Below are 61,037 nucleotides of genomic sequence, written 5' to 3'. Positions count from 1 at the left end.
AATTATGATATAAATTTGAAAAACAACGAGATATTAAATATATACTCATAAATACACACACTTACAATACCTACAAAAGCACACAATCTGCACATCAAATTCTAGATAGTTGTATCCGGGAAAGTAAAAATAAGAAGTATTTATTGAATATTTGGCTGAATTGGCAAACAATTTAATACTTTAAACACAGAGATATACAGAAAATTGTAACCTCTACATATTTTGTTGATTGTTAGTTTGATGTTACAAATTGGAGTGTACTTATTCAAAAAATTTTACTGAACCTTTTTAAATATGGTGGGAATCTGTGGTCATTGTAGCCAAGGGATGCCCCTGTAACTGAGCAAACAGGGGCCCATGCACACGGTGCCTTGGTGTATGACCCAACAATTAGTGTTGAGAAAAACAGGCTTTTATTTACAAGATTCCAACCTTGGGGGCACTAAGAGCACTTCAGCTTGGAGCCCTGTCCTCTTATGAGAACTAGCATTTCCCTTGGTCCCCACTAGGCCATGAACCAAGAAACAAGCCCAACAGTTCCCCATCTCTGTATCTGTATTTAAGCCAGCTGTGCAAATGGTCCTGCAGTCCCTTTGGAAGGTACACTTGTGGGTTTTAAAGTCTCCATCCTCACACAGCAGCTCTCTCCTTCAGGATCTGGGGTACATTGTCCTCAGCCTCCATCTAATAGTCCAGAAAACATGTGCTGTGTTACACTGGATCATGGTGAAGGCCAGGAAAGACACAAGTACTAAGAGAGTGTCCTCTCTATATGTCCCAAGTACCAAGGGTCCAGAGAGAGTCTGGGTCTGCAAGGCAGAGCCCTTGGTGGCTTCTGAGTCAGCTAGAATGGGCACGATCAAAGCAACAGCATGCTTGCTTTCTTACTAGCCCAGGCCACACGGCCAGATCACCCGTACAATCTGCATAACTGCTTGCTGCTTCCCACAAGGCTGCTACATCATGGTGCCTTCTCTCTCATGGCTACTCGCCCTTTTTCAAATCCTGAACGGTTACTTCCCATGTGACCTCATATGTGACTCCTCCCACAGTGAGCTACATTTGTCAGTTTCCCGGAATTGTTTACATTCTTTCAGCTGCTACTTCTAGTCAGGCAAGAGTGACTCAGTGATCCCCAGTGATCCCCAGGCCTCCCCCGACTATGCCAAGAGTCTAGATGCATTCTGAAAGTCATGTACACACTTTTGCCTTGGGGCAGTACCAGAGCTATTATCTACCTACCAGCTTGCCCTTTAGTTTTGCAAAATATCTTACCGCAGTATTGTCCACTCTCCCCTCTCCCTTCCCTACCCCCCAACCATGGACTGCGAGGAACATTTTTATTTTGAGGACTTTTCTCTCTGTACCCCATTTCACTCCCAGCTCCCCCATGGTAGATATCAGGGAAACAGGCTTTCTTAAAAACTAGAAATTTTAAAGCAGAAATACTGGCTTACAAAAATCCAGGCATTAACTGAGCTCTTCACACGAGGGTTAAGGTATAATCTTGTTTTTAATTTGATTCAAGAACCAGGAGATCTTGGTGTTTGTAAATACCATCTTAAACTAAAGTAAAATCTCTTTTCTCAGATAGTGATATAATCATCTTTATTTCACCTACATTTTTAATGACATTGTCACTTAAACAAAATCCTAATTGGAATTTATTCCTTCCAAAGTGTTAATAGGTTAGTTCATTGTTTTGTTCCTTTGTATGTTGAAAAGTAAGTGATTTGTTTTATTATTGCTACTGTGAAGACAATGTGTCTTTATAAGATTGCTTTAAATACTTTTGCTTCAATTTGGTTTTCATAGTCTGTTTATGATGTGTTTAATATGGTATAATTTATATTTATCTCGCTTGAGTGTCACATTCCTTCTTGAATACATGAATTTAAAAATGAAATTCCAACCATTATTTCTTCAAATATTTCTTCTGCATTATGCTCTTTTTCTTTTGAGTGTCTAGTTACATGTATGTTAGATCTTTTCACCATGTCTCTTATCTCCCTATGCTTTTTTCTTTATATTCTTTTTTTTCTTCTTTCTGTTTTTCAGTTAGATATTTATAATTATAGTCTCCCAGTTCACAAATCCTGTGTTCTCCCTGCCTAATATGCTGCTACTCTTTTAATGAGTTTTATTTTTTTAATTATTTCAGAAGTTATATATTTTTTCTAGAAATCCCAAGTATTTTTCTTAGATTCCACTTCTATGGTAATGTTGTGTAACTCTTCCTCAACATGCATAAACAAATCAATTACAGTTATTTTAAAATTCTCATCTGATTTTACTATCTCAGTCAACTGTAGGACTGTTAAGTCTGTTTCTATTATCTGTATTATCTGTTTTTTTTTTCCTCTTAGTTTAGGTTCAGATGATTTTGTACTTACTCAGATATGAAAATTTTCATTTAAGGACATTATGATAGCTTTATATTGATTCACCTTATCTAGCTGAACTGTACTTTCCAGAATGCCCTTTCTTTTATGTTTCCAGAGTCAGTGGGTCACAGGGGAAATGTACATACAGACCTGCAATTGCTCTACTTTACTATGAATTCTCCTAAAACTTCTCTGACTCCTAAGCTAAATGTGTGTGTTAACTCTGTGATGAAGGGCCCAGGATTCTGTAATATAGTCTCCTCAGCAAGATCAGAAACAATAACCCTGAGGTATTCAGAAGCAATAGGAATAGATATGGATTTCACTCCATCTCTGTGAGGTTCTAGCTCATCGAGGTAGGTTCCAACCTCTATGTGTCTTTGCTAAAGAGGTGCATTTTACTCTCTCTTTCAGTATTCTCAAGGGACTATAGGCTGTTATTTGTAAGGTAACCACTGAGCTGAAAAACAGAACATAAGAGGTTAAGTCAAAATGCTGAAAAGCTTACTGTTCTTACCTAAATCCAGCTTTTCTTTTTGATTAAATGTTTCCCTGCTTGTTGCAAGCTTTTGGTTAGTTTCCAGAGTTCTGAAAAAAGTTGATTTCTGACATATTTTTCCCAGTTTACTTATTGTTTTATAAAAGAAAAGTATGAGTTAGCATGAAGTGTTATAGCAAAATACCATAGACTGGGTATAGCTTAAACAACAGACATTTATTTTCTCACAATTCTTGAAGCTAAAAGTCCAAGATCAGGCTGACAACATGGTCAATTTGTGTTGAGGCCTCTCTTCCTGGCTTGTAGGTAACCACCATCTCATTGTGTGCTTTCATGACCTCTTCCTTGTGCACAGAGAGGGAGAAAGTTCTCTTGTCTCTTCTTATACTAAGATTAATCCAATCGAATTATGCTAAATCAGCACTTCAAATTCCACCACTCATTTCACTCTGTCATTCAGTGTACTATATATCAGGGTGTTCCTAGTCGGGGTCCAACCATACAGATCACACAGGATCTTTTCAAATTACCAAGAACTTAGGAGTGAAACCACTTTTTTAAAAAAGCCATTCTTACAAAAATTCTATTTCTTAGCTTTACTTAGTGTCTCCCTGATTTATTTACCCTTATTTTCTGATCCTAAAATGTTGACTATGTTAAAAGTCCAATTTAAACCCCACATTCTCCAAAAATATTTCTTTGATGTAGTAAGTCCACATCAAACTACCTCTTCTGACATTTTGGATTAAAGTATAACAATTCACTCTCTTAAAATCTCATGCAGACTCTTACACATTGCTTTGGATCATTTTGCACTGTGGTAGACAAGTGTATCGTGTCTAAATGTGTTATTTTTCCCTATAGTTTATTATATATATATATATATATATATATATATATATATATATATATATATATATATATATATATCTCAGAGAAGGAAAACTCTGACTCCAAAAAACCTCCGCTGCCTTGCGGCATACCTCTTCAGGGGAAAGGCTAAGGGAGTAAACCCCAACAGAAAATCCGGAGCCGGAGTCCCTAAGGCGGTTTGACGTTGTAGTCAACACCGGCAACTCCTGCGGCGCACCTGAAGCCACGCTGTATTGACTCCGTCTTTCCCTTGGATCCTTCAGCTGCGAAGAGAGGGGGGGTCTGCTGCATGGGCAACAGCAGACCCTCCATATCACCCTGCCCAGGCTCTGTAGCTTCAGTTCCACTGGAGAGGACACTCCAGCGTCATCGCAAGATGTCGATTCAACACGGGAGGAGACAGATACCGTGTCACTCCCGAGTCGGACTGCACAACCATTCTCGGCGGTGCAGATAGACTCTTAAGAAGCTACACCATCGTCTCTCGAGATAGACGGCTGCCGACGACGATATATATATATATATATATATATATATATATATATAAAACTCTGACTCCAAAAAACCTCCGCTGCCTTGCGGCATACCTCTTCAGGGGAAAGGCTAAGTAAGGGAGTAAACCCCGACAGAAAATCCGGAGCCGGAGTCCCTAAGGCGATTTGACGTTGTAGTCAACACCGACAACTCCTGCGGCGCACCTGAAGCCAAGCTGTATTGACTCTGTCTTTCCCTTGGATCCTTCAGCTGCGAAGAGAGGGGGGGTCTGCTGCATGGGCAACAGCAGACCCTCCATATCACCCTGCCCAGGCTCTGTAGCTTCAGCTTCACTGGAGAGGACACTCCAGCGTCATCGCAAGATGTCGATTCAACACGGGAGGAGACAGATACCGTGTCACTCCCGAGTCGGACTGCACAGCCATTCTCGGCGGTGCAGATAGACTCTTAAGAAGCTACACCATTGTCTCTCGAGACGGACGGCTGCCGACCATGTATATATTCATCAAAGAAGTACAAATTAAGACCCCAGTTAGCACTGCACACCAATCATAATGGTTAAAATGTTTTCTCTTTTTTTAAATCATTTTTTATTGTTATTCTATTATAGCTGTCCCACTTTTCCCCCCTTTGCTTTCCTCCACACATCCCACTCCCACAGTCAATTCCCACACTTTTGTCCATGTCTGTGGGTCATTCATACATGTTCTTGTAAAACATTAACATCCTATTATTATTATATAAAAGCAATTATATTTTCTGTAAAATTACTAGTATTAATGTAGGTATATAGCTACTATTTTCCAGGTATTTATTTTCCATCCCTTTTTCACTGAAATTGCTTTCCAAATAGAGTTGATAGATGGACAAATAGATAAACAGAAGAAAATTTATTATAGAAATTGGCTTATGTGGTTTTGGAGAACAAGAAATCTCATGATCTGCCATCTTTAAGCTAGAGAACCAAGAACGCAGGTGATATAATTCAGTGCAAGTCTGAAGGCCTGAGGACAAAAGGAGTCATGGTGTAAATCCCAGTTCAAAGCTAATGGCCTGAGAACCATGAGCTCTAATGTCCAAGGGCAGAAGAAAATGGACATCTCAATTCAAAAGGAAAAAAGAATTTTCTCTTTCTCCACCTTTTAATTTTATTTGGGCCTTCAGTGGCTTAGATGATACCTGTCCACATTGGTGAGAGCCATCTGTTTTACTCAGTCCAATGATTTAAATGCTCAGAGAACACACTCAGAATTAATGGTTTACCAGTTATCTGAGCATCCTTTGGCCCAGTCAAGTTGATGCATAAAAACCATCATAGCATATGTCCTGAAAAATCAAACATCCTCTATTTTGTAATTTCATCCAATTTGAGTCTTAGTTTGAAAATCAGCAATTTTAGTCCATTTATATATGCGATTATGGTACATTGGGATTATTGTAGGAAAATATTTAGGTCTTATGGTATATTTATTTGCTTCTTTCCTTATCACTTTTTCTACATATAGATATTCCCCTTGCTTATGATCTTACTTATGGTGCAATTACATTTGGCATAGGTAATTTCTCATGTAAATTTTCAAGAAAGATACATATGTGATAAATACACTCAAAGGCTACAAAATATCTATGAATACTTTTATTTTGCTCTTACACATTGGTAATTATTTGGCTCTGCACAGAAGTCCAGATCCTTGGTCCAAAACGCCTTTTTCTCAAAGTTTTATATCATTAGTTCGACTTTCCTCAAGTGTTCCTGTATTCCAGATGAGTAGTTAGATATCCATAATTATGGATAATCTGTTAAGAAAGCAATGAGTGTTCTTATTGAAGGTATATGGATTCAAGTCTAATTAAAGTTAAGATGTGGTAGAAGTGTACATCAGAGGCCATGATGGTACTCACTGATATTCACAGGACAATGAATATCAAGATCAAAATCTACATTTTCTAGACAGAACAAAATTAGAGAAAGAAAAGACTGTCTTTGATATTAATGTCTTATAGAGTTGAGTTCTAGAGCAGAAACCAGTATCAACAATCATTTTTGTGTAAATTACATGTGTCATTTAAGAAGCTTTGAGTGGCTTAAATATCAGACAAGCCACAAAATTTGAGAGCTGCTCACCATAGACTTAGAGTACACCATGTAGAAAACAGAGTGAAGTCTGTCTGTCCCAAGACAGAAATACTTCAAATTCACACTGGTATAGTTAGAATATATTTGTTCAGAAAGTTAACTAATATGGTTTCGAAGTAAACTGTTAGCTCAGCTATCCAAGCTATGATTCATTTCTTGAGCAATTGCAATCCAAGAAAAGGAAGCCTGATACCTTTGCAATTGTTTGACTTAGATAGAAACAAGCCAAGACAACACACACACTTCGGCCCCTCTCAAAAAAGAAAGCCCCTGATTCAAGGGCTTAGGACATTAGTGGATATTTGGACACCACCAAATTATAACCAATTTAGAATTTATCTGATTATTTTTCAGACAGAAGGGAAACCCCTGTCGAATAGAAAGAGCCTGCATTGGAATGAGTACAGCCCTTCTCTGGCTGTTAGGCTGTTATGTTGCTCTTTTCTGTTGGCATACGACTGTTAGATGGAAATTGCTCATTCTTTGGATGGTATGCTATGTCTTCCTGTACTTATGCACTTACTATCATCTCTGGCAAGAAGCAGAGCCTAAGTATAAACCTCTCTTGGGGCAAATATACATTTGTTCGACCTTTTGTGCCCTTGTTCTGATTTGCCTTATCATAGCTTGCCCTGTTTGGATGAGCCTTCTTTCCCAATGAGAGTGGTAAAGTCAACAGGATAAGCCTTTGCTGAATTTACTAATCTAAGTTATTTGGTGCCATTTAATTTATGGTCTGAGGCTTAACTTAAATTTAAATAGCAGTAAGCCCAATCTCTGCTTATGGAAGTTTAATTCTTTTTGGAGAAAGTTTTTAATACTAAGGAGTGGTCATTTTCCTAGCCATATCTATATTCATCATTTCCCTTGGCAATATTGTTGGTGTTGTAAGTGGATAGTAAATAACAACATGCAAGAATTCAGGTTCTGTAACTCTGCCCAAATGTCTTCACCTTTTTTTATTCCAAATATCTAGAATGGAAATAAATGCTTACAAAAGGGGCTAAAATTTAGATATCTATGACCCATGTGGTAGGAAAAAATCTCTGGAGTTAAATATCAAACTTCAAGCAAAATGAGTAACATTTCATTAAGTGGTATTTTTTTTTTGAATTTTTATTCACAGGCTTAGAAGGGCAGAGTATGAAGCTTAGATGTGGTCTCTATTCACTCTCACTATATAACCCCCCATGTCCTTAAATAGACTATATTGATTTATTAGTCCCAGACAAGTGCAATGATTGATGATTAATTAGGGTTTGGAGTCACAGCATTCAGAAAGGTATAAAATAAGCCTGCATTTGTTGCTCTAGCTCTTAGACTATTGCATCTGCTCTTTCTTTTTGCTTATATTGATTCTTACACGGGAATTGCTTGTGATATGGATGGTATATATGTATACATATGTACTTTCATTACCACATTGTAAGTTTTACTTGAAGGAAAATTTCCATCGAAATGTCAAAGAGAGCCTTCCTTGTGAATCTGCCCCAAACTTTCAACAAGTAACTGGTCAATAGCTGGACATGGTTGGGCTGAGGTCTTTATCTGTTGTCATTGAGTTTTTAATGTCAATGCTAAAGCCTCTATTCCTGCATGTGTATTCTTTTATCAGTGAAGAAGAATTTGGGAATTTAGTGGAATGAGCACTTAACAAGACATGAGGTAAATCCTAAAATGTCCCCGTTCCGCTTGCTGATGTAGAATAAAAATGTGGGTAACCCATTTTCTCTAGAGCTTATTTGACCCTATTATACAAGTTTCAGAGTACAGACTAAACACACAAGGGATTTAGGAGTACGTTTGGATGATAACATCATCAGAATTCCCACCCTTTCAGGGTATAAAATAGGAAAAAAAATGAGTATGGTGAAAAATATCATCAGTATACTCAGGGTCGCATACACATCATTCATCCAAGTACTGTAAAATGGGGCTGGGTCATCCAAAACAGAGACTGGAAAAGAGAGAAAAAATTTAAAAACCAATATATATGTTTATTTTATTTTTTTTACTAATCGTGCCTTTTTATTCTGTATTTTAACTTTATTTTTATTGTTTACACTATTACAGAGGTCCCCATTTCCCCCCCTTTGCCCACCTCCCACTTGCCCTCACCCCAGAAAAGATGCACAAATAAAGGAAATATATCCCACTTAACAAGGGGGAGAGAGAGCATTGACAAAGGAAAACCTGCCTTCTAGCACTCATTTACTTGGTGTTTTTTCAGAGTCTTCGTTGGGAAAGCAACTCCAGGCTTAATAAATGGATGAGACTTGGTAGTTTAAATGAACCAGAGTGTGTGGAATTTGGGCTGAGCCATGAGTGCAAACTGTGAGGCACCTACTCATGTATCCACAGTACTTGAGAGTATCCTCTCATTTTCTCTCATACCCTTGGTTAGGAGCTAGAGAGGGAAAATGTTCTAGAAGTGTCATAGAATTAAGAAATTGGACCTCCTAGCATCTGGATTAAACAGAAATGTTTGTAATTCCAGCTCAGTGGCAGAGGACAAAATTTGAATGTGCAATGTGCACTGGACATGATTGAAGGAGCTCAAATTCAACCCACTTGAGTAACAAATGGACAAACTAAGACAAAGAAACTATGATTACTAAATTCAGATCTTTAGAATGCTATCATTGTGATGAGACCCTAGAAGGACCAACAGAGAAGTTTGAGAGGTCATTTTCATTTCCTTAATGCAAGACATTGTCACTAAACTGTAAACTCCAGAAGGTCAGATCTTTTAATTTTTTTTGTTCATTGTTAAATCCCTAGTATTTAGAAATGGGCCTAGCACATAGGAGGCCTTCGTTAAAAGAATTAGTGCTACAAAGACAACATTAACCAGAAACCAGAAACAGTTGCTAGAAATTTTTAGATATTTCAGTTATGAGACAGAATCTTATAAAATAGCTACATATATTTCAAAAACTGAAAGAGGTAAGCTAGAAAATATCTGCAGGACTGAAAATAATTTATTAAAAGGTAACATGAGATAGCACATATGAAAAAGTCTGATATGCAAGAAAGAAAAAAGATTAAAGATGGTAAATATATGGATAAATATAAACAAATGTTACATAAAACAATAATTATAATAACCTTCCATGAGGCTGACATAACATAGAATTAAAATCTGCAATGAGCAGAGTATGTAACTCAGTGGAGCTAAACATTATTAAGGTATTCCAAGGTACTATTTTTCAATCTTCTGAGAGTATTTAAGGTATTAATTTACTTGATACTTAATAAGTTATGCTTATGCTTTAATGTTCATAATGTTCACAAAACACATAATTAGATTTTAATTTTTAATCTATTCTGTCTGAACATAATTGCATTTAAAATCATTTCATCTCTTGTCATAACTGAGTGTCTAGATTTGATAATTTTGAGTGAAATATCCATGACACCTGAAGAAGTATATATTTTCCCTTGATGCACAAGCAACTATCACCATAAGTACTGATGCCAGAAATACAGCCATCAGTACAACCTAAAACTCTGGGCCTCTAACAGTTCAGAAAAATAATCTGAAGATTCTAAGATGTCACCTAAACCCTTTTTCTCCTGTTGCTGCTATAAAGGTTACCCAGCTATATCTAAATACCACCTAGTAAAGAGGGCACCAACTAGAGAAGAGATGACCAGAAAACCCATTTTTCTAATTCCACTTACCTCTATTCCAGATGTTCCAGTAGACAGGAAGGATGCTAGCATGAATCAGGAATGACAAATATTCAAACACAATTTCAAGAAGAAGGGGATGGTTATCGTGTATAACTGAAACAGATAGAAGAGAAAGAGGACGTTAGGGATACAATGGAATAACAATGAACATGCTGGATATAGGAAACCTTTTTGAAGGTCTCATTTCCATGTCTATTCAGAGCTATTTGAACTATGTCTGAGTTCAGGCACAGAAGGCAGGTTTGTAGGTGAACATAAAGCCAGGAATCAGAGCTCACAGTCATTTAGGCTGAGGATAGAGCAGGGTCAAGAAGAATGATCTCTTCTTACTAGTTCTCCCCATAATGTGCAGCTTGTAATCAGCCTCAACATAAGATCTAGAAAAAGTAGGGCCCCGGTCACTATAATTTGTAAATATTTAAGGGTCTAAATTTTATAACACCAACAAAGTGGTAGTTTTTGGTAACTCTGAATTAGCTAAGAGAACAAAGGAGCCTTGGAAGCCAAGAATTTTAAAGGCCTTAAGTTATAATGAAAGGCTCTTCTCCACAGCATTCCTGTTATTCAGACAATCTTGGCTTGAACACTTATTTTCTAGGAAGTATACTGTAGTGTGAGAAAGATCACTTCAAGGCTGGACAACTCTTCTTATTAAACCATGATTTCCTATGTTAAGCTAGATTAAAGAAAAGTTTCATTTATTGATTCATAACATTCCTAAAGGAAAAGGACAAGATTGTTGAATAATTCCAAGACTTGTAGCAAGAAAAATAACTATGAATACTTGGCTTAGATGGAGAACATGCAGAAAGGAACATGGTTTTTGTTTGTGTTTTGTTTTTGTTCTTTGTTTTGCTTATTTATTTGTTTATTTTTATTTTTAAAATTTTAGTTGACAACATACAATATTATAATAGTTTTAGGTGTACAACATAGTGATTAGACATTTACATACCTTACAAAGTGATTGCCACAATAAGTCTAGTAGCCATAAATAGTTACTAGAATATATTGTCTATATTTCCCATGCTGTACTTCACATTCCTATGGCTATTTTATAATTGGCACTTTGTACTTCTTAATTCCCTTCATCATTTTTACCCATCTCCCTGCCTTCTCCTATCTGGCAACCATAAGTTTGTTTTCTGTATCCATGAATTAGTTTCTGTTTTGTTTTGTTTATTCATTTATTTTGTTTTTAGTTTCCATGTGGATGGATCTAGAGAATATTATGCTAAGTAAAATAAGTCAGAAAAGATTGCAATCAAGGTGGTAGTGTAGGTAGATGCAGTACTCAAATCCCCCTATAAACATCAAAATTACAACTAAACTACAGCACAACCATCATTCAGACTACATGAAATCTAGCTGAGTAGAAATCCTAAAACTAAGGATATAAAGAAGAAGCCACATAGAGACTGGTAGGAGGGTTGGAGGCACATAACTGGTGGATAAAAATTGGGAGGAATATCTTAGCTGCAGAAGTGCCCCCTGAGGAGCAAGGTGTCCCAGCCCCACACCAGTCCACCCAGTTTGAGGTTCCAGTGCCAGGAGGAGAAGTCTCCATAACTTCTGGCTTTAAAAAAAGTGTGGGTATTGAGGCTGAGTGAGAAGGAAGGCTTGTGGAGTCCCAGGCATTCCTCATAAAGGGCCCACACACAACTTACTCAGACTCACTCACTTTGAATTCCAGTGCTGGGGCATCAGGAATATATGGGAAGGAATTGAGTGTCTGACATCATGACAAGAGCTGGAGGAGCAGCTTTTTCCTAGACAGAAGTGCTGGCAGAGGCCATTGTTCCTTTCCTGGGACCCCCCTCCACAGATCAGGTAGGCAAACGTCATATCTGAATCTCCATCAACCTGACTGACACTGTTTGACCACCCTAGTGATTACCAGAGACTCTGCCCCACCCCACTGGCTTTTCCATACAAATGGCCTATCTTGGTTCATACTTTGCACTTGATCTTAGCCAAAAGGCCGAGAAGCGATTGGTTCATACTTTGGACTTTCCTAAAATTTCTCATCAAACAAGCAACATTTAGCCTTGGCATACCGCATACCTCTCACTAAGGGGCCCCAGGCCCAGCACTAGCAATAGTTAGACTTTGGTTCACAGCGTGGCCTCAAGTGAGCACCTCCAAGCCAAGCACAAATAGCAGCCACCTGCAGATCTCTTTGTAGCTCATGCCAAGTAGCCCTGGAAAGGGCACAGGTGGTGGGTGACTTACCTTGACTTGTACCTCCTGGGAGATCCCAGAACCAATACATCTGGTGGACATCTTCAGATGACACAAAGCACCACCCACTATCTCCACTAGGGACACACTCAAGAGGTAAAGTCAACAGGCACCAGAGACTTGCTGAAGTAATTTCACCTCTGTGGGGTTGTCCTCTGCTCAGCTGTTTTACCATGGTGGTCACAGCCAGTTCTTGCAGCTAAATGGCCTGGGGGTAAATATCTTCCATTGACATGCCAATAGCAATCAAGGCTCAACTACAGCAGAAGGGCTGACACAGCCCACATGGGGAAGGCACACCTGGAGTGTCCAGTTCAGATGACAGAGAGGCTGTGCTACTGAACCCTACAGGGCACTTGCTACATAAGGCCACTCTACCAAATTCAGGATATGTAGCAGCTCTACCTAATACATAGAAACAAACATCGGAAAGCAGCCAAAATGAGGAGACAAAGAAATGTATCCCAAGTGAAAGAAGAGAACAAAATTCCAGAAGAACTTTAAAAAAATGGAGACAAACAATCTACTTGATGCAGAATTCAGAACACTGGTTATAAGAATGCTCAAGGAACCTAGGGGAAGAGCAGGTGAACTTAGAACTTGAACAAAGAGACAGGAAACATAAAAATTGACATTAGAAACATAAAAAAGATCTTTTCGGAAATGAAGAGTACACTACAAGGAATCAAAAGTGGAGTAGATGAAGCAGAGGAGCAAACCAGAGATTTGAAAGATAAGAAAGCAGAAAGCACTAACAGAACAGCTAAAAGAAAAAGAATATAAAAAATAAGGGTAATCTAAGGAGTCTTTGAGACAACTTCAAGCATACCAATATTCACATCACAGAGGTGCAGGAAAGAGAACAGAGAGAGCAAGGAATTTAAAACCTATGTGAAGAAATAATGACAGAAAATTTTCCTAAGCTGGTGAAGGAAACAGGCATACAAGTCCAGGAAGTGCAGAAAGATCCAACCAAGATGAATCCAAAGAGTCCCACAATGAGACTCATCATAATTAAAATTCAAAGAAAAAAGCAGTTAGTTACCTACAAGGGAGCTCCCATAAGACTGTCAGCTGACTTCTGAACAGAAACTCTGCAGGCAGAAGGGATTGGAAAGACATATTCAAAGTGATGAAAAGCAAGGACATACAATCTAGATTACTCTATCTAGCAAAGCTATCATTTAGAGTCAAAGGACAGATAAAGAGCTTCTCAGGCAAGAAAGTTAAAGGAGTTCATCACTACCAAACAAGTATTAAATACATATAATGTTAAATGGTCTTCTTTAAGAAGAAGAAGGTAAAAAACATGAATAATAAAATGTCAATGAATACATAGCTATCAACAACTACTTTAAATGCAAATGGATTACATGTTCTAATCAAAAGACATGTGGAAGGTGAATGGATAACGAAACAAGATCCTTACCTATGCTGTCTACAAGAAATTAACTTCAAATAGAAAAACACACACACACTAAAAGTAAAGGGATAGAAAAGATATTTCATGAAAATGGAAAAAAAAATCTGGGGTAGCAATATTTACACCAGACAAAATAGATCTAAAATATATAAAAAAATAAGCAGAACAAAAATAGAATCATAGATACAGAGAACATTTTGATGGTTGCCAGATAGGAGCGGGGCTGGGGGGGGTGGGTAAAAATGGTGAAGGGATTAAGAAGTACAATTGGTAGTTACAGAATAGTCATAGGGATGTAAAGTACAGCATATGGAATCTAGTTAATAATATTGTAATAAATGTTTGGTGTCTGATGTGTACTAGATTTATTAGGGTGATCACTTAGTAAGTTACATAATGTCTAGTCATTAGGCTGTACACCTAAAACTAATGTAATATTGTATGTCAACTGTAACTGAACCATAGAAAAACCTTTTAAAGTCAAAAAATAAGTCAGAGAAAGAAAAATGCTGTATGTTTGTTAAGTAAAAAAAATTTCAGATATCCCACGTAACAATATCTTCATGGATACATCTCCTAAGGCAAGAGAAATAAAGGAAAAAATAAACAAATGGGACTACATCAAACTAAAAAGTTTCTGCTCATCAAAAGAAAACATCAGCAAGATGAAAAGGAAACCAACCATATGGGAAAACATATTTGCCAATGATATCAGAGACAGGGGACTTATCTCCAAAATATATAAAGAGCTTATACAACTCAACTTCAAGAAAAGAAACAACCCAATTAAAAAATGGGCAAAAGACCTGAACAAACACTTCTCCGAAGAGGACATACAGAAGGTCCATAGGCACATGAAAAAATGCTCAACATCATTAGCCATCAGAGAGACGCAAGTAAAAACCACAATGAGATACCACTTTACACCTGTCAGAAGGGCCATCATCAACAAATCAACAAACAACAAATGCTGGTGAGGATTATACCCGAAAAATCCTAAAACACTAATTCAAAAAAACCTATGCACCCTTATGTTCATAGCAGCCCTATTTACAATAGCTAAGTGCTGGAAACAGCCTAAGTGCCCATCTGTAGATGAGTGGATCAAAAACTGTGGTATGTTTACACAATGGAATACTATGCAGCAGAAAGAAAGAAGGAACTCCTGCCATTTGCGACAACATTGAGGGAACCAGAGAGAATTATGCTTAGTGAAATAAGCCAGGCAAAGAAAGAAAAATACCATATGATATCACCTAATACAGGAAACTAAAGAGCAACACAAACAAACTAAATAAGCAAAGACTAGAATAGTAGTCAGTAGGGGGGAGGGGGGAGGGAGAGAAGGGGGATAAGTAAGGGAAGGGTCTAGTCAAGGAACGTGTATGAATGACTCATGGACATGGACAACGGGGAGGGATATGATTGTGGGAGAAGGGATGGGCTGGGAGGGGGGAGCAATGGGGGAAAATGGGACAACTGTAATTGAAAAACCAAAAAATAAAATTAAAAAAAAAAAAAAAACCAGCAATTACCAACAAGAAAGTTCAAAAAGGAAGAATTTTTTCACATTTCACTAGAAATAAGGTCTATGAAGGCAAAGACTTTTGGATCTCTCCCCCATTACTGTATTATCAATATCTAGAACAGTGGCTAATACCTAGGAGTTGCTTACTATAAATTTGTTAAACAAATAAGTCAACCTGTCTTAATGAGTTAGTGACATTCCCATCACCGCAAGAATGCAAGAATGTAAGAACGCAAGAATGGTCCTGATGCCCGTACAACACGAAGAAGAGCACGATGGTTGATGCGAAGTGTTAGCATTTGAAACATCTAGGTTCCAATCTTGGCTCTATAGTCATAGGTTGTTTGGGCTTGAACAATTTACCCCAAAATTCTAATCTTTAATTTCTTTATCTGAAAAAAATGATGAAAATAAGTAGAACCTACCACATAGGATAGTTTGGATAAATTAGTAAGATATTTACTAAAAATTATTTATCAGCTAATACACGGTAAGTATAATAATTCAAAGTCATAGGGGTCTTTGTAAATTGGGTAGAGGGCTGAGCAAGTCAAATTTTATGTTCATTTTTAGCCTTATGTTTCCCAAATCATAGGTAAATCTCATTTTCATCAGAGTTCTCAAAAGGTGCTTTGTCTTTTGAGTTGTATATATGTCACTACAGATTAAATAGTCTCCCCAAATCTCCCAGTTCCTCTCTTCCTCCATCCAGAGGAGTCTAGAATGTGTGACAGCTCTTTTCTTTTGGGAAATATTTTGTATGTCAAGTATTTTGTGTCATAATCTGTCACTACAGTTATTCAGCTTGCATGGTCTGAAGTTTCTAAAGTCAAATACTTAAGGAGTCATTTCCAAGTGTATCTGATACCCACTCTGCCCTCTGCTCTCAGTTTCCTGAAATTGAGGCTTCATTTCCTATCTCTAATCAGAAAGAAAGAAAATTTATTTAGGTTAGTTTTATAGAAAGAACAAAAAAAGAATTGAGAGGAATTTCAGGACCAATAATCTGGTTATTGGTTCGTCTATTTTTTTCTCTGTCTCTTGTTATCAAAGTAAAATATTCTGAACAATCTGAGTGATAAGCCTAACTACCCATGGTTGCCTGTGGAAGTGGACAGATTTACTACTGAGATTCCAAATGCTGGGAAATGAGCTATGAGAGCTCTGAAAGAATCAGGAGATCTTGGTAGAGATAGACACTAAAACAGCAGCAGTGCCTGGGCCCTGAGCCACATAGGAGGGAGGATGGCAGCTTAACTTGAGGCATAACTTAAGACATTGAGACCTTCTTTGGCAAATATAGCACTGGGATACATAGGATGCAAGTTTACGCATTTTTGTGTAGACCTCTAAGCATTTAACATCTGAATGAAATACCTTTAAATCTGAAATACAGAAGAACACGCACATGCTTAAATGTATCAGGATCCATAAGACTACATATGATTTTGTCAACATATACTCCAATTTTAACAAGGTATCTGAAAGAGAGAGCAGAAAGTCTTTATAGGTAGGGCAACAGGATCACAAGGCTCCAATGGCATGGAATACTGCTCCAATGGCATAGAGTCCCCAGTTACAACCCCCATTACACTTTGTACTGTGTACTCTGGTCTCTCACAAGGCTACTGGCCAATGAAGCTGGACTAGGGGAAAGCCAGGATTTGGGAGTTACTGGATGAGAATGGAATAGGATTGAACTACACCTAGTCACAGGCTGAAGCACAAAGAACATGCTTTTACAGTGCTTGCCTCTAACTTCTCTGATCATAACCACTCTTTGGCAGAGAAATATAGCCTTGGATAATGGGTGAGGAGTTGGGCTCTAATCCTGGATATATCACTTACTGGTTGCTGGATCTTTATAACTGACTTATCTATCTCTCTGTTTCTTCACAAGGGAGTAATAAAATCCACTTCTGACACCTATGATTTTAAAATCAATCTTAATTTTGCATAATTCTTTATGTCTTGTAAAGCCATTTTACTTGCATATTTTATTTCTAATTCAAACATAACATATATGTTATCATTTCCAAATAAGAAAAATCAGTGGTCTTGAAGGTTAAGTTATGTCTAAGTTCACAAAGATAGAAATAGTATATCTAGTACTCAAAAGACATATATAACTTTTGAAGCCTTAAAATGCTAAACAGAATAAAAGCTTTGTCTTTATTGAGATAATTTCCATTCTTAAACACACACCCCTCCACATCTGGCATTTTCCTTGTTCCCAGACACTTAATTAGGTTTAAATATAAATTATAAATTGATTCAATTATTTTAGTGGGTGATTGCTGAAGTAATTTAAAGATATCTGTATACCAAGGCCTAGCAACTTAACTCCTAGCTGTGTATCTTAAAAGAACACTTGCATACAAATATTACAGTTCAACAGAGGAACAGAAAATTGTCTACTACCTTAATTTCAATGATATGGGAATATGTAAATCAATAGTCATATATTTATGAGGTAAAATACTATAGTACAGTTAAAAACGAATTGTATCTACTTAAATAAGCATGGGTTGATAACATAAATAAAATCCTAAGAGTATGATAATGTCAACAGACACGTATAATGATACAGTTGTGCAAAATTTAAAAAACACAAAAAAATACTATCTATTTTTATGAATGCCTGTATTAAACCAAAAGAGATGACATGAGTTGAATCAATGTTCACCTTTTGAAAAAGGAAAAAAGTGAATAGCACCATTGACATATACAAAGGTGATTTTTACTTGATCTGAGGTAACTATAATAAATTGTTAACCAACTAACTTTGTGATTATTTTATTCTATGTATTTTTCTATACATTATATTGTCATTGTACTTAAAAGTTATAATTTAAAAAAATTCCAAGTGATCTTTGCCCCATGTCCCTGGATCCCGGGTCCAGAACAGCACTGCCAAGGAAACCTGGAGATGGCTCTTCTGTCCTTACCTGCCACGTTCACATCCACGGCGGCCTCTTCAGTGGCATCGCCATCTTTAAAGAAGCAGCGGTACCGCCCCTCATCAAAAACACTGAAATTGTGGATTCTGAGGGTGGTTTTGCCCTCTCCCAGGGCGTCCTTTGGGAGCACTGTGCGATTTGAAGAGTTCTAAATGTCTTTTGCAGAGAGCTCTTCCTCTTTCTTATAAATGGAAACCGGTTGGTGTTGATCCCAATACCAGCCCACCTGCATGTGTTCCGCAGTCTGGCGGGGGGGATGCTGGCAGCTGAGCTCAGCATGTCCACCTACCACGACCACCTGGAGGCTCCTGGGGCTACTCACAGTGAGCTGCTCTGTGGATAAAGTCAGAGACCCAGGTTTTAGTCCAAAGGTCACAAAAGAATGCTTCACCTGTATCTTTCTGCTCTGGACATACTGGCCTTCTTTCTGGTTCTTGATGCCAAGTGCTTTCTGACTCAGAACTTTACTCTCGAGGGTATTTCCACTCTCACAGCAGCACTCCAGTCTCTGCCTCATTATCCTTCAGGTCCCAATTTAAATGGCAACTCAGAGAAATTTGTTATAACTGCCCATTTAACATTTCCCCTAACCATACCTAAACATGTCTTCATAGCCATAAAACTACCTGATATTTTAAATTTCTGTCTTTATTTTCTCTCATAGCCCACTAATATGTAAGTTATGCAACAGCAGACTTTTGTCTTATTCCCTTTTTAATTTCTCTTTATTATTCCCAGTGCATAAAACATTGCCCTTACAGATTAGGCGCTGTGTAAATACTTAATAAAGGAATGGAAAATACTCCTATTGTCTAGAGATGGGATGTGGACCACTGTTGCTTAACAACATACTTTATTTATCCAAGCCACTAGCTGCTTTTTTTCAGCACCCATTTTTGGTGGATTAAAGATTGCCATAAATTTTTTTATGTTTCTTCGATGAAGAGAAAGGGTCTATGTCACCTTCTCCTGGAACTATGTGTTCTGAGATTGCTTTGCAAGTAGAATATGGAATAAGAAAGCCTGAAATAATTTCTGAGCCTGTATTAAGAAATGAACAGCTCTCATACTTTTTTGTGATTGTTGTTTTATAACACTCTTCCTGGAAGCCATGGGCTGCCAAAATGAGTCTGAATCCACCATGGCAGAAAGGCCACGTGTTGACATGCCATTTGACAATCCCAGTTGATCCCATCCTTCCAGCCTACTCCACCAAAGTGCCAGGTATGAATGAAGCCACCTTGGGCCCCTCAGAGCATCCTTCCCACCAGGATAATACACCCAGTGACCTCAGCATATGCCGTGTGGAACAGAAGAATGCCCTGGCCAGAATTTCTGAGTCATGAACTGTGAGCTATAATAAAATGGTTGTTTTTTTAAAGTATTCATTTGGGAATAACTTGTTATGAAGCTATAGGAGACTGTCATACAGCTCCTTCCATACTCTGAAGTTTTGCTCCTTTCGAATTCATTCCCATTTCTGCTGACAATGTTTTTATCCTCACCATAAGGAATCTGCACAAAGAAAAATTTGTGGACAGATCCAGCTTACACCAACTTCTTCATCCGAGGTCCTACTAAGCTTATAATTCTAAACTAAACTTTTAGTCACATAATGATTATGGTTTGTTCTTAAATATAACAGATATATTCATTATAATTTTTGCTCGTGAGAATTTGAGTCTCCCAGGGGAAGAGCAGACATTTATCTGTCCCTTCTCTAAGGTACATCAATGCAGCTCTGTGGCATGGAGTTGGGGCTGAGAAAGCCAGTCACTGAAATAGCATTTCTTAATCATAAGTTGTTTTGGGACTAATTTCTACCCTCAAAACTTTAACGGAAAAGGTGGAACCTGAGGGATATCAGTGAGAAAACATCCTCATTTCCTTCACTGCCATTTACCTCCATTGTCTTTCTTCATCAATGTGACATACCATGAAAAAGAAATAGATGTCCCTACCTGAGGTGAGTATCATCTGTAAGAGCAGAATGGTCAGAAAGTATCCAGATGAACAGGAAAATGAAGGTTCCATCACAGCTGGAAAATGAAATAGCAAGTGTGGAATCAGGCAGTGAGAATCATGGTCACACACACACACACACACACACATACACACACACACAATTTCTAAAGCCTGTCTTTGCAAGAATTCCCTTTAATATGCAATCAAATGACTTAGTCAAACCACAAATGTCAGACCCATTGAGATTATCTCTTTTTCTCTGTCCTTCTTGTGCTCTTACTATGACCCTTTGCCTTAGACAAGAGCACAAAGATATACAGAACCCAGCTATGCACATCCACATATTCACTTGGTCCCTTCTGCCCCTTGGCCTGGGCCATGTGCTCAGTGGAGAATCCTGGCTATTGCCTTTGATGTTGCTTCACTTCCTAAAGGGAACACTTGCATGCCTTCTCCTGTGGGAGACAGGCTAGCTTTAGCAAAATATTGATAAGCTCACTGTTCTGGGCAGGGTCTGACCAACCTGAACCCATGGAATTTCTAGCCACATCAACTACTTCCACAGTCAAAGGAAATATCACATCAGAGATATGGGATCTAGATTCCTCAATAGCTTCCCAGAAGGCCTAAGTAAAAACACTCATATATAAAGGGATGTTAACAGGTAATAAGAATAAGCACAAAGCCCTGGCTGATGTGGCTCAGAGGGTTGAGCACTGGCCTGCAAACCAAAGAGTGGCTGGTTTGATTCCCAGTCAGGGCACATGCATGGGTTGCAGGCAAGGTCCCCAGGTGGGGGCATGCGAGAGGCAACCACACATTGATGTTTCCTTCTCTTTCTCCATCCCTTCTCCTCTATCTGAAAGTAAATATATAAAATCTTTAAAAAAAAAAAAAAGCAAGAAGATAAATGCTACTCCTTTCTTGTTTTATTTTATAATTTCCCCCCTCACATTTGCTGCCTAAATTGCATGCCCCCAATAAACTCTTAGTAATAAGTTTGGTCTCTTTTTCTAGAAATCCAAGATACAAAAAAAGACACTGCTAAGATATGGAGCTAGGCATTAGCCTACTGAATTGAGGGACATATAACTATATTTGGTTTCATACAGTCAATAGTTAAGCAAAGTCAGACACATGAAGGATCTCAAATATGTCAACAAATAAAATATTAGATTTTACCTGCTAGAATATGAGTGTTTACATGCAAATATAAGCAGTATGATTCCATTTTGAGATTAGTATTTTGCAATACAAGAGTATAAAATAACATATTAAAGGAGAGAAAAGTTACAGATTACACGTCTCAGGCAATGGTTTAATCTACCCATTAAAAAAAATAGAATTGGAAATAATAATATAGATGAAATCAATGACACAGATAAGGGGTAGATATTTGTGAAACCTCAACTGATAAAAGAGCTCATATCCTGAATATATATTTAAAATTTTTTAATTACACAAATGTTTTTTTAAGACAGATAAGCCAAAAGAAAAATGAAGAAGAGTCCTGAACAATTTCAACCTAAAACATATCCAAATAGCATTAAAGACAAGAAAAGATGTAGAACCTCATTAAGAATAATGAAATTGCTTATTAAAATCACAATGTAATATTACCACAACCACCAGAATGGGTTCAATGGAAAAGGCTGACAATACCAACTTTTGATAAGAATGTGGTGTTATGTGGTGTGCAGGACATTCCTTGTGTTCATGGCTGGTGTGCATGCATTGGTAGGATGATACAGCTGTCCCCCCTTATTCAAGGGGAATATGTTCTAAGATCCTTTTTGATGCCTGACACTGTAGATAGTACTGACCCCTAATATACTTTTTTTTTCTATACATGCACATGCTTTGCTTTCTCTTTGACATATCTAAATTGCCAGCATCACTATTCATACCTTTGAGGAGCATTATTAAGTAAAATAAAGGTTACTTGAACCAAGCACTGTGATAACACAACAGTTGATCTGTTAACCGAGATGGCTATTAAGTGACTATCTATGTGTGGATGGCATATACAACGCAGATCTGCTTGGCAAAAGGATGATTTATGTCCTGCATACGATGAAGTAGGTCAGTGTGAGATTTCATCACGTTTCTCAGAATGGCATGAAATTTAAAACTTCTGAATTGTTTATTTTTAGAATATTACATTTAATATTTTTGGACTGTGGTTGACCATGGGTAACTGAAACTGAGAAAATGAAACCACAGATAAGAGGGGACTACTGCTTTGAAAGCACTTTAGCATCTTCCACTAGAGTTGAAAATAAACATAGCCTATGATCCAGCATTCTACATCTGGATATATAATTAAAAAACACATGAACATATGAACAAAAGATATATGATAAACATCATGATGACATTATAGGTAATAAATAAATTAGGAAAAATACAAATATCCTAACAATAAGTCTACACATAAAACCCAAAGTAATATCAGCATCTAACAAACAATTTCACAAACATAATGTTAGTAATTGTCTTAATTATGGTGTTAAATCTATCATTTATAATAATTTAGCTACATATTGTTTTGTTTTTTACATAAGAAATCATATTTTTCTAAATATGTTTTGTTTATTTAAGTTACTTGAATTTTTCCAACAACAGAGTTAGCACACATAGTTTTTCAAAACTATTATTTATTGATAAAAGTAATGAAACTATAAAGTTCTCAGAAATAAATGTACCGGACTTCCGGCCAAGATGGAGGCTTAGACGGACACGCTAGGTCTCCCTCTACAACTAGAGAGGAATACAACTACTTCAAAACAAAGGATAACTAGAAATTCCAGAAAATAAAACTACACGGAAGTCCAACATATGAAGTTATAAACCAGCGGTGCCATTTGGGCAGGTAAGAGTTAAAGAGGGCAGCGCTGTTTGCGGTCGCACCTGGGACAGCGGCGGGGCGGCGAAAAATCCCGGCTGCAGTCAAGCCCCTGGCAGTGCGCGACCCCAGCGCTGGAGAAAGCAGCCACCGCATCGCCTTGAACAGTGAGACCCAGGGGGGCGGGAGGACGGATCCCGGTCTCCTAGCTGAATAACTGTGTGAATCCATCTTGGACCCCCGCCCCCAAAGAAAGCGCCACAGGGCTGCGAAATAGGTCGCGGACAGGCGCCGGTCGCTGAATTGTGACGCGTACACAGGCGCTGCCCCCTACAGCCGGCCCAAGAAAACAAAACGCATCTGTCAAAATGAGGCAGGCAACTATAGAAATCCCGGTGACACAGCTCACCAGGCAACAGATAGAGAACCTGACAGATGAACAGATAAGAAACCTGTCAGAGGCTCAGTTCTGGGCCATTGTTATCAGGTGGCTTACAGAATTCACGAAAGAGCAGGAAAAAGATAAGAAAGAAGCGAAAAACATTCATAACGAAAGGAACAAAACCACATACGAGACAGATGGTGAGGAAAAAAAATCCAGAGTTCATTTCAACAAACTGGAATATGGAGAAGGAACAAGCAGTCAACCAATGCAGCGAGAGGAAATGGGAAGCAATAATGAGAGGATCAGAAACCTCTGGGACAGCTATAAAAGGCCCAACATAAGAATCATTGGTTTGCCAGAGAGTGAGAAAGATGAACTAGAACTTGAAAAATTGAGTGAAAATATAATAAAGGAGAACTTCCCAGACTTGGGGAAGGGAATTGACTTGCAGGTCCAGGAAGCAAGGAGAGTTCCCAAGAGATTGGACCCAGGGAGAACCACTCCAAGACACATTATAATCAAAATGTCAAAAATTAAAGATAAAGAGAGAATCTTAAAAGCAGCAAGAGAGAAGAAAAGAATTATGTACAAAGGGGTCCCAATTAGACTATCAGCTGACTTCTCAAAGGAGACCCTACAGGCAAGAAGGGACTGGCAAGAAATATTCAAAGTAATGAAAATCCAAAACCTACAACCACAAATACTCTATCCAGCAAAATTGTCATTCAGAATAGAAGGACAGAGAAAGTGTTTCCAGGACAAAATAAAACTGAAAGAGTTCATTAGATCCAAACCACTGTTATATGAGATGTTAAAGGGACTGGTTTAAAAAAACAGAAGCTAGGGAGATGAAACAAAGGCAAACGAAACAGGCAACGAGAGTGGAAAAGGAACTGTGGGTATGGGAAGCATATTGGGGGGAGGTCAACAGGGAGGGGGAGTGGGGAGAGGGAGGGAGATGATATAGGAATTGGGGATCATGGTAGGAGGGAATGGAATAGACGGAGAGAGGTTGGGAGGAACTGTATGCACAACTAATGGACATAATCTAAAAGGGGGGGACAACTGGAGGGAGGGGGGCCACTGGGTGGAGGGGAGCAGAGGGAAGGGAAATTGGCACAAATGTAATATTTTAATCAATAAAACACATTAAATCTGAAAAAAAAAAGAAATAAATGTACCAAAAATTTAAAAATTTTATTAACAAAAATTATGACACTCTATTATAATAGTATCTATTGGGAGATACTACATAATTATTCCAAATCCCAGAGAAATAAGTGTTTACAGATTGAAAAATTCAATATCATAAAGATATCAAGTCTATACAAAACATTTTATAGAGTCAGTGTACTTTCAGTCAAAATTGTGACTTCTAGTTGTTTTGTTTTTTTGGTTGTTTGCTGTATGAATCTTAAAGCAATGACTATAAAACATACATAAAACAGTGATGGTCCAAAAAAAGCCAAGATTCTTCTGAAGAAGAAAAATAATGTGAGAATATCTGAGTTAAATAATATCAAGACTTATTATAAAACTATTGTAATTAAAAAGAGTTGTTTTAGTAGTGTAGACATAGATGAATAAATAAATCAAAATGGAGATCCCAATCATAGATCCAAACACAAATGGCAACCTGGTCCATGATGGAACTAGCATTGCAAATCCCTTAAGAAAAGAGGTGTTACTCCATGAATGGTGCTGAGAGAACCAAATGGTGAAGCGGAGATTCCAAGTCTGTAAGCTATTCATAAGCTAAGTAAAAGCTATAAAAATGTTACATCGTTTTACACTAATATACTTTTATGAAGTTAGGAGATGGAAAATATCTTAAACTGTGAATAAAATGGCAATGGCAAATATTAAATTCAGCTCCATTAAATTTAAGAGTATGTTTATCTAACAATATTACAAAGAAAGCAAAATGGCTAGTCCTGATACAGAAGAATTTGAAACACCTAGAAATTACAAAGGATCAGTATCTAAAATATATTAATTATTTCTTATCATATAAATCACTAGTTGTCTCTTAACGGAAACAATTTTCTCTTCTGTCCTTGGTAAAGAACACCCAGTGTATATGGAGAAACTCAAACAATCCAAGCAGAGTGCACTTTTCAGATTCCTTGAAGCTCAGTTAGCTATACCACTGTTTTCTGGGCAATACTATGTAAACAGAATTGTAAACAACTTTCCTTAATCCCTAAAGGCAGGAAGTACACCTTCTTCTCTTCCTCCTAGGAGCCAGACTGAATACCATCCTGATGGCTATAACTCAGATACACCTTGAACCTTGAAGTGGAAGCCGTAGACTGAAGATGATGGAGGACCAGGTAAAAGAGGAGCTTGGGTCCTTACATTTACAAAGTTGCCCCACCACCCTTTTTATATTGTTCAATGATGGAACTCATATGTCTTTTTTTTTTTCTTAGACGGGTTTGTGTTGCAGTTACACAGTTATTCAGTTTATTGTTATTTTTTAATGCAAATAAGTTATAAATACTATTTATACCTAGTCAATATCTATTTTTTAAAAAGTTTTCTTAAACAAGATCAAAGAAGACCAAAAGTAAACATTTCAAGACTGGTAGGTCAACTTCTCAAGATTGTTAAAGACCTAGATTGCTTCCAGATATTTTGGATTTATCCTATCCACGCCCTCAAACAGCCATATACCATATGAATATCTGTGTGCAGCAGTTTATTTTTCCAGTGTAAGATGTATGTACATCTTCTCACTAGAGAAATCCGAAGGTGGCAACTCCACCCAATGTGTAGGACTATTTGTTTAAACTCATTTTTGGCATTAGTATTTAACAACAATTCTTAAGCAAGTACGAGTTTCAATTTGACTTGCCTCTCCTTGAAAATAGAGCATAAAACAATCTTGTTTATTATATGTCACATGATTTGAGTCATTTAAATTTTCTGTTATGAAAAATTACAATAAAGTGTGTTAAGAATATTATATCAGGGAAGATTGTGAATGATCGTTACAGTCTGTGAAAATGGAAACAGAAGGATTGCCCTTATCTTGATAAAGGCTACCTATAAACATCTCCATACACAGTTAGTGGAGAAAACAACCTTTGGAATCTTTCTCTTTAAGTCTAGTCAAAATTTTTATCTAACACAATAATAAAATAAAGATGTTAATGTAGCATAAGTATTAGAAATTAAGAAGAAAATGAATAAATGTGGATAATATAATTTATATAGAAAGTGATAGGAAAATAGATAAACACAAATAAAATATTAAAATAGTACCCTTTTTTCCAGTTTAATTAAGTTAGTTTAAATAATGCATGAAACCTCTTTAGAATTTTAAAAACATTTTTATATGCCTGAATAATTGGACAACTACCTAATGTTCAGGGAGGGGAAATATTAACATTTTAAAGATATATCACCTCATATTAATATATAGACTCAATATAATTCTAATACAATGTTAGCAGAATATAGGAACAATAAAATAGTTTAATCTCAAAATTATGTGAAAGAATTAATGTTTACTAATAGCTAAGTATAAAACAACAAAAAGTTTTTTAAATTCACTCTACCAGATAGTAATAAAGCCATGGTAAAAAGAAAACACACACACACACACACACACACACACACACACAGAGTGATCTTGGTGCAAGAAAAGAAAGACAAATCCATATAAAACAATAGAGTCAAGAAAGCTAACTGTAGTGTTTGATATATGTGGTATAAACTGGTCTTCCTCTGTTTGTCCCTTCAGATCCATTCTCATCCTTCTCCTTACTCTGTAGCTTGCAGAGCTGACCTCTATCAAGTCAATCATCTGGGGTCCCTTCCTTTCCTTTCTCCCCTGTGGAAGGCATGAGTGGGAGACTAAAGGCCTGGAAGAGAAAGAGGCTACACTATCTCTTCCCGGCTCCCTTTCATTTTGGCTCACATGCCAGTCAATTAGCTCATTCTCTACAATTACAGCTCCTCCTCATGGCCCATCACCCACGGTTCTGGATCTCTCAGGCTTTGGCAACAACACTATTTCATCCTTTGTTGTTCATGATGCGGACAGATAACTCTTTATAAGTCAGACATTGAGGATCTTGCTAGCTTACTTAATTCCAGTTACTATTGAATAAATATTTTCTTTATTCAATTATCTTCAAAATTTCATCTGACTCTGCCACAACACTGAGACAAATAGAATCACATAGTAATAGAAAAAGGATAAGTTCTTAAGGAAAACTGGCTCACTTTATAGAAAAAAGATAAATAAAACTCGGGATAATGTCTTCCTGACATTGAGGTGAAAAGTATTTCTTAAGTTACTAAAGTACAAACTATATGGAAAAATTAATTTTCCAACTTCAAGTTAAATATCTATGCTAAATTAAGGGCATTAGAGACAAAGCAGATTTCTGACATTTCTGAAGATATTTTCAGGCTAATAAGAATAAGGGACTTACCTGGAGCCATAAAAATGTCTGTAAAACATGCAGGGAAAAAAACAGAAAATCTAACAACTAAGTTGTTAAATTCTGTAAATAAGAAATCCACCAAAGGGTAAAACTGAATAGCTAAACCTGTATAAAGAAATTCATGATCTCACTAGTAATCAGGTAAATCTAAATGTATAAAAAAAGGGGATGCAATTTTTCACCCATTGAGTAAAATAAAAAAGTTGAATAATATTGAGTATTGATGAGGATAGGGACAATGGGAGATAACATTCACTACAGGAAGGAGTGAACATAAACCCATTTATTCTGAAATGTAATCTATTAATATAGCATTAAATTAAAGATTCATACACTTGTGACATACAAAGGAGATATTTGGGTATGTACCTCAGGAAACTCTTTCATGGTTGCCCATGTAGACACATAAGAAAATGTTTCTCACAGTTCATTTTGTCAAACTGGGTAAAAATGGGACATGTTAAATATAAAGACACAGAAAAATTAAAAGAAACATCTTGGAAAAAACATACCATCTTAACAGCAAGCATATTAATTAATATTTTACTATATTATTATCAAACAACATAGACTTTAAGACAAAATATTAGCAGACATAAAGAGGAATATTTCATGGTAATGAAAACACCACTCATCAAGAAAACATAGCAATTATGTATGCTCCTAATTAAAGAGATGTAAAAGACATGAAGCAAAAACTGAACAAACTAACTAAATAAATAAATAAATAGGCAAACCTTCCACTATATTTGGAGATTTTAATTCTCTTCTTTTAGTATTGACAGGAAAAGTAAGGATAAAGAAGACTTCTAAATTCTATTAAAATTTGACACTATGTTTATAGACAACTGTACCCAAAAACTAAAACACACCTGGAGCATTCACCAAGATAAATCAAATACCAGATCATAAACCAAGTCACAATCAACTTTAAAGAATTAAAATCCTAGAGAATATGTTCTCTTAGCACAAGGAATTAAAATAGAAACAATTGGTTTTAATCTAGAAAATAGCCAAATAATTGAAATTTAAACAACACATTACCAAATAGCCCATGTGTCAAAGAAGAATGTACAAGGGAAATTAGAAAATATTATCAACTGAATGAAAATTAAAACACAGCACCTCAATATATGTGAGATGAAATGAAGACAGAGTTTAGAGAGAAAATTGTAGCTTTAAATGCCTATGTAAAAAAAAAAAAAAGAGTTAAATCCATGTCTAAGATTCTATCTTATGAAGCTGAAAAACAGAAGCAAAATAAACTTTAAGAATGTATAATAAATTAAAGATAAAACTAGAAATCAATGAAAAATAAAATAAACAATAGAGAAAATCAATTAAATACAAAGATGGTTTCTTGTAAAGATAAACAAAAATTGATAAATTTTTGATACGATAGAAAAAAAAGTGTGAGAAAGCAAATTGACAATATCATTTATGAAAAGGAGGCATTTTGACAGAAATTAAACAAATATTGTAGACATTTATATACCACTAAATTCACAATGTAGATTAAACAGGTAATGATTTAGAAATAAAACTAACACAAAAAATAGAAAATATGGACAGTGTATATTTATTGAAGAATTCATATTTATAATTAAAATTATTTTACACAGAAAACTAACAGCCCACATAGCTTTATTAATGAATTTAATGAAATCAAACATTTAAGGAGCAAAATAATAAGAAAACATACAACCTTCTAGAACAGCTCATTTATTAGGCAATCATTACCTTCATACTAAAATCAGTCAAGAACTTTGCAACAACAACAACAAATAATGGAGTAGTAGGAGCCAGGCTTTTTACAGTCTAAAAAAGGAGCTACAGATATGGAAAGAGAGGAAGCTAGAATAGATTCTGTGACACTGTGTTGAAGTCAGAGTAACTGATATAAAGTCATGGATTTTAATATCTATATATGTATAGATATATAGATAATAAATGTAGAATATGTATGTACATGTATATGTGTTTGTATGTGTCTGTATATATGAGCATTTATTTGAGTTTTAACATGAAGTTATACAAATAAAATTTATAGAAACACAAACCCAGATTGAGTCATAACACAGACAGTAAAGGACAAAGAAAAAACAAAGAAAAGTATTGGTTGAACATAGTTGTCAACATTATCTCAAATAACATTTCCCACAAAATAGTTATTCATAAAAAAGAGGGAAATATGTAAAATATGTTTTTACAATGGAGAAATATGGCAGGCAACATTTTAATCAAGCAATCAAAGTTCCTACCAGAAGTAGGATAATTCAATATCATATTATACCAGACATAATGCAATGAGAATAACATAGTGTTTTAATTATGTTGTATTTCAGCCTAAAATCATTAACCTGAGTCTAATTAAGATGAAACACCACACAGCCCTGGCCAGGTGGTTTAGTTGGATGAGCGCTGTCCCATGCACTAAAAAGTTGTGGGTTCAATCTCTGGTCAGGGCACATACCTAAGCTGTGGGTTTGATCTCTGGTCAGGGTGCACATGGAAGGCAACTGACTGATATTTCTCTCTCACAAGCCGCCCCTCCCCCTTGGATGAGGATTTTAAAGAAAAAAAAAAAAAACATCACACAAACCCAGACTGATGAGTGTTCTACAAAATGATTGTCCCATAATTATCAAAAATGTCCAGGTCATGGAAGTGAAGGAAAAATTGATAAATTTTCCAAATTCAAAAAGATTATAAAGAGACATGAAAGGCAGAAACTATACATAATCTTGGATTGGATAGTTTTGCTATAAAAAACTTCTGGGACAATCAAAGTTTTAGGGAGTCTCTGGGCATATTGGTTCTTGAAACATTGATGAAAGTTGGAAACTATTCCAAATTTTAGGTAATAAGAAACTGTGACTTTCACCCTAATCTTAAGAAGGTTGATAAGCTATGGAATGATAGCTTTCTAAAGCCCACAAAAGAGCTAAGGACTTATAGAAACCTAATGAACTAAATTCAGAAAGAAAAAAAATTTCCTAGGTGAAAAGAGACCTATTTCTAGCTTCTTTCACCTCTGGTGGCATTTTCCAGAGGAGAAAAAAATCTGCCATAGACAGTAGTAAGTCAAAATAAGCTCAGCTTTTAACAATCATATGTGGGCTGAGCTGACAGATTAAAAGAACTCTTGCCACAGGGCAAGTCTGTATACATCTCCAATTCTTTCCCATGGAAATTCAGTTAGTTCATAGCAATGTTATACTAAAGATTGGGGACAGGGCATAAATGGTGAGAGAGATCCACTAAGGCGTGTAGGATCTCCCTCAAGTACAAGACAGTGGCTGCTGACAATTGAGGGAAAGGTAGGAAATATGAGAGAAATTCTTCCTAGAGACTCTTTTATTAATAGTTTTGCATTGGCCTTCTAACATCTGGGGGCAGGGGAAGAGGGTGGTGAAAGATCTCTTAAGAAACAGAACAGCTAAATTATGACAGGAGAGCACAAAGAGTTCCCAAATGAACCAAAAGGCTGGCTGTGGAAAGATGTCTCAGAGATCAGGAAGATGGCAACTGGCTTGTAAAATATAATGATATTTCATATGACTTGTTCCCCAGCTCTTGTTAAAGGAAATTCCTGACCCCATTCCCAAAGCACTTCGAGTAATGAAACTGAATGAAAAAAAGCTGAAGTTGCCATGATGCACCTCAAATACAAATTAGATTAATTTAGGCCCCCATATTAGAAGCCTGACTAAAGAAGAAATATATCTTTTTGTGACTAGAGTTAGCATTCAGTTCTTAGAATTAGCATACCATTGTCTGACATACAATAAAATTTCAAGACTGGAAGAAGCAATAAAATGTGATACATTATCAATGGAGAAAAGAACCAGTAGAAGGAGACCCAGAGATGCCTCAGACATTTGATTCACAACTCAAGAACTCTAAGACAATTATGACAAATACAGAAAAGTGACAATATGCATGAACAGAGGGACATTTCTTCAGAAATATGGACACTAAAAACCAAAATGGAAATGCTAAATATAAACTATATGATATTGAATATACAACGTAATTTGAATGGGTCAACAACAGACAAGACACCACAAAAGAAAGGAGCAGTAAACATGAAGAGAGGTCACTAGAATCCAAACTGAACTTAAAATATAAGAAAAAGTTTTTAAAATGGAACAAAGCACTTACAACATTAACAGAATAAAGGACAGGAATCATATGACTATCTCAACAGATGCAGAAAAAAGTTATTTCACAAAACTCAACACATAAAATATGGATAGAAGAAAACATTCTCATTCTGATAAAAGGTATCTACAGAAAGCCTACAGCTAATGTCATAGTTAATGATGAAACATTAAACCCTCTTCTTTTAAGATAAAGACTAAAGCAATGATGCCTATTTTTATTCTATTTAACAGTGTACTTATCCTATCCAGTGCAATTAGGCAAGAGTAAAGGCATAACAATCAGAAAGAAAAAGGTAATGCTAATTCTATTTGCTGATGACATGAATATATGTGTAGAAAAACCCATGAAATCTACAAAAAACCCTAAAGCTAATAAATAAATTTAGTAAGACTATAGGAACTAACATCAACAAATAAAATTTAAAAAACTACAATTAGAAAATCAAATTTTAAAAATACAGTGGAGGGTGGACTGATTGAACAAAAAGGCAAAAGAACTCATGGGCATGGACCACAGTGTGGTTACTGCAATGGAGGGGGGGATATAAGGGCACTAAATAGTAATGGAAAAAATACAATAAAAATTATGTTCTAAAAAATCTCTTTGGAAACAACAACAAAAAAACAATTTAAAGAAATAGAATACACAGCTAACCTGAAAATCTCCATACATTTAAGTGTAGAGCAAAACCGCCTTCTAACTTCCGGCCAAGATGGAGGCTTAGACGGACATGCTAGGTCTCCCTCTACAACTATAGAGGAATACAACTACTTCAAAACAAAGGATAACTAGAAATTCCAGAAAATAAAACTACACGGAAGCCCAACACATGAAGTTATAAACCAGCGGTGCCATTTGGGCAGGTAAGAGTTAAAGAAGGTAAAGCTGTTTGCGGAGCGGCGGGGGGGGGCGGCGAAAAATCCCGGAGGCAATCAAGCCCCAGGCGGTGCGCGACTCCGGGCGCTGGGGAGAGCAGCCGCAGCATCGCCTTGAACAGTGAGGCCCAGGGGGGCGGGAGGACGGATCCCGGTCTCCTAGCTGAATAACTGTGTGAATCCATCTTGGACCCCCGCCCCCACAGAAAGCACCACAGGGCTGCGAAATAGGTCACAGACAGACACCGGTCGCTAATTTGTGACGCGTACACAGGCACCGCCCCGAACAGCCGGCCCAGGAAAACAAAACGCATCTGTCAAAATGTGGCAGACAAATATAGAGATCCCGGTGGCACAACTCACCAGACAGCAGATAGAGAACCTGACAGATGAACAGATAAGAAACTTGTCAGAGGCTCAGTTCTGGGCCATTGTTATCAGGTGGCTTACAGAATTCACAAAAGAGCAGGAAAAAGATATGAAAGAAGCGAAAATCTTTCATAACGAAAGGAACAAAACCACATACGAGACAGAAGGTGAGGAACCCAGAGTTCATTTCAACAAACTGGAATATGGAGAAGGAACAAGCAATCAACCAATGCAGCGAGAGGAAATAGGAAGCAACAATGAGAGGATCAGAAACCTCTGGGACAGCTATAAAAGGCCCAACATAAGAATCATTGGTTTGCCAGAGAATGAGGAAGATGAACTAGAACTTGAAAAATTGAGTGAAAATATAATAAAGGAGAACTTCCCAGACTTGGGGAAGGGAATAGACTTGCAGGTCCAGGAAGCAACGAGAGTTCCCAAGAGACTGGACCCAGGGAGAACCACTCCAAGACACATTATAATCAAAATGTCAAAAATTAAAGATAAAGAGAGAATCTTAAAAGCAGCAAGAGAGAAGAAAAGAATTATGTACAAAGGGGTCCCAATTAGACTATCAGCTGACTTCTCAAGGGAAACCCTACAGGCAAGAAGGGACTGGCAAGAAATATTCAAAGTAATGAAAATCCAAAACCTACAACCACGAATACTCTATCCAGCGAAATTGTCATTCAGAATAGAAGGACAGAGAAAGTGTTTCCAGGACAAAATAAAACTGAAAGAGTTCATTAGATCCAAATCACTGTTATATGAGATGTTAAAGGGACTGGTTTAAAAAACAGAAGCTAGGGAGATGAAACAAAGGCAAACGAAACAGGCAACGAGAGTGGAAAAGGAACTGTGGGTAAGGGAAGCATAGTGGGGGGAGGTCAACAGGGAGGGGGAGTGGGGAGAGGGAGGGAGATGATATAGGAATTGGGGATCATGGTAGGAGGGAATGGAATAGACGGAGAGAGGTTGGGAGGAACTGTATGCACAACTAATGGACATAATCTAAAAGGGGGGGACAACTGGAGGGAGGGGGGCCACCGGGTGGAGGGGAGCAGAGGGAAGGGAAATTGGCACAAATGTAATATTTTAATCAATAAAACACATTAAATCTGAAAAAAAAAAAAAAAAAAAAAAAAAAAACCGCCTTCTAAATAACCTATGAGTCAAAGAAAAACATCCTGCTGGAAAAGAAATGCCATTACAATAGCATAAAAATGAAACATATAGAAATATATATAATAAAATAAGTATGGAATTTTCACAATGAAAATCATAAAATATCTTTGAGCATAATTAAAGAAGATTCATGAGTAGAGAGATATATTATGGGCACAGATTGGAAGACTCATTATTGTTTACAGTCCTTACTTACAAGTTTATCTATGAACTAAAACTAACCTAAAAATCAAGCAAGTTATTTTTTGAGAACATTACATAGTACATCAAAATTATATGAAAAAAGTCCAATAATTTTTAAAGAACAAAGTTGGATACCTAACTCTACTTAATCTCAAGATGTACTATAAAGCTATAATAGTCAAAACAGTGTTGTATTGACAGAGGGATAGATGCATATATTGATAACCAATTTTTGATAATGTTTCAAAGTGCAGAAAAGTTGGGTCCATTTCTGGACTCTGTTCTGTTTCATTAATCTGTTAGTGCATCTTCACAGCACTGGCACACTGTCTTTATTAATGTATACTGAGCTTTGAAATCAGATTGTCCAACTGAGTTCTTTGTTTTTAAGAATAGCCATGTGAATGTCTACAGATTTGAAGATAAGGCACACCATCTTCTACAAATAGCTATTCAACTTTAGAAAATCAGCTCTGGCTTGCTCCTGGGCTCTGGTAGAGACTAGATGCCTCCTAATGAGACACTGGGAGACCATAAAGATCTAGACTGCTTCGTGAACAGCAGCTGATAGAGTGGCCAACTGGTCGGAATATTCAATGAACCAAGTAGGAAGATTAGTGGCAGGCACTCTGGTCAAGTTCATGTGCCGATGCATCTCTCACAATGAGCACAAGTTACGAATAGATTCATGAATTATTTGCATGGTTATTCAAAGTTGTTGATGGCAGAGAAAACCCTTAAAAATCAAGTGGATAAGGTGCCCCATTCTGCGAATGTGAATCAGCCTTTTTTTGTGAGCAACCCTGGTATTTGTTAAATGGGTTTCTGTACAAAACAGCCATGGTGGTGGGATGAGGCCTGTGCATGAGCTCAATAAGCTGGATTTTCTCTCCCATGGTTTCTGCCTACTGACATCACTGATTGCTCAATTGCCAATGGCAGGGATTAAACATGAAGCCCCGCATTTTCAACTGTTCCCCTGGGTAAGAAACTATTCTCCACTAATTGATTATTTTGGACCTCTGCCACCATTGAGAAAATGGCAATTTGTCTTCACTGGATTGGATAATTATCTTGTATATGCGTTTGCCTTTTTTTGGCTGCAGTGCTTCTGCCAGCATCACCAAGAACAAATTTATAACAATGCCTTATTGTCATCATGGTGTTCCATATAAATGGTTTCTGGTTGAAGAACTAATTTTACCATGAAAAGTTCAATAATGAGCTACCACTTATGAAATTGACAGACCATACCACATATTCCTTTACACAGAAGCAGCTGGTCTTATAGAACATGGGAATGTCCTATTGAAGACTCAAGGGCGATGCTAACTGGAAAGCACCATCTATCTGCAAAGCTGCACCACCACCCCATAAGAATCAGTCTATCTTTAAATCAATGACTTATGTGTGGTGCCTTTTAATTCCATTGCCAAAATACATAAGTTCACGACTCAAGAGACAAACGTGGAAGAGGTTCTCTTACTATCATACCCAATAATCCAGTCGTTACACCCTTGCTTCCCACTCCCATACTTTTGAGCTGTTGGTGTAAAGATCTTCTCAAGGGGTGAATAACTTCACAAAAGTGAACAATATTTGCCTGGTAACATGGAAGTTGATACTGCTACCTGGTCAGTTTGAGCTCATTCATAGGTAAAATCTAAAGAACAAAATAATTTTTAAAAAAATGAAAACAGACCCATAGACTCAGAGAAGAGACTGCTGCTTGTCAGAGGGGAGGAGTGTTGGGGGACTGGGTGAAAAATGTGAGGGGATTAAGTACAAATTGGTAGTTACAAAATAGTCATGAGGATGTAAAATACAGCATAGAAAATACAGTCAATAATATTGTAATAACTCTATATTGTGCCAAGTGGGTACTGGAAATATCAAGATGAACACTTTATAAAGTGTATGATTATCTATCAACTATGCTTCACACCTAAATACTAAATAATACTGAATGTAAACTGTATTGAAAAATAAAATTTAAAAAGAAGCCAAAAATAAACAAAAGGCATGCACCTATTTTATTATATATATTTCTTACATAGACAGTATGTATTTTATATATTTCTTTATTATTCACTTATACATCTCCACTAGGAGAGCATGAATGTGTCCTGTCTATAATGGCCTGCCTCTAATCATCACACTGTGGCACATTGACAGCTGGCCTTTTAAGTTTCTGAAGATGGCAGCACCTTAAATCTGAGGGAGACCCTCAGGAAAAATCCTTAAAGGGGAATATACACAAAGACAGCCCAATTAAAAAATGGGCAAAAGACCTGAACAAACACTTCTCCAAGGACGATATACAGAGGGTCCATAGGCGTATGAAAGAATGCTCAACATCACTAGCCATCAGAGAGATGCAAATAAAAACCACAATGAGATACCACTTTACACCAGTCAGAATGGCTACCGTTAACAAATCAACAAACAACAAGTGCTGGTGAGGATGTGGAGAAACGGGAACCCTAGTGCACTGTTGGTGGGAATGCAGACTGGTGTAGCCACTATGCTAAACATTACGGAATTTCCTCAAAAAACTAAATACGGAAATGCCTTTTGAACCAGCGATTCCACTGCTAGGATTATACCCGAAGAATCCTGAAACACCAATTCAAAAGAACCTATGCACCCCTATGTTCATAGCAGCACTGTTTATAGTAGCCAAGAGCTGGAAACAACCTTGGTGCCCATCTGTAGATGAGTGGATCAAAAAAACTGGTACATTTACACAATGGAATACTATGTAGCAGAAAGAAAGAAGGAACTCCTGCCATTTGCAACAACATGGATGGAACTAGAGAGAATTATGCTTAGCAAAATAAGCCAGGCAATGAAAGAAAAATACCATATAATATCACCTGATACAGGAAACTAAAGAACAACACAAACAAATGAACAGAAATGAACAAGGAACAGAGTAACAGTTATCAGGGGGAGGGGGGAGGAAGGGAAGGGGTTAAGTAGGGGAAGGGTTTAGTAAAGGAACTAGTATAAATAACCCATGGACATGGACAACGGGGTGGGGAGTGACTATGGGAGAAGGGTGGGCTGGGTTAGGGGTAAAAATGAGGGAAAAAGTGGGACAATTGTAATAGAAAAACAATAAAAATAAAATTAAAAAATAAAAAAAGAAAGAGGAATATATATCTTTTGCTCTTGTCCTGAACCTGGACATACTTCCCTGCACTTCCTGTTTCTACTCGTGTCTATAGCCTATCTGACAAAAAAGAAGGAAAACCTGTTTTCTCCATTTGCTTTTCCCAGAAACTATTTGCTACTGAACTCATCATGGGAATCAAATAGTTTATCTCTGTGAGCTTTTCCAAAATGGGCTGGTAGTAAATTTCCCTTCTTAGAGCAGAGAAGGAGACAACATAACAAGAAAAATATTTTTTCATTTTGTATTTTTTAAATAATTGTTATTCTATTACACTTGTCCCAATTTTTCCCCCTTTGCCCTCCCCACTCCTACAGTCAGTTCCCACACTGTTGTCCGTGCCCACAGGTCATTCATACATGTCCTTTGACTGATCCCTTCCCCTTCTTTCCACCATTATCCCCATCCCCTCTCCCCTCTGGCTGCTGTCAGGCTGTTCCATGTTTCCATGTCTCTGGTTCTATATTGCTCATTAGTTTATTTTGTTCATTAGATTCCTCTTATAAGTGAGGTCATATGGTATTTTTCTTTCATCAAATGGCTGTGAAAAATAGATTTAAAAAAAATACAGAATGGAACCTGAGAACGGCCACTGCTAGGTTGGAAGAGGAGCATTAGATGACTCACCTATATGTGACTTAACCCATGCAAAATCTGAATAAGTCCTTGCTACTTTTATGTTCCCAGAAACACACTTATAGCTGTTGCTGCCATATGATGAGAATGAAGCAAAACAGAGCTGTGCTGACAACCAGATCCCTCACAGTCGTGATTCAAATGAGCAGACTCAAGTCAAGCCAAGGCAAGTCACCACCAGCAATAGAAATAGAAGCATAAATAGATCTAAGTATCAGCCAAACTCCTAAATGAAGGAAATCCCCTGTCAAACATCACCATACAAAAATTCAATTTTGTATTTTTTGTCTGTGATAATTTTTCTTCTGTAATTGCAAGTATCATCAATTGTCATTGTTTCTGAAATCCTAAAGAAATTAAAATAATCTTCACATTTGGGGTAAAAAGAAAGAATTACTCAGAGAAGAGACTTGAATCCAACTTCTTGGTAATTATGATCAAGAGGTTAGCAAGTTAGATCCAGAGTGAAATGTGGCTTTTCATCAGCCACTGAGTGTGGGCACTATGCTTGCCCAGCAAGGACTCCTATGATTCACACTTTAGAGCATCTCCATGTATAATATGGTCACACTCAAACACACATTTCCCCCTTTTGCAACTTGGGCCAGTATCTTGCTTGTGTCCACAAAGTACCTCCCAGTCTCTCAATAGTGACATATTAGAGATTTCTACTGCACAAAACCCACCAGATTCCAGACCACAGCCACCAACAGTCCCTGCCCCACATATCCAGAGCCCTGTTGGGAATGAGATCAATTCAGTATTGGCTGCTATCATGACAAAGCACAGAGGGAATTATGTCTCAATGAGATAAAAGACCACTTATAGCAGAAAGTGTGTGAAAAAGACTAAAGGTATAAAGATATGATCATAAATCAATATGTTTTATACTAATATTTGAAACAGGTTAAATGGTTTTTGATGATGACCAATGAAGTCTAAGAAGGCTCATAAACAACAACTCTTTATCACTGATAAAATTACTGACTTAGTTTAAGAACCAAATGGGTTTGTTAACATTCCCTGCTCACCCATCCTTCCCACTCCTGTTGTCTTGAAACCGCTTGAAAGGAAACCGGTGTTTGGAGAATAGGTATAATATCTAAGATTTTACACTAGTCTGCATTTAGAAAATAAATCGAATCTCTGTGGTCACTGACTTTTGACAAATTATCTCTAAGCAAATTGAGAAAACTCTGGGCTAATGCTGTCACCAGCCAACCATGACACCTTCTCTCCTTTTGATGGGAGGAGTACAGTTGTGGAGCAAGAGACCAGTAGTTTTGGGGGAGATTTTCTTTTCATGGAAATCACAGGAATGGTTTCCTTAGGGTAACTCTTTCTTTATTTTCTGCCTGAAATATGTAAAATGAGTTTGTGGTAAGTGGCTGGTGAGCTTTATAGAACATGCTTCCCTCTTAAACTAACAGAATAAAGGACATTCTTGCAGTATGAGTGGCCAAAGAGGAGTTTGGGTAAAAGTTTTCAGAGTGAAAGTCAAAGAACTTTGAAACTAGGGGTTTCAGATGGCTTTTCCATATGGTCACTAGATCCTATCTGGTTATACAAGGACTTGTCCTGAATATAAACATAATTGCTAATAACTCCTATGCATCAAGAGCCTACCATTGGTCTCAGAGTGTTAGGTATGTTAGACATACTGACTCTGGTTCTGACAACTATCCTTCAAGGTAGATGTCACTGTCTTGTATGCATAGGCTAGCGCCAGACATTGTTTTCTTGAATAAATGAGGGGAAATGATGTGTAGGTTGGTAGATGATCAAAGTAAGAAACATAAAAGTAGTACCATCTTGGTTGGATAGCATCAATAACAAAGAAAGATGGGTTTTATCTGATAAGAAAAGAATATGACTTCTGAGGAAGTATACGTGAGGCTTATAAAATGCTGCCTCAGCTTCTATTGTCTATTGTGAGAGAGAAAAAGCAATTAATGACACCCACTTGGTGGGAGGTGGTTTCCATGGGGCTGAATCAAGTTTTTTTAAGGGAGTGTATTAATTAAGATTCTCCAGAGAAACAAAACCAATGGGATGCTTATATATAGAGAGAGATTTATTTTACCTCATGAAAATATGGGTCTTGTCAGGTCTGAGATGTGAAGGGGTGGCCAGGAGTATCGAAACCCAGGGAAGGATTAATGTTTCAGTCTTGGGCCCAAATGTAGAATCTTTTCTTCTTTGGGAGCCCTCAAAGTTTTCTCTTAAGCCTTTTAACTGATTGATTAAGGGATTAAGGGTCACCCACATTATTTTTTTTTTCAGATTTAATGTGTTTTATTGATTAAAATATTACATTTGTGCCAATTTCCCTTCCCTCTGCTCCCCTCCACCCGGTGGCCCCCCTCCCTCCAGTTGTCCCCCCCTTTTAGATTATGCCCATTAGTTGTGCATACAGTTCCTCCCAACCTCTCTCCATCTATTCCATTCCCTCCTACCATGATCCCCAATTCCTATATCATCTCCCTCCCTCTCCCCACTCCCCCTCCCTGTTGACCTCCCCCCAATATGCTTCCCGTACCCACAGTTCCTTTTCCACTCTCGTTGCCTGTTTCGTTTGCCTTTGTTTCATCTCCCTAGCTTCTGTTTTTTAAACCAGTCCCTTTAACATCTCATATAACAGTGGTTTGGATCTAATGAACTCTTTCAGTTTTATTTTGTCCTGGAAACACTTTCTCTGTCCTTCTATTCTGAATGACAGTTTCGCTGGATAGAGTATTCGTGGTTGTAGGTTTTGGATTTTCATTACTTTGAATATTTCTTGCCAGTCCCTTCTTGCCTGTAGGGTTTCCCTTGAGAAGTCAGCTGATAGTCTAATTGGGACCCCTTTGTACATAATTCTTTTCTTCTCTCTTGCTGCTTTTAAAATTCTCTCTTTATCTTTAATTTTTGACATTTTGATTATAATGTGTCTTGGAGTGGTTCTCCCTGGGTCCAGTCTCTTGGGAACTCTCCTTGCTTCCTGGACCTGCAAGTCTATTCCCTTCCCCACCCACATTATTGAAGGTGATCTGCCTTATTCAAAGTCTACTGATTTAAATATTAATAAACTCTTTTTTTTTAAATCTTTGGAGCAACATCTAGACTGGTTTTTGATCAAAAACTTGGAACCATGACATATTCAAGTTGACATATAAAATTAACCAACAGAGGGAAGAAGAATTATATAAATAAGGTGAAGATACAGATAGAGTGAATTTATATAGAATGAGTATCCTGGGTAAATAGATAGCATGGATAGAAAAAAGAAATGAAAGAGTAAAGGTATAAAAGGATCCAAGAGGAGAGGATATTGCAGGAATTTGAATTTTGAAGTGGGTTATAATAACAAAGACAAGAAACATGGTGGGATTGATATTTTTCAAAAGGAAGACCAGAGCTGGGGAGGTCTCCCTGCTTTTGAGGGCCAAGCAGGATAGTAGACTGAGTCTTTCTCACTGTTGAAATGGAGTACTGATGGGGTACAATACTGATTTCTGGGTGAAGATATTCTCTTAGTTAGGAGTAGAAAAGGATGAATCACCTTAGCTCCTACTCAATGTTAGTCCCTACTGCGGTCAGGAAGCCCTAACCTCTGAGAATAGACTTGAGAATGTCACAAGTTTTTCTATGCTACTTGAGTTGAAATACTAGCTGTTCCAGCCTTTTCTCAGTCCTCTAACCCACACTTTTAATATTGGTATTATAAAATTTGAGATGCCTTTGAGATTGGAGTGGGCATCTCAAACATATCACTTCCCTACTTTACATTTCTGAGACTCATCCAGTCCATTTCTCCCAGGTCAGCACTCAACTGGCTTCCCGAATCTGGTCTAGAACTGGTTCATGGGAGCCGTTCTTCACTGGAATTTGATCTGTGTACCTGCATGTGTGAGCAGTGCTGCTGCCGTGGTCCTTTCAAAATTCTTGAGAATGGCCCAGACCAGTGTAGCTCAGTTGGTTGGGTGTTGTCCCACAAAGTGAAAGATCTTGAGTTCGATTCCTGGTCAGGGTACCTGCCTGGGTTGAGGGTTTGGTCCTTATTTGGGGCACATACCAGAGGTAACCAATTGATGTTTCTCTTTCTCATCAATGTTTCTCTCTCTCTTTCTCTCTCCCTTCCCCTCTCTCTAAAAATAAATAAATAAAATCTAAATAAATAAATATGTTCTTGAGAATGACTCTCTAGCACGGCTCCTTGCCTTGGCCCAACCCAACTTTGTTGCAAAGAACACTTCATGGAGCATCCCAATGAAGTATATTTTAAGCCCTTTCTGAGAATATTGCTGACAATAGCTTTAGGTAGGGGGCACATGCGTAGCAAAACAAAATAAAACAAAACCCAGCAATAACAAACCTCTCTGTCCAATCTGCTCTTTGAGGTTATTTTAGCTGATTCCCTGAGCTCCTGGATCCTGAACTCTGCCAGTCTGCTGAATAACTGCTGTCAACCTGCCTGATCTGAAGTATTATAGTTCTGAGACAGTTTTGCTGATGTCCTGGGTCCCCAACGAAGGGGAACTCCAAATTCTGATGTTTTAATGGTCTGTGTGATAACCCCCACCACACATACCTTGTTAAGTAACAGTCACACTGGTCTATGTTGTAATCCTACCCACTTTTGCTGTGTGATGCACAACCTGTGGGAAGTCTTTATGCAAGGGAAATATTAATTCTGATCTCAGAGTATTACTGCATCTATTAATGGAGCTCAGTCTCATGTCTGTGAAACCAAACTGCCGCACCACTGAACAAAGGTCGGTGCTGATCAACTAAATGTAAATGTGATGAATATGGATATGACATTGACATTCCACCTGCATTTATCTGGGACAAGAGAAACTTAAGGACGTTGGTCTTGCTCACTGATCAGTCAGAAATAATTGATTATCATAGCCTTGTTAGCAGTCAAACATGACAATTCTGCATAAACATGGAGGTATAGACCATTCACTAGACAAAAGACTTCTGAAAATGGCAAGTTCTTTCTCTCTTGCAATTATATCTTGTAAGATACTATATATCTATCAAAACAGGTAAATCTAGGGTATGTAGGAGAAATCGATTTTTTTAGTCCTGTTTCTCCTTTACCCACTACTACCCCAGCTGAGTTCTTGTTACTAAATATTTAAGGAGAAAAAAGAGAGGAAAGAGTGAGAAACATAATTCTCTTTTACTGCCCCAACATATTTCCTTCCTTTGTAGGTACCATTTATATGGCAGACAATTTATAAACTGGAAAAGCAGGAGTTGCAGTTTCCATAGGCTCACTGCAGATACAGTATATGTGGAATTATGTGTGTATCTTAAGTAAGGCTTTTTTCTAGCTGAAATATTCTAGAAGATGGGATTGTAGATAGGGAGCCATGGCAGATACCCACTACCTAAAACATTGAGGGGACCACATTGTAAAGTAGATGATTGTCTAAGAGCTGTGCTGCAAACTTGAAACTAATACAAAATAATGTTAAATGCAAACCATAATTGAAAAATGCAATTTTAAAAATAATAAATGAAACTGACTCACACACACGCATGCATGCACACACCCAAAAACATGACAGAAACTTTTTTGCCAGATCAGACTTTGGACTGAAAAAAGATATAAACAGAAAGCCTAGGAGAGAATCCAGGTTATTCCTGGATTATACTGTACTGACTGAATATAAAATAGAAAGAATAATTGACAATAGTATCTACCTTCCCTCCCATTCTTTAGATATGTTGTTTGATTCCTTCAGTTCAGTTCTCTTTCCTGGCCCTGCCTGAAACTGTGTTTTCTCTAGTCTGGGCTACTGCCTGATTTCAATAGATTCTGATAGGAAATGGAGGGCAGGAAGGGAAAGGGAATGGCCAAAATGAAAAGAAGCCTGTGTCTTCATATAACTTTTCATTCAAATCAAACAACTTTGCTTCTCTAAAGCAGATATAGTTATGCATTATTTTAAGCAACTTTCTTTCACTTTCTAAAGCCTCACTTACTTATCACTAATATGGTAAGAAATAAAATAGCTCACCAACATACCTTACAATTGTGATGGTCCTTAAAGCAGGCTATGTGAGAGAGCTTTGAAAAAAAAAAAGCAATGGATACAATCACCAAACAGATGACAATATTCTTGCCTTTATACAATATAATATTCCAGAGAGCCCCTCCATCCCAGAGGTTTGTCTTTCCTTCCCAGATTCAGCAAGAATGTCCGAGGTCTAGTAATCAGCAGCCAGCCAGATTCTGTCATACTTTTTTTCATTAATAACGTGAAGGGCTTCTGTTGAAGCCTGAATTCATAGGGAAATGAAGGAAACCCAATGGAAACAGAAGCTGTTATCTGATATAAAGTCCCAGTTCTCGAATACAGCATGCACAGAACAAAGGGGGGACATCTAGACAGAGAGTTCATACAGGCCACTTGGACCTGCTTGGTCCCTAGAAGGCATGGTAACAGATTGTGGTCACTGTTGTTGGTGACAAGAGGGCAGAATCCAGAAATAATTCTCTCTTTTTTTAAAAAAAAATATGTTTTATTGATTATTCTGTTACAGTTGTCCCAATTCCCCTTCCCTCTGCTCCCCTCCACCTGGTGACCCCCCTCCCTCCAGTCCCCCCCCCCCTTTTAGTCCATGTCCATTGGTTGTACATATAGTTCTTCTCAACATCTTCCTGTCTACTCCATTCCCTCCTACTACGCTTCTTAATTCCTGTACCATCTCCCTCCCTCTCGCCTTACCCCCTCCCTGCTGACCTCCCCCCAGTATGTTCCCCATACTTATAGTTCTTTTTCTGCTCTCGTTGCCTATGTAGTTTGCCTTTGTTTCACTTCCCTAGCTTCTGTTGTTGGTTCTGGTGATGCAGTTTTCATTTTAATGTTCATAGTTTTGATCCTCCTTCTTCTAAACCAGTCCCTTTAACATCTCATATAACAGTGGTTTGGATCTAATGAACTCCTTCAGTTTTACTTTGTCCTGGAAGCACTTTCTCTGCCCTTCTATTCTGAATGACAGTTTTGCTGGATAGAGTATTTGTGGTTGTAGGTTTTGGATTTTCATTACTTTGAATATTTCTTGCCAGTCCCTTCTTGCCTGCAGGGTCTCCTCTGAGAAATCAGCTGATAGTCTAATTGGGACCCCTTTGTACATGATTCTTTTCTTCTCTCTTGCTGCTTTTAAGATTCTCTCTTTATCTTTAATTTTTGACAATTTGATTATAATGTGTCTTGGAGTGGTTCTCCCTGCGTCCAGTTTTTCTGAAATTCTCTGTGCTTCCTGGACCTGAAAGTCTATTTCCTTCTCCAAGTTAGGGAAGTTCTGCTTCATTATTTTTTCACATAATTTTTTAATTTCTAGTTCTTCTTCACCCTCTGGCAATGCTATAATCCAAATGTTCATTTGCTTATAGCTGTCCCATAGGTTTCTGAGCCTCTCCTCACTTCCCTTACTGTTTGTTTCCTCTTTCTGCACTGGTTGACTGTTTGTTCCTTCCCTATGTTCCGGTTTGTTGATTTGATTTCTGGATTTTATTTCCTCACCACTTGTCTCATATGTGTTTTTGTTTGTTTCAGTATGAGTAGCTTTCATTCCTTTCCTGTCTTGTTCCAAATCTTTTGTTAATTCTGTAAGCCACCTTATAACTATAGCTCTGAATTGAGCCTCAGAAAGGTTTTCTATTTGTTCATCTGTCAGGTCCCGCATCTGTTGCCTGGTGAGCAGCGTCACTGGGATTTCAATAGTTGTCTGCTTCATTCTGACAGATTTGTGTTTACCTTTGCTTCCTGGGAAGGCTATAGGGGGTGGAGCTCCGTGCACTCGTCATTACCTGGTGAACAGCACTAATCGGCGACCTTTTTCGCCACACTGTGGTGCTTTGTGTGGGGGCGGGGGTCCAAGATAGATTCCTGCTGTTACTCTCCGCTGAGAGACCAGGATCCATCCCTCTGCCCTCTGGGCCTCACCATCTGAGGCAATGGGGGTATTGCCTTTCCCAGCATTGGAATCGCGAGCTGCAGGGTCTCAACTGCAGCCAGGATTGCTCCCCTGGCATTTACCGTAGTCCTGCTGCTATGCCCACTGCTACCACAGAGAGGACCATGGTTTCTTGCCCCTCCTACCCGTCTGGATGAGCACCGCTGGTTTATAACTTCATACGTTGGGCTTCCATGTAGTTTTATTTTCTGGAATTTCTGGTTATCTTTTGTTTTGAGGTAGCTGTATTCCTTCTTAGTTGTAGAGGGAGACCAAGCATGTCAGTCTAAGCCTCCATCTTAGCCGGGAGTCTCCAGGAATAATTCTCTTAAAGGCTACCAGGTCCTGGATTACAAAGACTTGGTAATCTGGTAGTTAATGATAAGCAGTCAGAGGCCAACTTCTACGAGAACTATCAGAGGCAACAGTTTAGGATCAGAAGTCTCTATCAGGGTGAATTAGAGCCAGGCAGAGACCCTATTCCAAAGAAAATAGGGTTCCAGGCAGAGCCAGGGCAAAAATTATGACTATAGAAATCAAGCAAGGAATTAAAAAAATAGAACAGAGGTTCAAGAAGAAATAGACAGCATTGTTAATCTTCCCTTATAACGACCTGATCTTATTCTGAGCATTGCAGAACCAGTCAAAAAACTATCTCTGTTCATCTTAAATTTTGGCAAACAAATGCCCAGAGAGGAACAAAGATGTGAGAGGGGACACAGACTTCATAAGTCACATCTAAATATTGTGGAACCTGAAAAGTTGTATGTCACACCAGGGCTAAGCAGTAAGATGGACAGACCGCAAACTCCCTGAAGCACGAGGAATACCAGTTTGGGGGCCCCTGAGAGGTCCCAGAATCTGGGAGCATAAAGTAGATATAAAACTCTTCTAGCAGCTTCAGTAATAAAATCTGGATATGACAGAAAGGCACATGACATTTACTGACTGTACATGTGATCCAGATCTCATTTAGGTATATCCTTCCCCAATATCCCAGATGTCCCTAAAACCCTAACTAGTTCCATATTTGGTTGGAAGTCCAGAAACCTCTGAAACTTCTATAGAATCAAAATATCTATGTCCCCTGTATCTCTAGCTACTACCTGTAAGCATTCTGTCTCTGTTTGGTTTCCACATAAACCCAAAAGCAGGCCTCAGTGGCTTTAACAGTGTCCACGAGGAACTGAATATCCCAAGCACTTGTGATATTCATTGCTCTGCCAATGACTTGAGGTTCATAGAAGTGTCACATAGCTGATGACACATATGAAACTATTATAACAACCTCCTTCTCTTCTCCTCTTTTCCTTTTAGACTCTCTGTCCTACACAGAGAGAATACTTTCAACTTGTCTAGTGTGTATTATTTTCTCACCTTTCACTAAAGTCTTAGCACTAGTTGAAGCCTAGGCTTGTCAGTATTTGCCTGCCTAAAGATGGTTTAGCAAGCCATAGTTTCCAGTAAAAGCAGTATGCTTCTGAGATAAGATGATAAAATCTCTCACCACCAGTAAAAGAGAAACATATTTTCTACTTAATTACTTTTTCCTCAGAATAATATTTATAACATGATTTCTTAAATCTGAGTTTGGCTAGGTCACATATAAGAAAACTGGAAATTAAAAAGGAGGACCAATCCCCTGGGTGAGGCAGCAATTTTGGCACAGGTAAGCTGAATCATGCAAGCTCTGCTAGGCAGATCTTTATCTTCAAAATACATTATGAAATATTATTTCCAGAAAAAGAGGACTATAAACCAGACCAATATCCTGTTCAAAATGTCTTTGAGGGCCCTGATTGGTGTGGCTCAGTGGGTTGAACATCATCCAACAAACCAAAAGGTTGCCAGTTCAATTCCTTGTCAGGGCACATGCCTGGGTTGTGGACCAGGTCCCAGGTTGGAGGCATGTAAGAGGGAACCGATCAATGTTTCTCTCCCTCTCATTCTCTCTCCCTTCGCCTCTTTCTAAAACACTTGCTGGAACACGCATAAAAGCAGAAAGAAAGTCAGGCCCCAGAGGGCTAGAAACAAGGGTAGGGATGCAGACACCAAACCATGGACCCCAACAGAACTTGTGAAAGCTTGACAAGAGCCTCATGCAAAAAGAACCAGGGTTATAGAGAGAACAAAGGCAGGCACTCTCTTAGTCAATTCAGACTGCTATGACAAAGCACTACAGACAGGGTGGCTTATAAACACCACTCATCAATTTCTCACAGCTCTGGAGGCTGGGAGTCTGAGATCAGGGCACCAGTATGGTGAGGTTCTGGTGAAGGCCTTCTTCCGGGTTGCAAACCGCCATCTTCTCGTCTCCTCACATGGTGGAAAGACGGCAAGTGAGCTCCCTGATGTCTCTTTGGTAAGGGCCTTAATCCCATTTTGAGGACTCCACTCTCATGACCTTATTACCCCCCAAAGGCCTCACTTCCTACTACCATCACATTGAGGTATACATTTTAAAGGACACAAGAATTCCATCCATTAGAGGTTTCAGACAGAAGAACGTATCATTGGACTTTATTGCATGTCCTTGATACACAGAAGGATGGTGAAATGGAAGTGGGAGAAAAAGATTAGTGTATGTACCTATATGTATTATGAATTTGGTATCTTTGTGCTAGACACCTTTATCATTATGTATCATAAAATCTTTCTCTTTATCTCTACTAATGCTTTTTGCCTTACGATATATTCTGTCTGATACTGGAATAGCTACATTACCTTTCTTTTGGTTGCTTTTTGCACAGGGTATCTTTATCCATTCTTTTACTTTTAAATCATTCTGTATTCTTATAATGAAAATCTGTCTTGTTCCCACAGCCACATTAAAATTATGACTAAACTATGAAACAACCATCATTCAGAACTGCCTGAAATATGGTTGAATGGCAGTCCTACAGCAGAAGAATTAAAGAAGCAGCCACACTGAGGCTGGTAGGAGGGGGAAAGATGCTGAATGGGCTGGTTCCACACCCACGTGTGGTGGATAAAAGTTGGGAAGGATATCTCAGCTACAGAGGAACTCCCTGAAGAGCAAGGGGGCCCATCCCAAACCAGGCCCCCCAGCCCAGGGTTCTAGTGCCGGAAAGAGAAGTCCCCATAACATCTCGCTGTAAAAACCAGCAGGGATTGAGGCTGAGGAAGATGAAGGGCTTCTAAAGTCCCAGGTGTTCCTCTTAAGGGGCCCAAACTTACTCAGATTCACTGCTTCTGAGCTCCAGTGCAGGAGCAGCAGCTGGAAAGGCATCAGAGGTAAGCTAAAGACCAGAAGTTTGAAAGATGAGTCACACTTTGATGCAATAACCATCTGTCTGGCTTGCCAAGGCCAATCCATAATTATGCTTATTCTTTCCAGAGTAATTATTAAGAACACTCCCTTTTATTTTTAGAAGTGCCCCAGCTTGGATGATGACATACTTATGAGGACTGAGCAATTTTTGTCCAAGGACACACAGCTAAAGTGTCGCAGTGCTGGAATTCAAAGCAGGCTCTCTGGCTCCAAGCTCTGTGCTCTTTCCACTGCTATTAAGTATTACTAATCTGGACTAGCAGCCTGAATTAGTAAATTTTTGCAAATGAAATTTAAGAAAAATAAATTACAACTATTACTTTCAAGACTATACCATACATCATACTTAAGGCAATAATTGTTGGCACATAAAAACCCTTGGGGATTGGTCTTAATGAATAAATAAGATGTGCATACAATGTAAGCATCTGGTTTTAAAGAGATTGAAATATGTATTTTCTTAAGCATATCAAACACTTAGTATTTACATTTTCCATTTGCCTACATGTTTTCCCCATTAGCCAAACAAAGGTAATATTTGATGTTTAAGTGGTCATGAATTTCAAATCAGTAGAGTTCAGATTAAATTGTTTTTATGTGTATTAATAAAACTAATAAAATGGGATCACTGTTCATAAAAGCTTAAAATACTAAGCAATAATTTTAATACCATGTAAAACAGTGTAAACTATAAAAATTATACGTATATCACTTCCTTTTAAATATCAAATTACAAAATGGTGGTTCTTTTTAAAGAGAGAAACTTGAGGGTGTATTTGCAAAGAATTCTTCCTTAGGGAAATATTTTGAAATATTAAAAATGTCTCTGAAAACCACAAAAAAAGAAAGAAAGTGTCTTATGGGAGAAACATTTTAACTTTTTAACCATTGTGGCAATATTATTCTTCTATTTGGAGTATTTAGTTCATTTATTTTTAATGTAATTACTAACGTAGTTGAGTTGCTATATACCATCATACTAATTATTTTCTATTTGGTCTATCTGTGTTATGGTACTTTACATCCTTTATATTCTTCTTTTCACTTAATCAACTTTGTATTATTTTGTTTGTGCGTCTTTCATTTGTTTATTAGTTATACAATATTCCTTTTCTCCTCTTTTCTGACATGTTGTGAATTAAATAAATGTTTTCATTTTAGTCTTTCATCTATTAAATTTTTAGTTTTACATGCTATTGTTCTTTAGTAGTTATCCTAGAGGTTGCTTCATTCATCCTTGATTTACTACCATAATACAAATTACTTTTATGTATATTACTTTATCATGTAATAATATGTAATAATACATACCACTTTTTAATATGTAATATGTAATAATACATATTTTACTGCTTGATCTTTAGATCTTTTAAATTTCAATTAGCTTTTCCCACCTTTGAATTATTATTTTATTCATATTAGTTATACATATGTGTTCTACTATACAACACATTTCAATTATCAAGTAGTAATTATCATTCACCAACATATTTATCCTGTCTTGTGTTCTTTATTCTTTCTTGCCCTTTTATATTTCCAACCGAGATCATTTTTCTGCCTGAAAAAAATTTTTTAGTGTTGTTCTTAGTGCAGATCTACTGACTACATATTCTATCAGCTTTTATGTCTCAAGAAATGTTTTATTTTATCTTACATTCTGAAGAATATCTTTACTGAGCATAGCAGTCTAGGTTGCTATGGATGTGTGTGTGTGTGTGTGTGTGTGTGTGTGTGTGTGTGTGTGTGTGTGTTGTTCAGCACTTTATAGCTATCCCATTGACTTATGAACTCTACAGGCTCTGTTAAGAAGTCATCTGTTTCAACCTCATACCCTCAAAATTAATTTGCCTTTCTGGATACAAAAATGGGTACAGAGCTATTTTGTAATAAATCATAAGATTATATTACCTTTGTGAAATCAGTATACCCAATGAGAAGTGTAATGTGATAGCTCAAAAATACAACATTTCAAATAAGGATGATACTCCTGAAAATGGAGAAACTCCATTTTTTCCAATAGACAACAAGAGTGTAGCCTTTGAATAGCTCTAGTCATGGTTTGATGATCTTTATGAAGAGATTCCCAACTAATGTGCAATGAATGAATTTTAGGTGAGCCAAATGATACTTACTTCTTAGTTTTCATAGTGGCCAGGCCAGACAAAGGGCCTGGACTTCTTGGATAGGTCTCCTAATGCCAGAAGCTGACATGAGCCCTTAGATGGTAGCCAATGCAGAGTAGGAACTGATGGTGGCCCTAAGTCCCCACAATCCACTATGCAGGTTCATAACTTCTCTATCACCTGTAGACTAGACTACTGCCAATGATGGACAAAGAAACCTCATACCTTCAAAAATGTTCCTTTACTTGTTCCTTAGAAGTGAGATATGTTGCCTGAGGATTGACCATTGGAAGGAAGGATGGGCAGGCTATACAAAGATCATAGCAGGTACAGTTCCATATGGTGACCCCAAATATCTATCTTGAACTTTTTCATATATTTTCTAACACTTTACAACTGAAATACTAAGGGGGGGAAAAGCTATCAGTGTGGCCAAAATACCATTAATGAAGCAAAACGTCTCTCAAAGTAAGAAAAATAATTGCAATGAATATGATATTTTAAAAGGTATTTTCCTTCAATGTGGTGAGATGAATTCTGAATTGGCCCCCAATTATCTCCACCACTTACATTCACTCCCTTGTGTAATCCACCCCCCTTTGAGTGTGGGCTGGCTTATCAACTGATAGATTATCAACCAACAGACTACCTCAGCGTTGGGGCATTTACTTCTGTGATTAGTTATGAAAGATTCTGACTTCCATTTTGTTAATGTACTCCTTCCTAGCATTAATGAAGCAAGTTGCTAAGTTGATAAATCTCATGTATCAAGGAACTGAGGGTGGCCTCTAGCTAATAGCCAGCTAGGAACTGAGGCACCCAGCCCTACAACCCAAAAGGAGCTGAATCCTGCCAACAAACGTAAGTGATTTGAGAAGCAGATCCTTCTCCAACAAACCTTCAAGTGAGACCCTACCATGGCTGATACCTTAATGAGATCCTCTTGAGAAACCCTGAAACAGAGGACCCACAATAAGCCATTCCCAGTTTCCCAACCTACAGAAACTGTAAAATAATAAATGTACATAACTTTAATCTGCCAAGATTGTGGTAACTTATTGTGTAGCAAAAGTTAATTAATAAATACACTATGTAAGAGCCCTTGCATATTAATAAGAAAAATGCGCATCTGGATGGGAAAAATAAATGACAAAAAAGTAAATCAACAATTCATAGAAGGATATATATAAAAATCTTAACATTTTATGCTCTATGTCCTCTAATTTCCTTAGAATATAAATCAGGTTTGAGGACAAAGAGTAGTGTTAGGGGATGTTACCTACAGTATTTATAATGGTAAAGTTTTAGAAACAATCTAAGACTCTACTATAATATATTCTCATAATCCAATTATTTCTCTAATTCAGGGTTTTTTTTTTTCCCTTACATGGCATGAAGATGAGAGGCAGGTATAGTACGATGACTCCAGTAAATCATCAGGAAAGAAGACTTTATTCTTTCTGCCTTGTCATCCTGAATTAGCTGGCTGTCATCCTGAATTAGATGGCTTTCATCCTCAAGGACAGCTCATAATCATGATGACTTATAGAGCTCAAGCCATTATGTTCTCTTTCCAATCACAAAGAATGAGGAATGGGAAAAGGTTAAATGGCATGTGACAGACAGGTCAGGGCTCTTTAAAAAGCTTCCGCCTAGGCCCACCCAACCGTTCATTTGTCGCTCCTTTTCTGCTTGGGATGGTGCGAACCGTAGTTTCTCAACTGAGTACATTGCCACCCCCTTGTGAGTATATCAGTCAGGGCCAAGTCAGGAGGCTAAAACCACCCCAGATGTTCAAATATGGAAATTTTAACAAAGTATTGTTGCCTAGAACAGTTGAATGTGTCCAACTGCTCAATAAACTCTGTTTGGAAGTAGCAAGTACAAAAGAGTAGCCCTGGGCTGTGAACAAATATGAAATAAAGAAATTGAAGAGTGAGAGAGTGTTCTGCATGAAGGTAAATATTTACATCTCTTTGAAGAGGGCATGGCTACAAGAGATACATGCATTCTGCCATTGGCACACATACTGTAAAGCTGCTTAGTTCTGATGAGAATGTGGAAAGGCTGGAGATGTTTTGTAAGTTTCCCAGTGTTGCAGAAGGGTGGATGGATCAGAACTGTTCTGTAGAAGTAGCGTGCCATTGCCAGAGGGCTGGAGTGTCGCAAGAGTGGCTGTTAGTTCAAGATTGTGATCTGTAGACACAGCTACTACTCTGTTGTGTGGAGTTTCTATAAAAGTGAACCAGGTCAGGTTGATTCATCATGTTGTTGAAGTCTTCCACTGATTTTCTGACTATATATCAATCAATTGTTGAGGAATGGAGTTTTGAAATCTCCAAATAAATGTATGAATTTGCCCATTTCTCATTTTAATTCTATCAGTATTTGCTTTGTGTACTTTAAAACTCTGTTATTAAGTACCAAATGATTTTTAATTTTTATGTCTCCTAGTAGAATGTTCCTTTTACAGTTATGAAATAACTCCCTTACCCCAGATAATATTTATGTTCTAAAATATACTTTTTTGATATTAATATATTCAGTTTAGCTTTCCTTTGATTAGTGATAGCATCATTTCTTTCTCCACCCTACTACTGTGACTTAATTGTGCTCTTTTATTTAAAGTGGGTTTCTTGTAGGCAGTGTATAATTGCTTATTTGTATTTGATCGTCTCTGCCTTTTAATTGAGATGCATAGACCATGTATATTTAATATGATTAGTGGTATGATTGAATTTAAATCTACTATCTTGCTATTTGTTTTTATTCATCCATTTGTTCTTTTTCTTTTTAAATGTAATACTCTTATTATGGAAACTTGCAAACACACACAGAAATAGAAAGATTAATAAAATAAACTCTTATGCCTTCAGAGAAAGCATGGTCCCGCTGTTGGCTTTGTTTTGAATTTCCAGCCTCCAGAAGTATGAGAGAATGAATTTCTGTTGTTCTAAACTACATGGTCTATGGTACTCTGTTGTGAAAGCCCTGGAAAACTAATACATTGGGGAAGTCCTTCAACTTGAAGAATATCTACAAAAAACTTACAGATAACATCACACTTAATAGTGAAAAACTGGATGCTTTTCTCTAATAAATTATTTTTTGCTTTTTATTTCTGAATAATTTTCTCCCCTTCAGTTTTTCTCATCTATTTCTAGAACTTCTGTCTCTCAGATGGTGAACCTCCTAGATTTATCCACTACACCAATTTTTACTTTTAAATCTTTGTTAGTATGTTGCCTTTTAAATATATTGGAAGTACAGGAGAAGTTATTTTTGTTCATTCATTTATTTGTTTTTGTTTCTGTTTGATATTATTCTGTTCTCTAAATATATCTTTTTTCTGTTTTCTGTCTTTTAACCTTGGTGTTTCTGCACCCTTTTCTCTTGTACTTTGTAATCATTTTACCAATTTACATTTAAGACTGAAGAAAGCAGAAGGCAAAGTTAGTTGAATGAGACTTATGGATTACAAAACTTTATCAGCTGCCAGGGAACCAGCCATTTTTCTGGAGCACCTCCCTCCCTGGAAAGTACCAGGATATAGAGGGCTTTACTAGGTAGAAATAGCTATAGTTACTTTTCTAGACTTTAGAATATAGCTTGTTCAATGTCTTTTTAAATAAATCTGTTTCATTTTATTTCTTTGTTTTTGGTCTGTTTGATTAGTGGGCTTTGACCAAGGGATAAATACTGGCTAAAGGCCATTCTATGCATGAGGTCTGTTCACTATTGCATATACAAGTTAACTGTTGCATGTACAAAGCTTGCATGTAGAAGCTGACTGTTGCATGTACAACTTGATGCATATACAAGTTGACTGTTGCATGTACAAAGCTTTAACTAATTTCCCTGTTTTTTTCTCCAATTTTCATTTCCATTCTTTATGATGCATGAAGTCTCAAGCCTTTCTAGGATTTTACCAGGAAAGTCTACTGCTTTTAGCTGCAGCTTTCTTGGCATTAAGAATGGTCATACTGAATATAGTTGATAATATTGTAATAATTATGTATGGTGTTGGGTGGATACTTGAAATACCGGTGGATGCCTCTGTATGTTATATAGATGTCTAACCACTATGCTCTACACCTGAAACTAGTATTACATTGAATGTCATCTGTAATTCAAAAATTAAAAAATGTAAAAGAATGTCAATACAAAGCTGATTCCTTTTCATTGTTCAGGTTTCAGCACCAATGTCACCCAGAAAACTGTGCTATAACCTCTTTATCTGAATAAATCCCACCTCTAGTTACTCTGTATCATGGCTCCCCATTTTGTCACCAACATAGCATTTATCATTATCTGATCATGTTATTATTATTTATTTTCCCTACTAAAATGTAAGCTCAACGGCAGGAATTTTCTTTGTCTTCTTCATAGCTATACCCTCGGTGCTGCTACCAACTCCTGTAACATGAGAGGTGCTTGGATATTTACTGAATAAAGGCATAGTCATGAGATATTGGACAGGGTGGAAAGAAAGACAGATGCTTTAGCTTCAGCTCACGATTCAAATTGCCTATGCTCAGCCTCATTCCCAGAACATCTCCTCATCCAAAATTCATCTTCACTCCGTGGACAGAGAATCAAGGATGACAGGATCTCTTTTTCACCAGCTCTCACCTCACCTCCTGTTTCCATGTTCCTGGTTTGTTGTTTACTACATCTCTTTGGTACATTGCAGATTCACTGTTTCTCATGATCTTCCCAAACACAATGCTTATGATTTGGCCTTGACCCTGCATACCTTCATCCTGTCACTTATCTTTGTTGCAGAAGAGCAGAATAGTTAAGAGCAAACAAAGGGTAATAAATATGGAATTAAAGAAGACGAAGTTCCTCTGCTTCTCATTTAAGACAAAACAAGTACTTTACCCCAGGACAGGGCTCTGGCAGGATCTTGTTCATTCATAGACTCATAGCCCAAGATTTGACCCCTTGTGAGGGTATAGAGGTGGAAACCACTCTCGCATCATAAAAACAGTCTCAAGGACATCTGCGGCATCTGCCTCAAACATGCATAATACGGGATGCCGGACGGTTTAGCCTCAAATCCTTTATAAGCTGAGAGGAGGTGTATATGGTTCAATTGATAATAAATAAGGTTAAAAAAACATGTTTGTGCTCTGATATTTTATTAACCATGAGTGGACACCTTGACCTACAAAAACAATGAAGTTGGATGGGCATTGGACAGAACCATTGGCTGAGTTCCTTTGAAAGTTAAGCCATCAAAGCTCTAAAAGTATATGAGTGCCACCTAGAGGTAAAACTAGTACTGCAGCCTTTTAGAAGGCTACCCATGCAAAGGGAGCCACAGAAATTTGTTCCCAGAGATGGCTATTCACAGCCTGATGGACGTCGTTACTATTGTCAGTAAGGCAGTAAGCAAGTTTCTTTACCTCTGGGTCAAGATATGCTTCCACCTTCCCTGACCACTGCTGACCTCCCCTCCTGACAGTTTCTAGTATATTTTCTTTATCATTTAATTAGTCTTGTATCAGAGCACTATCTTCAACAATTTTTAAATTAAATACATGTATTTTATTGAGCTTCTATATACGACATAAAATGATAGGCACTAACATGCACAGCATATAGGGATGATATATTTCCCAATTTCAGGGTAGGCAATCAGCACTTAGTCAACAAATATTTTTAACATATTCTTTCTGCTCAGCAATAGGACTATCTGCTGATTCAAGGCAAGTCAGTCTTTGGGCTGGAGGGGATATTGTGCAGTCCCCTCCTTCCCACAGCGGGAATACCCTGTACAACATCTGTAAATGTGTTCCCTGCCCTTGGTAGGACAAGATCCTTAGGAAGAACACCATCTTCAGGACAAGTGAACATTTGCAAATCATGGGTTTGGGGGTCAGTGAGATGCTCTATTGAATCCTAGCTCTGTCACGGAATGTGCAAACTACTGAACTTTGATTTCCTAGTTTGTTAAATGGAATGCTAAGACTTACCTCATGGTCTTATGGTAAGGATCAGCGAGAGTATTTGTGATTTACATATGATACAGCCCAGTTCCTGAACCAGGAAGGTGCCAAGAAAATATTAGCTTTACTATCATGTTGATAATAAGAATTTGAAGTTACAAGATTAACTCACCTACCTTGTAGAATGGCTGCGAGGATTAAATTAGGGACACGTGTGTGATAGACTGCCAAGTGAGACAGCACTTAAAAATTTTTTCATCAAGAGCAGCTGCCAGTGGCTTCTGTCTGACAAACATTGTAAGTTTTATCACCTTTAAGTGGATCTTAGGTTTCTCTCTGAACACTTTAGTTGCACCTGTTAGTTAGTACAAACAAAAGACCACAAAGTACACACTGAGATGTGGAATAGGTGGAATAGGATTCTTTGAGGTGTACAAAGATTGTCCTTTGCAAACCCTCCCAAGATCTGGCTACTTAGGAGAAGGGGCTCAGTTTGCACAGGGTTGAGGAATTCTAAGAAAAGAAGGGATTCAAGCCAGTCTCTTCCCTCCTGAGAATAAACAAGATTAAGATCTCTGATAGATCGAGGACACTTAGAAGACACACCAAACCACTTTAAGGATAAGATGTTCTTGAAAAAGTCAAAGAAGGTAGCTATTATAAGCAGATAAACCTTGAACAATTAAATGAGAAGTAAAAGCCTTGTAACCCCCTTTCCATGCCTCAGACTGGTGAAGGGGGTAATTCAAGCATTGCATCTGGAATATGGTAGCACTCAATCAATAGTGGTTCTTATTACCGATATTGTTCCACATGGTTTCTTGCTAATCCAACCCAGAGCTGCGTCATCTGGCAGCAGCCTCTCTGTGAAAGCTCGCTCAGTGGCTAGGCCAGAGCCCCCTAAGGATGGGGGGTGGGGGGGGCAGGGAGACTGCAAGGCAGGGGGGCCAGGTCAGGCTGCCAGACACAGACAGGGATCAGAATTCTAAAATATTTTTCGCATATTTTTCCCCTTTGGTGCATGGTTTTCCCTAACAGGGAAACATTTGAGAAATACCTTAAAATAATGCTTGCCCTTTGAACATTTCTAATAAGAACAACTTGCTGTAAGTGGCGTATCTAAAGACGACTGCCCAAGCGGCAGATGTATTTTTTTTCCTTTTCCCCTACTAGTGTTACGTTTCTTGCACAGTTCAGCACAGAACAGAGGAAGAACAAATGGGATGGAATGAAGTAATAGTTCTGATGGATGTGACAAAGTCCAGAGGCCTTGGATTATCTCTTGGGTGGGTTGCATTTTCTCTCCCAGTGGACTTCCTGTGTTTGCTGCATGAATACCACACTTTTCAGGACTGGAAGCCACACGTTGGTAACCTCAACAAAACAGCAATTGGAAGATAAACCGCCAGTACTAATTTGCATCTTGATATGGCAGCTTTCTTTATAATGCACACTTAATCACTTTAGAGGCATGGGAAATAAATCATATTCCCATGGCCTATTGTCCGGATTACCTTATAAATACAAACAGCCAGAGTTATCTTTCGGTTTATTGGTGACAAATATCAGCACATTGTCCTTATGATGCCGTAACATCATCTACTACCATGGGATACCAATTAAATTTAGTGAAATTCCTCAAAAACAGTCTGGAAATTGCCAGCAATGGGAACTTGAGAGATCCAGAAAATACCCTGTGCCTCTCTCAGCCTTGGCAGCATATGTAATCACCTGGGGAGGTTTAAAAAATAGCAATGCACTGGCCCCACCTCAGATCTATTAAGTCAGAGTCTCCAGGGATAGGACCCAGTTATCAGGGCATTTTGAAGTTTCCCAGGTGATTAATAAGTGCAGCTTAGAATGGATGTCGTGGATGTAAATCAGCCTCCTGATCGTGCAGGCGAGGCTGAGGCCCTGCAGTGGGGGCGGCTGGGGCAGGACTCCCAGTGGCACCTGGGAGAGCTGTGGCTGGAGCCTCAGGCTCTGCCCCGGTTGGCATGCTTCCTGGCCGGCTGCCCTGCCTTAGCAAGTCTTTGCTTTGCTTTCCTCTCCCCAGATGGTCCACCTCTGCCTCCACGTCTCTGTTTCATCCCTTGATACATCAGATTTGTATGGAGCACCTACTATGGGCCGGAAAACTCCATTGTTGGAATATGCTCCTGGTCAAACCTTTTCCATGGCAGTGGTTTGCTTAGCGTTCCTGAAAGGCCATAAGCAACAGCAACAGCTTCTGACTGACTGACCACAAGAGGGAGCCAAGGGCCCCGCTGTTCTTTGCATAGAGCCGCAGGTTGGACAAAGCAGAGGGCGAACATATTGCAGGAGGCAGGCCATCCAAGGACAGGGTGAGGGCTTCAAGAAATGACCTCTGATGACCTTTCTCATGTGAATCGCTGTGCTACCTATTGTGAGGAAGGCGGTGGGCTACCCAGAATAGAGCCGGCTTCACAGCCTGGTGTCCTTGGGGCCTTACTGGTTGATAGTACACCTTAGACCTTCATCTATACAAAAAAAAAAATCATAGAAGGCTATGCAAGGATTAAGTGCGACCAAGTATGTGAGTGTGCCTGGAATGTACTAAGTGCCCGATAAATAGCGGCTGTCATCTTCTGATGTCTGTTACCCTGCCTTTTTCCCCTCTGTCCTTCATCCTCATTGGCTGTAGATGGAATGTTTGTGTTCCCCAAGATTCATGTGTTGAGATCCTTGCCTCCAATGTGACGGTATTGGGAGGTAGGACATGTACGTGATGAAGTCATGAGGGTAGGGCCCCTCGTGACAGGATTAGTGCTCTTACAGAAGGGACCCCAGGGAGCTCCCCCCGCCTTTCCTCCGCGTGAGGACACAGGGAGAAGAGCCGTCTGTGAACCTGGAACAGGTCCCCACCGGATGCTGACTGTGCTGACCTTGGACTTCCAGCTTCTAGAACTCTGAGAAATGATTTTCTGTTTTTATTTGCTACCCCCTCGATGTTATTTTGTCCCAGCAGCCCCAGTGGACTAAGAAACCATCTTGTTCACTTTTCCATTTCCCAAAAAGCCAAGTCATGTAGGGAAAGCCTGAGCTGCAGAGTACCCACAACTCTACTGTGGGTAGGAGGTCACTCTTCAGCCTCCTCTGAGGGACTGTCCTATCAGTTTTAAACTGTAAAGTTGACATCCCCCAATTATGAGACGAACAATGTCTCAAATGGTCCTGTTTGTCACCATTCCTTCCACAAGATCCTTAGGCTAG

At 38.0% G+C, this 61,037-nt stretch overlaps 1 pseudogene across 1 annotated transcript; it reads right to left on the bottom strand.

The window, feature by feature from the left end:
* Positions 1-8,098: 8,098 nt before the first annotated feature.
* On the bottom strand, positions 8,099-44,542 carry LOC150014864 (myelin-oligodendrocyte glycoprotein-like; annotated as a pseudogene). The gene is made up of 5 exons (XR_016509596.1): positions 44,501-44,542; positions 20,198-20,275; positions 18,141-18,569; positions 10,073-10,204; positions 8,099-8,345 (listed from the first exon to the last, which is right to left on the bottom strand). The product of XR_016509596.1 is annotated as a myelin-oligodendrocyte glycoprotein-like (transcript).
* Between the last annotated feature and the right edge of the window lie 16,495 nt (positions 44,543-61,037).

This window comes from Furipterus horrens, unplaced genomic scaffold (genome assembly GCF_987537825.1).
Source record: "Furipterus horrens unplaced genomic scaffold, mFurHor1.1.pri manual_scaffold_3, whole genome shotgun sequence".
NCBI classification, from domain to species: domain Eukaryota; kingdom Metazoa; phylum Chordata; class Mammalia; order Chiroptera; family Furipteridae; genus Furipterus; species Furipterus horrens.
Note: the sequence above shows the minus strand (reverse complement) of the source record. Positions and strands in the feature narration are given on the sequence as shown.